Genomic DNA, 66,035 nt, shown 5'->3' with positions numbered 1-66,035 from the left:
AAGCCAGCGACATCTGAATTGATTCAGTTGATGATAGAGCAAAATATAAAACTTTCCTCGATCCAAAACTCTATCACAAATTTGAGTGAAAGGGTGGATTTCTTGATAGAAAAGATTAATCATGGCAGAATGGGTTAGGCTTCAAATGAAGACTCTGTGCAAATTTCAGAATGTGCCTTGGAAGCTGGAAAACTCAAAGGAAGAATTAAGTTTAGAATTCAGCAATTGGGAGAAGAAATTCATGGGACTTCAACCACTGTTTCTTCGGGAATAATGTCTCTTCCTTAGGCCATAGGAAAACTAAGTGGGCAACTTGAGAACTTATCCTCTATCCCTAGATCCTCCACCTCTACCAGACCCCCTGTTCAAACTAGTCAACCTTCCTTGTCATCCAGACCTTTTCGGCCCTTTAGGACTAGCGGCCGGCGAGTTAATGCTTCCTTAAGCACACCAACTCATCTGGATGTCTCATCTTCTTCTGATGAAGACTAGACATACTTTCTTGATTAATGTTTAAGTCATTCTATTGTGCTCCTTCTTATTTGTTAATGTCTTTTTCTTATTTTGTTCTTGAACTCTTTGCTTAATGAAATCAACCATCTTTAGATCGAGGGACCTGTGCTTATCTTCTTGCCAACTTTTGTGATAAATATTTGAGCTGAAATGATTAATACTTATCAATTTGTTTATGTGGCATGATGAAATGAATATCTCAATTTAGATATCAGAGTATTTTTTAATAATATCTTGTGAAATATTTGTTATCTTCTATGCCCTACATTTTGATAATGACAAAAAGGGGAGAAAGAAAAAGAGGAAGAAAGAGACATGGAGAAAGAAAAATGAGACAAGAAACATCAGAAACATAGAAAAGATGAAAGCTTAAAAGAAAAAACAAGAGAAGCAAGCAAGTTAAAGGAAGAGACAGAAGGAGGGGGGGGCGCGGAGAAAAAGCAAAAGAAAAAGGGGGAGTAAAAGAAATGAACTAGTATCAATGTTTAAGGTAAAAGTTTAACGCAAATTAAAAATCTCTACAAATGTTAAATTGAAGCCTTCTTTAAATAATCCTATTATTACATCAAAAAGGGGGAGAAATTAATCTTTTAAATAACTTGGTAAAATTTCTATCAAGCATAAAAAGTGAAGGGTATCAGGCAATATAAATTTTTTCTCACTCTATGAATTTTGTGTACTTAAATTCAATGTTATGCATGCTTATTCCTTCTATCTGAATTCTAAAAATATACACTCTTTTCTAAAAGATGTAATCATTGTTCACATCATTTTTTTAGAACTCAATGATTTTGTCCTCATCAAAAAAGGGAAGATTGTTGAACCTAAGGTTAATATTGATAATGCAAAATATTAGAGTCAAAAATTGATTAATCTATTTGCTTTGAATTTAAGTGATACATTTTAGAAAATAAAGCTTTCAGGTACTCTCAAAGAAGATCATCCATCTGAAGCTCCACATCAAAACGCAAACTCAAAAAGGCCATGAAACATTCCTTGGAAGCTCACATGCAAGCCCAAAACATTTTATCCTTCACTGCCTCAAGAGTCGACCTGAAACATACAACGAGTCGACTATGGCACATTGTTACTGTTGCCCAAGGTGACAAGCCAAGAGGGGGGGGGGGTGAATTGGTTTTTCTAACTTTTTGATTCCTTAATCGAGTTAATTGATGAGTAAGTAATTATAGTAAAGTAAGACAATACACAATGCAAACACACAAGAAATATAGTGGTTCAGTGCTCTCCTAAGCACCTACGTCCACTCCCCAAGCGACCCCTTGGGAATTCACTATAATCCGCGGATTACAGTTGGATTGTTTTTCGGGCTCACAATCCAAAAACCTTTACACTTTGGTTTTCCGGGATCACCAAAAACCTATGTTGGTTTTACGGGCTCACCAACGAACCTTCACAATTGGTTTTACGGGTTCACCAACAACCTACGTTGGTTTTACGGGTTGACCAACAACCTACGTTGGTTTTACGGACTTACCAACAACCTACGTTGGTTTTACGGGCTTACCAACAACCTATGTTGGTTTTACGGGCTTACCAACAACCTACGTTGGTTTTACGGGCTTACCAACAACCTAACAATGTTGGTTTTACGCGCTTACCAACAAACCTTACAACAAGAATAAAAAACAAGGAACTAAAGCTCCTAAATGAGCAAATAAAATAATTATGAGCTACAAAGAAGAGTTTAGAATATAGTTATCCTTTTAATAAGGCTCTTCTCTTCTTTGTCACGATTGCTTCACTCTTCAAGGGTTGGTGGAGCTCTTAATGTCTCTTGGAATCTGCTCAACCACTTCCTTTTGGCTCTTTGAATGAAGCAATTGAATGAAGCTTGCTTGCTAGGGTTCTCTCTTGAATGCACTTGATGTATTTTCCAAAGCTTGCTTCCTCTGATGAATACTCCCTCTTAAATACTTCTCCAACCTCCAAATAGTCCTTCCTGACTGTTGGATTGAAGAAACTAGCCGTTTATAGCCGTTGGGAGTGCAAAAAGCACTTCTGCACAACTAGCCGTTATGCTTCTGCCCGTGCTTGGGTCGACCCAAACTTTTCTTGGGTCGACCCAAACCACTGTTCATCAGACTTGGGTCAGCTCAAGCTTTTCTTGGGTCGGCCCTCTCAGAAAATACAGAACCTTGTATTTCAGCCTTCCTTCACTTGGGTCGACTCAACTCTTTTTGGTCGACTCAGGGTTGGGTCGACTCAAGGTTGGGTCGACTCAAGGTGGGGTCGACTCAAGTTTCATTGGGGTCGACCCTCTCAGAGATTCCAGAGACTTGTTTTCTTGAAGTTTGAAGATGGGGTCGACTCAACTTTCACTTGGAGTCGACCCAAGTGCTGTTCATCCGTGCCATAAGTGCTAGAATGTGCCAGAATGTTTCTAAACGTGCTAGGGTCGACTCCATCTCTTCTAGGGTCGACTCCTACTCTGTGCCAAGTGTTCCAAAGGCGTGCCACTTCGTTCCAAGGCGTGCCAAATGTATCGGGGTCGACTCCAAACTAATTGGGGTCGACTCTAACCATGTTTTTCTGCACTTTGAAGGTTAGTTATGCACATTGAAACAACAATATGATATTCCAAGCAAATTACGATGCATGGCACATAGAGTTTCATACCCTTAATAGTAGAAATTACCGAATTGCCCTTTTAGGTATTTTTAACGTAAAACTTTGCCAAAATGGATTCTTGAGCTTTCTACCATTCTCTATTACAAATTTTATCTCGTTTATCAATTCTTGAGAGTGGTTCTGACCATATAGTCCTAATGTATCATGAGTGTATCAAGGGTGTGCCATTTATCAATGATGTATCGAGTTAATTTGCATTTCTAATTTGATATGGCCTCAATGGTTGTGTTAATCATCAAAATAACATTATCATCCTCAGTTACTGACTGATGCATCTTCACGAGCCGACTCCAACAGATTATGAGTCAACCCCAAAACAATCTTAGAGGACAGATATAAATCTAAGAAATTCATCACATCAACGAATCGACCCATAAAGTATTCGAGCTGACTCTAGTATAGCAAGAGTCAAGCCCAGACAAAAGCGAGTTTATCCTAGAATGGCCATAGCGAAAAGACAGAGAACTGAGAAGATCACTACCTAGGAAATCAGCTGAGTTGGTTGTGAACCTGAAAAACAATCGGGAAAGATTTTGTTGATTGCCTGAAAAATCTATTGGGTTGGTTATGAACTCGGAAAACAATTGGTAAAGATTTTGGTTGATTGACCTAAAAAAATTAACTAGGTTGTAATTTGGGTGATAGATTATAGTAAAATTTCTAAGAAGTCTTGGGGAGTGGATGTTGGTGCAGGGTTGGTACGGAACGACTATAAATTTTTGTGTTTACCTTGCCTGTTTTTCTTGCTTTAATTCCTTGCATACATACTTAGTACTTATTTGCTAAATTCAATTTCATCTGTCAAGAATTTAATTCAGCTGTATTATTAGCTAATATTTTTGAAAATCCAATTCATCCTCCCCCCTCTTAGGTTGCATAGCTGGGCAACACTATTCTATTAGTTTCCTATGTAATATAAAAATCTTCATTCATGGTTTATTTTCCATCATGTTAAAAGAAACTCTTCTGAAATCAGTTGAGGTCATTGATCCTGCACGGGCAATACCAAGATTGTATCTGTATGGCACTGGCATGGGGCTGGTTCCGAGACTGAAGGTATTACTGTAACTCTATGCTATTAGTTTCCTATGTAATGTAAAAATGTTCATTCATGATTTATTTTCCATCATGTTGAAGAAACTTTCTGAAATCAGTTGAGGTCATTGCTCTCTATTCCTCTCAATCCTTTGGAATAGCCTGTTTTGGAACATAACTTATCCAAAGTTATTTTCCTTACTGTCAAGGTGGGATTATCAGAAGATTTTATTCCTTTGGAATCGGCACAAGCACTTTTCCTCAAGCAAAATATGTTCCTTAGAAATTATCAGAGGCTAGTTAGTTCCCACTTTTCCCTTTTTGGTAGGAATTTGACCTGGAAGAGATACAGAAGGTAGTGGGTCTACAGTAATCTGTAACATTTATATATAAGAGCTCCAGAACAGTTGTCTAGGTTCTTATGTTAGTAGTTTCAATTCTCATAGCTATCAAGTTGTGATTTTCATTTTGATCTTACTTGCACCGCAGGGTCCAGCTCACATTCAATAACTCTGGCCGCAGCAAAGCAAGGTTTCAACTTTAGCAAAAGATCAAGTTCCCGGCTAACATGTTTAGGAGGAGCTACTGTGACAGCCCAAGCTGCACGCCAATCATGTCATCTACAAGGTCATTCTTATCATCGCTGAGCATGGATGGGAGCGTTGCCAAGACAGCTCTCAGTTACTAAATTATCTAAGCAAAGAATTACATATTTATGAATGTCGTATGTATCTATTATCCGGATGTTTTCTAGGACATCTTCCACTCACAAGAGCAAAGAAATGTTTGAACAACAGATGTCTAGTCTTAGATATAAAAAATGATTGAATAAATTCTTTGCTATCATTTGTATATAATGTTACAATTTCTGAGTTTGAGCCGGCGACAGTGAGAGATCGTGCCCAAAAATTGGAAAATTTTGGCAGTGACAGACAATGTTGTGGTCAAAAGACGAACTCTTACGGTCCCCAGAGCATTTTTAAGCAGCAACAAAGACAGGTTGTGATGAAAAACAGGAACAGTTTTTGGAAGCAAAGAAGAGCATGTTGCTGCCAAAACATTTGGCATCAATACATTTCACAGCGGCCTGTAGTGATGAAAACTGCCACAGCCAAAACTGTTAACAGCAACTTATTGACTTTTGGCAGGGACAGAAGTTTCCGCTGGAAGTGTTTTTCATGTAGTCTTAACTAGCACAAACTATGCTGTCACGTCATCAAATTTTCATTTAGAAAGTTTCCTTCACTATCTGTCACTCATCTCACCAGGCACTCTTCTCAAATTTTATTAAAAAAGGAAATATCTCATACCTCTTTTCCGATCTCCTGATTAGTGCCACTGCTATCTCACAACTGCTCTTCCTCTCCTGATTAGCACCTTATTCTCTTAATTTAAAAAAAATGAAAATACCTTACCAAATGTTAAAAAACTTGAAAAAATTACCATGCCTCTCTCCCTCCCTCCCTCTCTTTCTTGCATGCAGCAAATATGGGTTTCCCCATGGATTCATTTCATGAGATGAGAAATGCAAAGAAAGCAGTCAAATGAGACAACAAAATCAGCAGTCTGGATAGAAAAGAAATTTTTAAAGTACCGGTACTTCTGAGTATTCTTAGATGAAGCAGTAGTATGTCATTCAGCAAGCAATGGTTAACGTCAGAGAGTCAGCAAGAGTCAGCAACTTCCATATATTAAACTAACTAAAGCAATAAAAAAAATGTATGTTTCTAAACTATTACTGCATTAAGAGGCAGATATATTTGTTCTCTCTTCCAAAAAGAATCTTGATTCAGCTTAGCAATCAGCTGGTACTTGAGCGAGCACAGTTATCTTCTGTCTCCTCTTGTTCATGAACTCAGCTTGTTGAACTCCAACTCGGAAGAAATGTTGAGTCCCAGTTGCTTTTTCCAATTTGAGTTGGTACTTATCATAGCCCTCCTATTCATAGAATGGCCAAGAGTAAGAACAAGAGAGCTGTTTGAAGTAAGCTCTACAATATAAACAACGCAATATTATGTGACATACAGCAACTGCATGAAAAATAAACTCATAATCCTTGGTTTTAGAAATTCCTATTAGCATGCACAATCCTGTTTGATTTATTCCAAGTCTAAAGTTTTTGGGCTAAGGACAAGGCCAAGTACAAACAGAAAATTGCCCGGAGTTTCTTTTAGAAGCATGCATCTAGAGTTGGCAGAATAGATAACCTACACTGGCTTTTATCCTAGCAAGCTCTTCAGCAGTGCATCCAATAAGTTCCTCCGCCACCTCGTTGAAAACTGTAACCCAAGCATCCCCTGAATGATCTGATATCTTGACTTCCATTACATATCTACAAAGTAGGAAATCAAACATTTAACATGGTGATCAAAAATTTCTTTTCATGACACAAAAATGTTCTTTATTCTTTGAGTTGCTTCCTCCTTTACCTTAAACAACACTGGACAATCGCATTGCATTTTTCACACCAATAACCAGAATCAACAGTTTCAGTCACCTTTTTGTGGCAGGTCTTGCATGCCCAGAACCACATTGTTTGGTTAGAAGAAATGTAAGTCACAAATACTTTTACATTGAAATAGACAGCCTGGCAACATAAACTTGCTTAGGACATTTGCTGGTGCATAAGAATAAAAGAATAAAGAAATTATGGCAACTTCTTTTGTAAATGCTGTAACAAGATAATACCTTTTCCTGACCTAGAGTTGGGTCATTAGTAATTTTCGAAAGGGGAACTTCGATTGAAGTAACATTTCCTTGATCAATCTTGTCAAAGTTGGACTTTGCCTTTGGTGTTGAATCATTGTCATCTACCTCTTTCACAATTGTTCCTTCTCCCAAGATTATCTCATAATCATTATCTGCAATTTTGTATTGTTCTTTTGTTGGTTTAAGAGTGCCTCCTGAAATATAGTAAGTCTTTCCTAATTTAAACTTAGGATAGAATTTCCTTGCAGCTTTATTGAACATGACAGCCCTTATTTTCTTATCCTGCACAAAAATCCAAGAAAAAAAAATTAATGAATGAATTAATAAAGCAAGTAGATAAATTAAATCCTTGAAAAAAAACAATCACTTACTTTCTTGTCTGCTAAAGTTACGTCAAAGACAAGCCATTTCCTTTGCTGTTATTATACGATCTCAAGTCGCCTTTCTGTTTAACTTGAAGCTCAATTTCCCAATCTGTTTTAGTAGCATCCAAGGAATCAAGAGCAAATATTCTTCTTGTCATAAACGTCCGTGTAGCAGGAATAGAACTGAGGGTTAGGAATACAAGAATGTGAGCTACATTAAGCTAGAAGAAATTTAAAGAATGCAAAGAAATGCATGAATGAATTTCTTGCTGGATTCGACATTTATATTATGTCTAGTGTAGACTGAACAAAGATAAAAAATTAAAAAACAAAAGCATGCCTTATTTGCATGCCTTATCAAAACAATGATTCTATTTCTAACCATGCTTTCATCAAGAAAAAAGGAAAGCTAACAAACATAAGCCTATTCTACAATATAATAAGAATGAAATAGCACATACCTCCCATGTGGTTCATCAATTTTGATCTCCATCTTGGTTGATGGTGCAACGACATCACAGCTTCTCACAATCAATGTTCTGAGATGAAATAAGGTTTAAACAATCAATGTTCTGATATGAAAACAAAAGTGTAATACTACAAATACTACAACATGTTGGTTTGATCCTTACCTAGCATCCAAAGTGTAATCAAAAATACGTATGAGGCAAAGGTTTTCAAGCATTCCTGAACGTACTTCCGCATGTGCTGGAAGCATTGCTTTAAGTTCCGTACTCCCATCACTCGCTGTGAATCTGCAAATTAAATATGTAGTCAACTTCTAAAAGCCAACAATTCCGTCAAATTTTGAGTGGATGAGGATTGCAAAATTATTGCCATGAATCAAAAATGTTATAAATAAACGCTTCATAGGATATATGCATTAGAAATAGAAAAATGCTCATAGTTGAAGAGAAATATATGATATTAGAGGGAAAACCACATTGACATGTCTAGAAAATATGGTGAACCTTCTAGTAGGAAGATGTAAACGGGAACAATTAATTGATCTTTTTCATGAAAGAACATGGGAATAATCACTCGATTCATTTGATGTGGGAAGGAAATGAAAGTTATACAAAGTAGGGAATAAGGTATATGAGTTTTTAGCATGATAAGTCTCAAAATAACAAGGTCACTGAGTTATAGCCTCTCCCAGCAAACCGGCAAGCAACAGTTCCACCAGTTCTTTCCAATAGAACAAATGGTTCCTATGAAAGCTTCAACGGTCAAATTTAAACTCTCATAACGTTTCACAACAGTCATAACATTCCATAATAGTGACTGTTGAAACGGATTGAAATAGTGAATCAGCTGAAACAAACTCAGTATTCTGGAAGCTCCTTCAATTTGAATTTTTAGATTAGTTACACTCAGTTACAATTTGCATTGCTTAATAGCTAGATTAGTTACACTTTGATCAAGTTCGAATGTGTATAAATACCTCCAATCTGTACAAAGATAAAGCAAGAAAATTGGAAATGAATTCAGCCTTTTCCTTCTCCCCTGTTTCCTGTTTTCACTCCTCATTTTCTAACATGGTATCAGAGCAGGAGTTAGAAGTTTGAGTGGTTATACAAGCTTCTGCCTTCTTCCTTCTTAGAGAAGTTGTAAGCTGTATCTATCATATCTTCTTGATTTGAGAATATCCAAAATGGCAGACGGAGAATCTTCAGCTCATGTCTCCCCTACCTATTCTTCGACTCATATCCCCTCCCCTTCTGAAGATCCAAACAGTCCATTCTTCCTTCATCACAGTGATAATGCTAACCTGCGTGATCACACCTCCTCTACAGGATCCAATTATCTCTCATGGAATCGATCTTCACATTGGCCATTTCCATCAAGAACAAGCTGGAATTTCTTGATGGAGCTATTCCTACACCAGAATTAGCTAGTCCTCTTTACTTGCCTGGTTGAGATTGCAACAATCTGATCCTTTCATGAATTCTGAACTCCATTTCAAGGAAAATTGCATCAAGTGTTCTATACATTAGTTCTGCAAAGAAAGTATGAGAAAAGCTAAAGACCCAGTTTGCACAACCGGGAAAATGTCAGAATCTACCATCTTCATCATCAACTTAGCTCGATTATGCAGGGAACACAATCCGTAAGTGATTATTTCACCCAACTCAATGCTATTTGGAAAGACTTATACAATTACAGGCCACTGCTTTCCTGCACTTGTGGGCATTGTACATGTAATGCGCTGGGAATTGTTAGTGAAGCTCAGCAAAAGAACTATGTATTCAAGTTTTTAATGGGGCTGAATGATTCATATACAGCATTAGAGGTCGGATAATTCTCATGAGCCCTATGCCCTCTTTAGATAAAATTTTTCATTAGTTTTACAAGAGGAGAGACAAGGCAACACGAACATCAGTGTTTCCAACTTCTGAGTCCTCTGCACTTCCTGCGGTTCATACAAAAAAAGATAAGTCTGAAATAGTGTGCTATCACTGTGGAAAGTTGGGCACACTAAGGAGAAATACTATAGACTGATGGATTCCCACCTAACTTCAATTTACTAAGATCAAACTTGAGAATCCTAATAGTGTTCCTTCAAATAAATATTTAGCAATCAAGTGATCACTCAAGCCAAGAAAGGAGTCGATCTCATCTCAGACAGCTCTCACTCAAGCTCAAATTCAGCAACTTATTGATCTTATCAATGCTCAATGCCTCATCAGTCCAAGCCATTACTACCTAACCCAACAACATCCACAAAAACATCAATACTTCATCTTCTCCAACATGGCAGGTACAACTTTTTCTTATACCTCTGTCATTACTATTCCTCTGCCCTCTCTGCCAGCCGAGAGAAATTTGAATTAGCCAATGAACAAAAAGCTCCATGATAATTGATACAGGAGCCATTGACCACGTCGTCTGCTCCACTTCCTTTCTTACCTCCATCACATGTGAAACACAAGCATATGTTCAGATGCCAAATAAAAACTAAGGTAAGGGTGACTCATATTGGCACTGTTAAATTATCAGAACTTTTAACACTCACAAATGTTTGTGTGTACCTTTCTTTACCTTTAATCTTCTCTCCATCAGTAACTCACTCAAATGCTTCCTTATGTCTTATTTTTTTGGAAAAATTCTGCTTCATACAGGACCTCTCTTCATAGATGATGATTGGACTTGCTAGAGTTCATTAGTGGTCTCTACTTCTCCTTCTAAGTCCCGCTGTCAATCAACCTCTTCTTTCCAAGTACATTTCATCTCCAAAAGTCAAGTTCTCAATGCTAATGCAAAACATACTTTTGATCTTTGGGATTTTATATTAAGACACTTATCCAACCTTGAATTTAATTCAATCCCATGTTTCTGATGTAAAGGGAAATGAATCAATACAATGTACTGTTGTCATTTAGCCAAACAAAAAAAAACCGTTTCATATGAGCAACTCTGTCACTTTTCTCCATTTGATTTAATACATTGTGACATATGGGGTCCCTATTCTCAAGTATCCATTCAAGGTCATCACTATTCTTAACTATAGTTATGATTATAGCCGAGTAACCTGGATATATCTTATGAAATTTAAATCTGATGTTAGATACCTTCTGCAAACCTTCATTCACTTAGTTCAAACTCAATTCAATGCCAAAGTGATACAAATTAGAACAGATAATGGCATGGAATTCCATATGCCCCGAGTTTTATAGTTCCAAAGGATTACACATCAAAAAACTTTGTTTATACTCCACAACAGATGGGATAGTGGAACGAAAACATCAGCATCTTCTTACTATTGCTAGAGCCCTTCTTTTTCAAGCATCACTTGCAACTAAATTTTGGGAGATGCTGTCTTAACAGCAACCTATCTAATCAACTGAATACCCACTCCTACACTCAAAAACAAGTCTCCATATGAAGTCCCTTTTTGCTTCCATTCCTTCTTACACTATCTAAGGTATTTGGATGTTTATGTTTTGTTTCCACTCTCAAACACAACAGAACTAAGCTTGATCCTAGAGCTAGGAAATGTGTTTCCTTGGGGTATCCAGCAGGGTTAAGGGATACAAAGTTTATGACCTAGAATTCAGTCATATATTATTTCAGAGATGTAATCTTTCATGAATCCACATTCCTTTCCAGAGTTCTAGTACGAAAGAGCTTGTACTTTCTCCACTTCGTCGAACTGGTCTTACCCTCTAGCTTTACCAGACATTACACCTTACCAGACCACTTCAATCAAGTAGAAATGGACCATTCATCTCATTCCCCAGCACTTAGTTCTACAAATTTAAATGTGTCCAAATGAGTCACCTCCTCCACAAATTGACACCATGGCACTGACATTCCTCTCAGAAGATCAAGCAGATCAGAGTTCCACCAAACTATTTAAAGGACTACCACTGCAAATTAGTCACAATTACATCTACTGAACACCCAAGTTCATATTCCACCGTCCACTCCCTACACAAGCATTTATCCTACAACACCTTTCATCATCCCACAAAGCCTATACACTCTCCCTCTCTCAAACAAGATCCTAAAACCTATACTGAAGCCATGACTTCTCAGCATTGGAAAGATGCAATGAAAGCTGAAATAAGAGCTCTAGAGGAAAATGGAATTTGGACTATTACCACTTTACCTCGGAAAGAGAGTTGTAGGTTGTAAGTATGTTTACAAACTAAGCTCAATTTAGATGGGATAATTGAAAGATATAAAGCGAGATTGGTAGCTAAAGGCTGCACACGAAGAAAGACTTTGATTACCAAGAGACTTTTAATCCTGTAGCAAAGCTCACAACCATTAGAGTATTCCTCGCCTTGGCGGCAATTCATAATTGCATTTGTGCCAATTGGATGTCCACAATGCATTTCTTCATAGGGAGTTAGATGAAGAAATTATATGAAACTACCACCGGATTTTCAGATTAAGGGGGGTCATCCAACAAGAAATTGGTTTGTAAACTATACAAATCCATTTATAGCCTCAAGCAAGCTTCTCGGCAATGTACTCAAAATTCTCCTCTTCCCTCATTGCAATTGGTTTTCAGCAATCAAGTCTGATTATTCCTTATTCACAAGAAGTGATGAGCATGGATTCATAGCTCTTATAGTCTATGGGATGATATCATTGGGGGAAGCAATAGTTTGACAACAATTAAGTCAATCAAGGCATATTTACAACCCAATTCAAGATCAAAGACTTGGGTACTCTGAAATACTTTTTGGGGCTCGAAATTGCAAGATCAACTGCTGGTATTCACCTATGCCAAGGAAGTATGCTCTTTGAATCCTTGAAGATATTGGACTTCTCGGCAGCATACCGGTCACAATTCCAATGGAAATCAATCACAACTATCACATTCATCCAAAGATTTATTGGTTGATGTTACAAGTTATAGAAGATTGGTTGGCAAACTCATTTTATCTAACAATTACCATGCCAGACATAACGTATGCGGTAAATGTTTTAGCCAATTTATGGATAAAGCAACACAAATCCATCTACATGCAGCTCATAGAGTTCTGAAATACTTAAAGGGCTCTATAGACAAGGTATAATGTTTTCCTCTCAATCTCCTCTTCACCTTAAAGCCTTATAGTGATTCGGATTTGGGCATGATATCCAGAACAAGAAGATCTGTCACAGGCTTTTGCATCTTCATTGGAAACTCATTGGTTAGCTGGAAGACCAAGAAACAAGCCACTATTTTCCGATCCTCAGCAGAAGTAGAGTACCGGGCCTTAGCTACACTAGTTGTGAGATTGTCTGTTAATTGCCCTGCTAAAATTTTTTAAGATAGATTATCCAGCGGTACTTGCTGTATTGGTGATAATCAAGCAGCACTTCACATCACCAAGAATACAATCTTCCATGAGAGAACTAAACACATAGAACTGGGACTGCCACTTTGTCAGAAAAAAGGTTCTAACAGGAGTTCTAACCCAAGCATATTGCTTCAAAGTTTCAACTGGCAGATATGCATACAAAATCATTGCCTGCTTGCCACCTTTCATTTCCTATTATCCAAGTGGGCCATTTAAACATCCCATACATTCTTGAGGGGGAGTCTCAAAATAACAAGGTCACTAAGTTACAGCCTCTCCCAGCAAACCGGCAAGCAACGTTCCACCAGTTCTTTCCAATAGAACATCGGTTCCATGAAACTTCAACGACCAAATTTTAAACTCTCATAACGTTTTACAACAGTCATCAACATTCCATACAGTGATTTGAAACGGATTGAAACAGTGAATCAGCTGAAACAAACTCAGTGTTCTGGAAGCTCTTCAATTTGAATTTTAGATTAGTTACATTTAGTTACAATTTGACATTGCTTAATAGCTAGATTAGTTTACATTTGATCAAGCTCGAATGTGTATAAATACCTCCAATCTGTACAAAAATAAAGCAAGAAAATTGGAAATGAATTCAGCCATTTTCTTCTCCCTGTTTTCTGTTTTCACTCCTCATTTTTTAACAGGTCTAGGAAAGGCCATTAGAAGGAAGAATGGTGATAGGTCCAACAATCCTAGAGTACGAGGAAAAGATTTGTAAAGAGCCCAGTTGTCACATCTCAGTTATGACACTTCCCTAAGAATTGCTGCCAAGTTTTAGCACAGCAAGGCAATTTGGCAGAGCACGATATTCAGTTTTAGAACTTGGAGTTCTCAAAACCATCAAGGTTCCTGAAAGAGGCCCAACAACAGCGAAAACTTCTAACCTGATGAGGCTATATGGTCCGTGCAAATAAAGTTACTCTTAGATATGACCTATTTACTTAGGTCTCCAATAAACCAAAACATGACATATCACTAACAGCTTCTAGGAGTATAGGTTTGCAATTAATAGTTTAGTTCAAAAGCCATTGCTGAGATGCTTGCTATATTATATTTTGCTCTATGGGACTGATGTTTTGTCAGGATTATCAATAAGATTCCCTAAATTCACCATTATTCCAGTTGGAAATGACCCTGAGTTGGCAACCCCTGTCCCGGGATCATGAGTTGCAAATTGATAGGCTTCATCAAGCATCTGATGTACCTTCTAAGACAAGATAAACTGAAGAAAGGGAACTAGATGTCTTTTATCCATAAAATTGAGAACAGGCTATCCGGTAGGAGAGATGAATCCTTATCCACAGATGGTGGATTAAATACTAGTGAACTCTGCCATATCAGGTTTTGGTTCAGCTAGGTGGCCAGCTAACATGCCTGCAGCAAATACTTTTTCCTAGCTTGTTTATGTTGGTTGATGATAAGCTCGTCTCTGTAAAAGATGTTTCCAGATGGGATATGAAGACCACTTTCTTACAGTAATCAAAATCAGGACTGTTGGGGTTGAAATTTGGCTTGAGGGTGACCACGCCAGAGGAATCCGAGAAGCCGCCAGCCAGGACGGAGAATGGGAGCCACTTTTTTTGAATGGCCTTTTTCACTTACCGAGGGCCTTTCCCTACCCCCTTTTTGTAGGGTGAGGGTCTCGGCCGTTACCTGAAGTCTCGAGCCGAGTTGTGATCAGCTGGTCATTAGCTAGAGGCGGCGTAAATCAACGGAGATCAATCCGACGGGCAAAGGATTCGGAAGATATCTTTCCATATTTGTTTGATCTGCAGGATCTTCGGCGGGATTAAGGTTGACAGGGCCGAGGTCGGCCTGGCCTCTGGCCGAGGTCGGCTCGACTCTTAGCGGGGCCGAGGCCTGGCCTGCTCGGCTCTGAGTCATCTCGGTAGGGATTGGGTGGTTCCACGCTGGAGTAGGACGATCCATTTTGCCTCCCATCATTTGCCCTCCGACTTCCCGATTTTGAGTTGTTCTTTAGCTCAATGCGAAGGAAGTACTGAGTTGTCGATCGTCCTGTGTTGCAGCCAAAATGTTCGTGAAGGTGTATGTGCCAAGTGGGGTGCACCTCTCGTACCAATTGGAGCTAATGGCTTTAAAGCCAAGCTTCTCGAGCCGAGTTTGGGGTGATTTAAGCTGCCACGTCATTCCAAGCGAAAGCGGTTGCGGGAGTCTTCAATGTGTTGTGCGCGTGCTTCCTTTTAAGGCATTACCTGATGGTAATGCGAGGGGCCAATCATCAATGCCCCGCCCCCAAGGCGGCCATCATGATGATCGGCCTTTAACACCATAATCCGAGAAGATCTACTAAGGGAGCTATTGGGTCTGCCATGTGGCATGATCTGGCCGCTTGGCCACTCGAGCAGGCCGATCAGAGCCGTTGAGGTAAGCTATATAAGGCCTTAGAGAGGCCCTAGGGCCCCTATTTGACCTCCATCGCTCTCACTCTTCTTCTTCCCGGCCGTCATTATCATCATCCTCAAGCTTTTCTTCAAGCATTCTTGGTGCTTTCCGACAAGTTTTGCAGCAGATTTCTCTTCTACATCTTCGGTTTTCGTCGGTCCTCTTTTTCCAGTTGTCTTCTCCGGTGAAGTCTTAGGTAGGTGTCTTCTTCCTTCTCGTTCGCTCGGAGGGTTATTCCTCTTTTCCATCTTCTTTTCCTTCGTCTTCTCCTCCTCTTTCTTTGGTTTTCTGTGAGCAAGGTGAAGTCCTTGATGTCGGATGCAATGGGCTCGCATGCAGGAGTTCCTAAGCCCAGCGCGGGTCCATCCCGAGCTCAGGCTTCTTCGGATGCAGAGGAAGTTGAGCTCAAGCTGGACCATGATCCGAGCGGGATTGGCTCGAGTTTGACCGAAGAGGAGCTGGGCCTGGTTCAGGCTCGGTTCTTCTTCCTGCGTGAGTTTACTTTTGAGCTCCCAGGGCCCAGGGCTCGGGTCACCGACCCTCCCCGAGGTTGGATCGGAGCGTATGTGGAGACGCTCCAAGCAGGGCTAAGGTTTCTCTTCATGGATTCGTGAACAAGCTTCTGGCGACTTATCGCCTTGTTCCTGCACAGCTCGCTCCAAATTCATGGAGAATGATTATCAGCTTCCTCTCCCTTTGTCTTGCTCACGATCTCCCCACCTCGGTAAACGTCTTCCAGGGTTGCTTTATGTTAAAAGCTAGCCCTGCAGACAAAAGGTGATAGTAATTCTCTTTTTGGAGAGGTTGTACACTCTTCCAAGATGCTCCTTCCTCCATTCATGGGTAGAAAGATAGATTTTTCTTCCTTACCTCCGAGCAGTCATGGGGGTTCGACCCAACCTGGGGCTTGCCGTTGACCACGGTGAACAACAAAGCCCCCAAGTTGTCATGATCCGAGCAGAAGATTCTAGACAAGTTGCTCGGACTGGGAGGAACTACGAAGCTTCCCGACCTGCTCAGCGAGGAGGCCTTGTTAAACATCGGCCTGAGCTCGACTCGTCCCGAGGGTAAGGGCAACGTGGTCATTTTTCTTTCCTTTTCTTTTCTCCTTTCTCATACTCGATTTTCATTAAGGTTCATGCTGTCAGAAATTGCAGAAATGGTTTTCAGCAATGAGACCTTAATGGCTAAATATAACAAGAGGGCGGCTGCCTCAAGTGGAGCTCGGCCTGAGCCAAGGTCGAAGAAACCAAGGGCTGCATCTCTCTCCGGTGCCATGCCGGGCGAGCCCGCTCATGTCAACACGACTGGACTTACTCAGCCGAAGAAAAAGAAGTCCCAAGGGCCCGAGGCAACGAGGGCTTTACCGACCAGGGCCGAGGAGCCTTCACCTGGAACCAAGAAGGCCCTACCAATCGAGGCCGAGCAGCCCCTAGCAACTGAAGGAGCTCAAGGAGGGGCCACAATGGAACAAGCGGTCACAGCGCCTGGCGGCGGAACTCGGAGGGCCCGCAAGGTCATCCAATTGTGCAGATCAGGTCCTGAGCTGAGGAGTTGGCTCGGGGTCCCGGCTTTTTGTAGGGTCCCGACCTCTTCCGAGGCCTCGAGCTCATCACGAGCTAATCTCGCTCCCTCCGAGCCCGAGAGGACGCCATTCTTACCCAAGAATCATCTGTTCGAGGACGATTCGGCCCTCGAATCTGGCAACATCACTCGTGAGGTCATCCGTTGCACCCTGCTTCTGGCCAACCTGGCTCGGCAGGAGCAGATGGGGATCGGCGAGTTCGTCGATCAAGCATATTCCGTTGCTGTCCAGGTGAGTGATGCCATACTTTGGTTTTTATATTTTTTCTAAGTGCTCGACCTCGGCTAATGCTTTGTTTCTTGTGCTAGCACCTTCACGTGGTCGATATGTTGGTGACCGCCGCATCCAACTACCAAGAACGGGCGAAGCCGTATCCATCGAGAATGGAGGCCGCCAAGCGATGGAGGCAGGAGGCCAAGGAAAAGGCAATAACTGTCGAGCAGCGGCAACAAGGAGCTGAGGAGAGGGTGAAGTTGGTGGAAGCTTAGATCAAGGCTGGGCTCACTCGAATTTAAGAGATGGAGTTTGAGCATGACCAAACTCATTTGGCACTCCGAACCGTAGAAGATCACATCTCCAAGCTCAAGGCTGCACTGGCCGGCCAGAAAAATGAGGCCGGAGTTCTGAGGCTGAAGGCCGAGCAGCTTGAGAGGTTGGCCGAGGAGCAGGTCCGAAAGGCCATCCAGAGCTACCGCCAGCCTGAGGAGTACTGGGACGAATTGGTGGAGGAGGCAACTGATGGCCTAATCCGGGGTTTCGAAAACTACCGCGATCAAGCCCAGTGACTCTTCCCTGAGGTCGACTTCAGCGGCCTTCGTCCACTTCTGTCTGGAGCTGTCGAGGTAGTAATCGCGTCTGAAGTGAGCAAGCTCGCTGAGGCGCACGAGCTCGTCACTGACATGGTAGACGGAGATGCTACTGAGGTCACTGCTGAGGTTGGAACTGAGGCTGCCCAAGCTGCCCAGCTCTACCCTTTTTACTTGTTTTCTTTTTCTTTTCTTGTCATAATTGTGAGGTCGGCCACTTAGGCCTTTTTGTAGTCGACTATTTTTGTATTCTATCTGACCTCAAGGTCGGCATCTTTTAAAATCGGCCTTTGGCCTTTTAATATCAATGAAGTATACTTTTTCTGGCACTTTGTGTTTTAAAGTTTCGCTAAGTGTTTGAGCTCGTCTTGCTTTGGGTCTTTTAGGTAGAAGGTCGTCATAAGTCGCCTTTTGGCCTTGTAGATCTTTTTAGGTTTTAATTTGGGTGCTCTAATTAACGTCGAGGCGCTCTCAAATTTTTTCTGAGATCAAAGGAGCCTCTTCGGCTTGCGGTCGACGCAACAGGGCGCTCCGAGCTCGAGCCGGGGCATCGTACCGCGAGCCAAAGAGGCTTCCTCGACTATAGGAAACAACCGAAGCGTGTCAAACCAATCAAGGCATTTCAAGGACATTTCAAAGAAGTCCTCGAGGATTGTTTTCATTAATAATACATTCTGAGATTTCTAGAATTCCATCTTCAAGGAACTAAAGTTCCATCCAAAGATTCCAACTTGTAAACCCCGGGCCGTTGGACCCGGGCGACTCGATATGGTTCTTCCCAATTCGGGACGAGTTTTCCTTGTTCCAAAGGTCGGAAGACTTCAGTCTTCCTTAGAACGAGGTCGCCGACCTTGAATGACTTAATCTTGACTCTAGAGCTGTAGTACTACATCATTTTTTGCTGGTACCTCACCATTCGGATCTGAGCAGCTTCCTTATTTCCTCAAGGAGGTCTAGATTGCTCCAGAGCCACGCCGAATTAGTCGTGGCATTGACGCCTTCAACCTGGGGCGAGGGTAATCCGACCTTAAGGGGGATGGCCGCCTCCATACCATAAGATAGGTTAAAGGGCGGCTCTCCGGTGGGAACTCGAAAGGTCATCCGATAAACCCACAAGACATTGTAAAGGTCATCTGCTCATTGCCCCTTTGCTCGGTCCAATCTGGCTTTGAGTCCTTGCAAGATGGTTCAGTTGGTCACTTTCGCTTCCCCATTGGTTTGAGGATGATCCACCGATGTGAAGCAATCGTTAATACCGAGCTCAGAGCAGAACTCCCTGAACCGAGCATTGTCGAATTGACGGCCATTATCAGATATGATAACTCGAGGGAGTCTGAACCTACAGGTTATCATTTTCCAGATGAAGCTCTACACCTTCGGTTCGATGATTTGGGTAATAGGCTCTGCTTCGACCCACTTCGTGAAGTAGTCAACGGTGACAATAAGAAATCTTCTTTGTCCTGTAGCTGGACAAAAAGGCCCCAGTATATCAATTCCCCATTGGGCAAATGGCCATGGAGAACTGATTGGCGTCAATGGGACTGAAGGTCTACGTTGAACATTGGCATGGCGTTGGCACCGATCGCATCTTCGGATGAAATCCGCCATGTCCTTTTGTAGTATGGGCCAATAGTATCCTTGCAACAGAATCTTATGTGCCAAGGCTCTGCTTCCTTAATGGCTCCCGCATATTTCTTTGTGCACTTCTCACATCGCATAGTCGGCCTATGAGGGGCGGAGATATTTGAGGAGTGGCGATGTGAACGACTGGCAGTACAGCTTACCTCCATACATGAGGTACCGAATCGCTTGGTGTTCAATTCGTCGGGCTTCAAGCTTATCCGCAGGGAGGACTCCGTTTTGTTTAAGTGGATCCATCCAGCTCGGCTCGGTCTCTATGCATAGGACTGGTTCAGGGTCTTTTGTACTTGGTGCCTTCAGGTACTCGAGAAAGTGGTCTTCGGGAGCTTGGCCGAACTGGACGTCGCTAGCTTTGACGCAGGTTGGCCCTCGCATTCTCCGATCTGGGAATGTTCTGAAAGTCGAGGTGATGTTCCATACCTTTTGGAGGTATTTCATCATTGACGACTCCGGAACTTCGAAGTCCCCCGGACTTGGCTCACTCCCAGCTGGGAATCGCTGAAAACTTTCAGGCGGCAGATGTTGAGCTCTTTTGCCAACTTTAGCCCTACAATTAGCGCTTTATATTCTGCCTCATTATTGGAAATGAAGAACGCGAAGCGCAAGGCCTGCTCTGCTACTACTCTATCCGGGCTAGTGAGGATGAGGTCTGCGCCACTGCCCTCCGAGGTCGAGGAACCATCAACATATAGGATCCATGGCTATCTAGGAGCACCTTCGTCTTCCATGTTGAGCTCGGCTTGAGGGTCGTCCAACAAGGTGGACTCTACCAAGAAGTTGGCAAGCACTTGTGCTTTGACCGCCGGCCTCGGACGGTACTCGAGGTCAAATTCTCCGAGCTCGACTGCCCACCATGCAACCCTTCTGACCCAGTTAGACCACTGCAAAACTTGCTTTATAGGTTGGTCGGTTAGCACTGCTATGGTGTGCGCCTGAAAGTAGGGTCGAAGCCTACGAGCTGAGGTAACGAGTGCGCAGACCGTCCTCTCCAACTTGGAATATCTGGTCTCCGCATCTTGCAGAATCTGGCTGGTGTAGTATATAGGCCTCTAGCATTTTTCTTCTTCTCGGACCAGTACTGAGCTCACTGCCATCGGGGAGACTGCGAGGTACAGGTAGAGAAGTTCTCTGCACTGGGGCTTTATGAGTAAAGGGAGAGAGGCGAGGCAGCGCCTGAGCTCATCAAAGGCTTGCTAACACTCCTCGTACCACACGAAATCCTTCGACTGCTTGAGGACCTTGAAGAAGGGGAGGCACCGCTCTGCCGACCTGGCGATGAATCTTCCGAGGGCTGCTATCCGACCAGCGAGCTGCTGCCCCTCCTTAATTGTCATCGGTGGTGTCATTTCCTACAATGCCCGGATCTTCTCGGGGTTCACTTCACTTCAATCCTTCGTTGCGTCACCACGAAGCCGAGGAACTTTTCAGAGATAACTCCAAAAGTGCACTTTGTAGGATTAAGTTTCATTTAGTACCTCCGAAGGGTGGAAAATGCCTCATCCAGATCGGCAATATGGACTAGCATGTCGTCCATATAGACCTCTATGTTCTGCCCGATTTGATCTTTGAAGATCTTGTTGACGAGCCGCTGATAAGTTGCCCCGGCATTCTTCAATCCGAAAGGCATGACCTTATAATAATAGAGGCTTTTTTCAGTAATGAAGTATGTCTTCTCCTCGTCTTCTAGTGCCATCTGGATCTGGTTGTACCCTAAAAAAGCATCCATGAAGGTCAAGAGCTGATGTCTAGAGGTAGCATCAACAAGCCGGTCAATCCCTAGGAGAGAGAAGCTGTCCTTTGGGCAAGCCTTGTTCAGATTGGTGTAGTCCACACACATGCACCACTTTCCATTAGCTTTTTTTACAAAAACAACATTAGCGAGCCAATCAAGATAAATGACCTTCCTTATGAAGCCGGCCTTGAGGAGCTTGTCCACTTCTTCGGCCACTGCTTGCTGTCGATTTGTTGTGAGACTTCACTTCTTCTGCCTGACAGGCTTGTAGGTTGGGTGCACCTTAAGATGGTGGACCATTACCTCAAGATCTATTCCAGGCATATCAGCAAGCAACCAGGCGAACATGTCCGCATTGGCCCGAAGGAACTCGATTATACAAGTTCACATATCTGCATCCAGACCAGATCCGATCTGCACAATCTGCTCGAGTCGGTCATCCCTCAAGGAAATGCAGAGAAGGCATTCTCCAGGCTCACCTCGTTGTTTCCTTGGTTCATCAAGTACATCCAGCCCCTCAATGGGTAGTGTTTGAGCCGAAACCTCGGCTGGCTGCTTGCCCTTGAGTGCAGTCATATAGCATTGCTTAGCTGTTGCCCGATCTCCTTGGACTTCACCGACCCCTCGACTTGTAGGGAACCATATGAGTAGGTGGTAGGTAGAGACCATAGCTCGGAGGGCGTTTAGCCCTGGTCGGCCAAGGATGGCGTTGTAGGTCGAGCTGACATGGACCACGAGAAAGTTTAACTTTACAATACTTTCTCAGGGCGCACGCTAGGCCATGACAGGTAAGCTGATAACCCCCTCTACCGGTACGAAATCTCCTGTGAATCCAACTAGAGGAGCGCTCATCCTCTTCAGTTGTTCTACAGTCATTCCCATCCCTTGGAAGGCATAATAAAATAAGATATCTGAAGAGCTTCTATTATCCACTAGAACTCTTTTTACATCAAGTTTGTAATAGTAAGGGAAATAGCTATAGCATCATCATGAGGGGTCTCAACACCCTTTAAATCTTCATCAAAAAATGAGATGACTTTTGAAGTGCATGGATGTCTTGAGAAAGCTCCTCCTTGGCTCGACGCTTCAGGTGCCTCTACTTGCCCCCCACCAATGGTGTTGATAATGCCGCGATAGGTCAGTTGTCGCTCTGCTCCTCAGGCAGCTCTGGGTTCTGTTCCTCGGGCTCCCTCCTGTTAGCTTGATCACGGACGAACTGACCCAACCATTCTCGACGGATGAGTGCCTCGATCTCATCATGGAGCTGGCAGCAATCCTCCGTATCATAGTCGTGATCTTTGTGGAAGCAACAGTACTTCTTCGAGCACTTTCGTGACTCTGACGATCGCATCCTCAGTGGCGGTCGGAGATAGCCCTGCCCCTCGATCTCCATGAGAAACTCCACTCAGGTGGATGTGAGGGGAGTGTATTTTCCAAACTTCTAGAGGGGAGACCTTAGGCGAGCCGGGCTCTTAGGCCGAGGAAGATTTTTCTCGCGTCGGAGGGATCTACTCCTTGGTCGGCCGCACTCCTCATGGCGCTTTTTCTGCATCTTGGAAGGCCGTTTGGCTGCTTCCCGCCACAAGGCCATGGCTTCCTGAGCCTTGGCATACTTTCGAGCTTGGGCCAGCATCTCCATAAAGTTGGTGGAGAAGTTCTTCTCGATGGAGAAGAGAAACTTGTAGAACCGAGCACCAGTCAATGCTGACATAGCGATGGACTGGTCGAGATCGCAAACCTCCTATATAGCCGAGGTGAAGCGATCAATATAATCTTTTAAAGATTCTCCCTCCTTCTGTTGATGTGGAGGAAATCTGAGGTCCGGCGCTGACGCCGGCTAGCCGCCAAATGAGTTGCAAACTGCCTGCCCAGTTGCTCAAAAGATAGAATCGAGCAGGGCCTCAGCCCGAAGAACCAAAGACGAGCTGCCTTACGGAGAGTTGCCGGGAAGGCCCTGCAAAGTAGGACGTCTGTGGCCCCTTGGAGTATCATGAGGGCTTTGTAACTTTCCAAATGATCCAAGGGGTCGGACGAGCCATCATACGGCTCGATTTGCAGCATCTTGAACCTCGAGGGGATCGGCTCATCAGCGATCCATCGAGAAAATGGAGACTCAGTTGTGAATTCGAGATCGGCGTCGTGCTTCAGGCCTTAGTCTCGAAGCGCCTGGATCTGTCACTCCAACTTCTCGACTTTTCTATCGAGCTCGATGATGGACGGGGCTCCTATTGCAGCTCGGCATGGGGTGGACCCCGCCTCCGATGATTGTTTCCATGCTCGGAGATTCAGACTTTGGCACAAGCTCTCTGAGTGATGGCTACGCGACAAACCCTCCTAGCTTAGGGATCGAGCTCGGTAGGAGCTTCGACAGTGGCAACGCTCCCTTTCGTTGGCCATCGTGCGCTACCTGGCCAGAGAATGACGTCGCGATCGCCGTCTTAAGGACTCGCGCCCGCGAGGAGGGGGTGCAGGCTTGGCTCCTGCCTACTGCAAGCCTTAAATGGCCACGGTGAGCATTTGGACTTGCTGGACGAGAAGATTAAACTACTCTCGCTGGACCTGAGAAATTTGATCCATTGGTTCCGTAGGAGGTGGGCTTGTCGGGTTACCCCCGCACGCATTGTGATGATCGCAGCGGAAAGATATGCGCGGGGTCGTTCATCTCATGAATGTCCTAGAGAACGTAGATTTCAAAAAAATTCGGAGTTCTCTAATTCAGAAAAATATGAAATCTTAAGAAAAGATTAAAATTACTAACTTGATTAATTTCAAATCTACTATTAGGAATTGTAAAGATCCTATCTTTACCTTTGAGTGGGTAGATCTTCACCGCTCTGATGATCGCTGTATTTGGTTCGCTTGAAGCTGCACAAGCGCCCGGCCTCTACAGGTATCCACATGAGGTCGATTGCTTCAAGCTTCTTGATCTCACAGGGTTGCTAGCTCTCTTGCAAAGATCGCTTTTGATGACTGATTTCCTCTCTCTTTCAATCAACTCTTTAACTGCTTTGAGAGGAAGAAGAAGGAGAAAGAAGAAGGACGAAGAGGAACAAGAGCCTGCGCCTCCTTTTCTTCTTTTTTTTTCTTCTTCCACACCCCATACTTAATTCTTGCACACTCCTTACTTAATTCTTCCACACCCCTTACTTAAAAGGAATTGGAGAGAATCAAGGAGAGGCAACAGGGCCTCTCCTTGTGCCGTGTGTCAAGCCAAGAAGGGAAGGAGGAGGGGCGGACACCCCTCCTCTTGTGGCATGGGGAACCAAAGTAGGAAAGGAGGGGGACGCCCCTCCTTCCTTTGGGCGTGTGACAAGGAGGAGGGGCGTCCACCCTCCTTGTTTTCTCCCTTGTTTTGGCCTGCATGAAGGAAGGGATACTCCCTTCCTTTCATACTTAAATTTTCTAATCTAATTAGAAAACATGTGGTCCTTCTTGATTAATTGAATCCTAATCCAATTAGGACCCAATGTGTCCTCCTAATTGATTCATGTGAATTCTAATCCAATTAGGATCCAAATTGGACTTCATGAATTAAGTTCCTTATCTAATAAAGAGTTCTAATTAATTAGGACTTCTCATCCTTATCCAATAAAGTTTAATCCTAATTGATTAAGCCCAATTGAATCAATCAAATTGCAATCAAATTGCAAATTCTTCTTCTTTAACTCACTAACTCTTAGTGGTTTAAACCAATAATTAATCAAATTGACAATTAAGATCTATTGCGATTCTAATCGCAATCCAACCGTCAGAATGATCAAAACCTCTAATGTGTGTGATCCCATAGATTCTATTCTGTCTGGTTGTGAGATATATTGTGATCTCCATCATAATATCATTGAAACTCCTTTCAATGGGTTGAAACAATTTCAACTCTTCTCTTCAGGGTTCAATGATCATCAAGTGAATGCCTTCGAGTCTCACAATCCACTAGTGATACCTAGCAGCAGATAGTGACAACCCAGCAGAATGAAATAGATGAACCTCTAGGTGCAGTTAGCGTATGATACAATACCTCTATCGTGGATCCCGACAAAACAGAGGTTATGGATAACTCGTCAAACCTCATCGTTTGTCATATATCAAATTTATTTAACTCAAGTTTGAGATTAGAAAACTCTTTTTCCAAAACTACCCAGGCCAAGGTCTTTTGAACTTAGTCCCATAAACCACACAGAGTCACAACTATCTATCAAGGTCGATAGATCCCATCTAGATGCAACTCTAATCCGACAGTGAACTACTGCAGCCAATTTGCACCATAAGGATCCGTATGGATAGGGCCCATATTTATGTGCTCGTCAAACTACAGCAAACTTACTGTGATTAGCTGAGGCATCGCAGGTCTAAGTACTAGTCATACAACTGCAGCATCAAGTAAATTACTGACGAGTAGATAGACATCCAAGTGACTTCTTACTTTGGTCACGCTCAGTACCCTTATTCTCTAACAAGCACTGGCACAATCACTTCAGTATCCCCACACGGTGGACTGAAGACTCGTCCATCAAAGAAAGTGATCTGTGCACTAATATTATCGGATCGATCATCGTCCTTCGTGATGATCCATCGATCAGGAGCAGTTTAGAAATTAATTCCCTAATAATACATGTCTTAAATTCTCAACTCTTGAGAATATGTATTATCATCTTATTAATTTCTAGAACGATTCATGGACACATAATAACATGAATGAAAAAATGCCCAATTTTATTATTAATAAAAAAATCAAGTATAAATTTATGTCCCAGAACAATTATAACGTGTCTGCCAAAATTGCTTCTAGGGCATACTTCTAATAGGGCTTTGGAGCGAGTTGCGGAGAATTGATGCCCGGTGCCTCGAGGCATTAGAAGCTCTTCGACTCCTCAACCTCATGATCACGACTCAGGCTCTCCTTCTAGCGCCAGATGTTGGGGTTGAAATTTGGCCTGAGGATGACCATGCCGGAGGAATCCGAGAAGCTGCCGGCTGGGACGGAGAATGGGAGCCACCTCCTTCGCACCGATGTACCTGCACAAAGCCTTAGCCCGGGTTTTTGGTGAAAACCCTCAAATGGCTAAGTTAGAGTTGATCAGAGTTTTTGGGAAAAGTTTTTGAATAGCCTTTTTTACTTACTGAGGGCCTTTTCCTACCCCTTTTTATAGGATGAGGGTTTCGGCCGTTACCTAAAGTCTCGAGCCGAGCTATGATGAGCTGGTCATTAGCTGGAGGCAGCGTGAATCACGAAGATCAATTCCGCGGGCGGAGAATACGAGAGATATCTTTCCAGATTTGCTTGATCTGCGGGATCTTTGGCGGGATCAAAGTTGACAAGGCCGAGGTCGGCTCAGCCTTCGGCAGGTCTGAGGTCGGTCTGGCATCTGGCCAAGGTCAGCTCAGCATTCGGCGGGGTCCGGGGTCGGCTCAACTCTTAGCAGGGCCAAGGCCTGGCCTGCTTGGCTCTAAATCAGCTCGGCGGGGATTGGGTGATTCCACGCTGGAGTAGGACGATCCATTTTGCCTCCCATCAAGGACTATTGATTATGATTTAACAAATGAATACTCTGCCTTCATAAGTTTGCTTTATTTGTTTCAACCAGGTTCAGCTCAACTAGGACCTGATATAGCGTTTTCGTGATAGATCACAGATGATTTGGTTGCTGTGAAGAGCTATTACAGCTGTCATAATTTTGGACTTCTAATGGATGGATTTCAAAATATTTTGGAAGTTTCAGCTCCTAGTGAAGTTCAGATTTTATCTTGGATTGCAACCAGAGGCTAGTTATTGACTTGTTTTCAGAATTCATATATTCTCTAGCTCTAATTTTACTAGAAAAATTCTGCTGCCGTTCAAAGTTCAGCATCAGTTTTCTGGATGCTCTGAATCTCTACTCTCCATGCGGACCTCATGGAGAAACAGGAGTAGTAGTAAGTGAATTTGAGCTGCTTCAGAGGGTGAGATGGACTTGGTGTATCATCCCGGAGCCCTTCTTCTTCACTTCCCCTTCTTCTCCGCTTCCTCTATCTTTTCTTTCAGCTTCTTGTTTTTTGTTCAAGACGCTGGAGAGCATTGTGATACTAAACAACCTTTGCTTTGATGGCAACTGCTACTGGTGGTGGGGCAAATAGGTTCCTACCAGTGTTACCAAAATGTATGAAATTTTCAAGTTCTTATTGGTTGATTGTAAATTGGGGTACTCTTAATAATGGATTGAGGCACCAGCTAATGCATGGTATGTATTATGGCTGATACCTGACACACACTTTAAAAGGGATAGCATCAGTGTTTCCATGCAGAAGAAAAAGCAGATTCTAATCTGATCTAACAAAATCGGGATATGATTTTAGTGGCTAAATTGGTGGGGAAAAATAGGAGAATTTTCAAGCAGAAATCAGCTTCAGAGGGTGATCCTATCAAAGATGTAATGAGATATTTGGGAAAATGGGCTACTTTGACTGCTCCTGGCATATCTTTGGCTTTATCTAAATGCAAACAAAGCTTGTTTATCAAAATTTGATAGCTGTCAACAGTAAAAATCCCCTCCGGATTGCTAGCCAAGAGAAGAAGATAATTATTTAAAGCAGCGGGGATTTCAGATACGTTGAATCCAGCTATAAGTTAACAACACAATAAGCTGAATTGTTTTTGACAAAACATAAAAGAGCGTATATTCATTTTCTGTTCATTACTCTCTCCCTCTCCATTTCCCTTTTTTTTTTTTCCTTATATTCTTCGCATCTTTGATGCTATTAGGGCCCAGGGAAGGAGCCGGTCCAAACGTAGGTTTAGACAAGATTTTCTTTTCAAGTGTTTCCTGTTTTATTTAGTTTGTTTTCCACCAGAGATTACACAGGTCGTGATAGCTTGAGAAGATGAGAAGAAATAATCCCTCGTGTCAGTCGGGTTGCTTCGGTTGGAAACAAATATTAAACATCATCAAGGCGGGGAAAAGTGGAGTGGAGGGAGAGGAAGAACTCACAGATATTCGCTAACCATATCGTGAACGGAGTCAAGATCGATCACTTTGTTCAGGTCAAGCACCTGAACAACGATATCTTCGACGAAGACCACATCAGCCTTGTCTAATAGTTTGCATATCCCGCCCCCCGTCGCAGAGAACGTGGACGCCAACATTTCCACCAGAAGATCATTTTCCTTGGTCTCCATTTTCACCATGCCAACCTCTGTATCATCCCTATCTTGCTCTGGATCACCTCTTACCCTTTCCCCATTAGATATCATTTCAAGAGGTTTTCCATCCTTAACTTTCTTTTTCTTCTTTGGGATGCCATTGTTTTCAAATCTCATCTCAGAAGGCAGCAGTGAAGAATCACATGGCTGGAAAGTTACCCTGTTCATAACAATTATCACATAGAACTCCATAAAATAAAAAAAGACTATTTCACAGGGCAGATATCCAATGCAAACCTTGCAGATTCTAGGCCTTCACTGATGGCATTGATCTTCCTTTTCTTTTCCTCATCAACTGCCGCAGCACCTGTTTCAGCATTCCCTTCTGCAGGCTTAGAATTCCCATCTTCCTCTTCGCTTTCCAGTGATCCATGGATTGTTGAATCACCTAATTTACTGTTCCCATCAGCAGTCTTAGTAGAAATTTTCTTTCTTCGGAAAAAAGATATCGGGAAGCCATCTTTCTCTTCATTTTCCAATTCCATGGAGCTCTTAGACTTGACAACAGGCTGGCATCGAAAATCATCATCACCATCATCAATAAATTCAGATTCATACTTATCGTAGCTGCTTGAATCCTCTTCACCGATGTCCTCCCCATATGAATCACTAATAGAGTCAACCGAGCAAATTGTCAGAAAGTGAGTAGCTTTTGAAAAATAGAGTTCAAAAAAATTGGGCTTTAAAGAAAAAATGAACCCAAATCAGATCAAGAAAGTAACCTTTCATCCCCACCCATGAGAATCTTAGGACGAAGAAAGTAACCAGAGAGGTGCACACTTCTTTCCCCAAGAACTGAGAAGATGACCTTGCCATCCTCCTCGAACTCGAGCTCCAAATGGCATGTCTCAACCACATTAGGAATCAAGCTGCACAGTAAGATGGGGCTTCTATTGCCGACAATGCATTGCAGCACGCTCTTCGTCACCGCACTGCCACTCCCCAATGTTGCCTGCATGAACCACCATTTACATGTTCCATTATAAGAAACAAAGTCAAGAAACAACACTCAAGCAGAAAGTGGGAACTATGATCAAAACAAAAATTCTTAAAGCAGGAAAGAAGCGACTTTATGGGCATTTGTTAAAGCATTTATAGACATGAATAAATAATTATGGAGAAATTAAAGATGAATAACTTTAAAATGTGGCTCTGCTGATAACACAATTATGTGGATTACTTGCTATCCATAATTAGCATGCTTTCGAAACCATGTGCATTTACGAATGCAATATGATGGTTTAGATAGTATGAAGTTTCAGAAGTAGCTCTGTTTCCTCAAAAATATTATTATTATTTAGAAGCATGGAAGTTTCTCTATCTTTTTTATCAACAAGTATGGGAGTTTCTTGAGTCTAATATCTCGGCCAATGCTGCTATCAATATATTAAATCCTATAGGTTGGCGCCTTTGATTTTTTATAGATTTAGTTTTTCCCTTTTTCCAAAAGAAAAGGAAAAAAGGGTAGCATTTGATCAATAAATCTACTCTTGATGGCATGACTACACTTGTTAAGCTGCATGGCATTTGCTAAAATTATGCACACCTTCCAATTTTATAAAACAAGACAAAAACAGACTAATTATCCTATTATGTTATGTCATCAAATGTATCCTACTGGCAGTTTATGTGCAAGGGTATGCTGATTCGACCATCGAGCCATAACCCATTCGCAAGGCACACAAAGATTTTTTTGCCATTTAACTGGAGAGGATCCTAACTCTTTGTATTAATACCAGCGTCCTATTTTTCCTTCTAGGATAGTTGGCCAAGCTCTTCGCTCTGCACACTGGCTTGTCACTAAATTTTGCTGTCCAATGATAGTTGGCAGTCTTAATTTCTACTTCTCCACAAAGTAGTGCCACATTTTTCTCTTGCTGTAAGTTTGTTAGTAGCTATGGTAACATTCGGCAATAAAAAAATAACAATATTTATTTTCCAAAAAAAAAATACTTAAAGTGAATTTGAAATCTAAATAGCAGTTCTACTGCAGCAGTAGCTAAATAACTATCTTTGCACACATTGTGTTTTTCAATTACTTCTGCATATAGTTAGACTTAGGGTGAAGTCAGGAATTTTCGACAGAGGAGGGCCAAACATAATATGTTATTGCAACAGAATATATTTAATCAAAAGGACATAGAAGTTTCTGTTGACGTGTAAACACAAAAATATATAATGAATATTTTGAGCATGCGTGGACAAATGGAAGAGAAATTATAAGTTAATCATTCATGGTTGATTATTACACAAGTCAAACTCTGTAACGAAGAAAAAAGAATTACAAATAAGCAGGAAGACTTAAAACAGAGAAAGGAAAAAGCCAAAAATCCCTCACCACCACAAAACCCAGTCCTCTTATAGTTGAAGTATAGAGGTCTAAAATCCTTATGGGATGAAAGTATGTGAAAAGAAAAACCGAGAGAATGTCTAACCTCACAGGATTGTTTTGAAAGTTTATGAAAAAAAATTTCCAGACATCCGGGCGACACGATGACATACCTGGCAGATACGAAGTCGTCCCTGAAAATCGTTGAGAAGATGCATGTAATGGTTTCCGGGCTTTACTTCAACCCCTGCAAGCAAAAAAAGAGAATAAAAAAATTTAAAATGTCTATAAAAAAAGAACGTCCGACCATAAGAAAGGATCAAACATTGAGTGGAGCAGTTCTATTTTTTGGAGGAAAAGAAGAAGTTTTACCCCAGAAAGCCATTGCTCGGAATGGGGAAGGGGAAGGGGAAGGGGAACGGGAACGGCCCTTTGCTATTGGATGTAGGCGGTCGCTCCTTCGCCTCGTAGTAAAAAAATCGCGTTTTTCTTGCTCCATTGGAAGGTGAGAACCGAGTTCATGGGCTTGCTGGCGCCAGCCAGATGGCACCTATCACCCGATCCCATCAAGTCTCTCGAGGGCAATTAATTGGTGCTACATCAGCCGGTAGATCTCCCGCAGTGGCTTTTAACTAAGTATCACTCCATCTCTTTTAAGGCAATTAATTCTCATAACAAAGATTTTTAACACTTATGCCATCAACAAATCTTTTTTCTTAGTAAATTCTACACTCTTTTTATTGATCTAATTTTCATCAATTTTCTGTCAGTTTGGATGGTTGATTATGTTGTCCACGAGGATGATGGGGAAGCTAAAGAGTTTGGAACCAATCTAGACTGTGAATATATATTAAGAGAATCAGGACAAGTTTGCATGTTCTTACTAGGATGCTACCATCAGCCGTCATATCTTGGAAGGCATATTCCTAGATATAGAACAAATATCAATGGACTTTACTGATGGAAAATATATCAGACACTCGACCTCAAACAAGGCCGGTGATGTAGATGGGGAGGTGCTGAAACTTGGGAATGATGGCAGCTGAATCTTCTTTTCTCCTTTTTTTTTTTTCAATAGTGGCTGGGGTTTTTCTTGCGGATACGAGGAAAAAGATGACAGAATGGCTAATTGGGGTTCAATTGGCTCAATTGGGTTGTGCCCGAATGGGGATGGGGCTTGATTCGTGCATGAGAGAGTTAAGACATGAAGGGATTGGGTTGGACTCATAGTAGAATTAGACTAGGGCGTTGAGGGCTTGTTGGCGCGGATGGGGATTAAGAATCCTAATGGGCATGTTTTTCTCGGTCTTCCCCCTGATCCTCTCGGTATTGCTCGGATATGTGCATACATCGTCCCTCGTTGCCTTCGGCTATCTACCCCGGGGTAGGCTTTGCGCCGATGCCCCGATGGGGTGGTAGGGGAGCTGCTGCCGCGGCCGGCGCATTTTGTCATCCGCGTGTGCACCATCGGACCCAAGTAAAGGTCGCAGGCGACTCATCGATGCCTATACTAGGAGCGCATGCCGGCCTTCCGCAGGCCCCTAACGAAGCACAATCCGTCTCCGATGAAGCCGACACGCTCGTTCCGCTACCACGACGCTCGGGCGCCACTGCCGGCCCTCGAGCGGACTCCCGCACGGTGCAGGACCCGCGACCCATCCGAATGGGACGCGCGTCCCGGCCAGCCCCATTCACGATGCTCCTCGGTAATTAAGAACCCCCCGAGGTGTGGCATTGGGGCAGATGCCCCGCTGGAGCGGTAGGGGGCCGCCGCCGCAGCAGGCCTTCCGTGCCGTGCATGTCCGTTGGCTTGCAGCGGACGTAATGCACACCTAACGACCACGACGAAGCTGGCATGCTCTTACCTTTGCCGCGGCGCTCGGGCGCCCCCGCCGGGCGGCCATATCGGTGACGTACACGGCACTTCAACTTCCTCAGTTTGCCCTCTCGGGATGCACGACCTGGCCGGCCGAGGAGGCAGATCCTGTGCGACCGGGATGCCCATCCAGACCGTTCCCATTTGCAATGCTCCTCGGTAGTTTGGAACCCTTGGGTTGGGCTTTGGGCGGATGTCCTGCTGGGCTGGTAGGGAGGGGGGGCTGCCGCTGCCGCGGTAGGCTTTTCGCTCCGCTCCGCGCTAGCCCATTGGCTCGTGGCAGACATTGCCGACATGCTCTAGCCTTTGCCACGGTGCACGGGCGCCACTGTCGTTCGGCCATCGCGGCGACCGTGAGGGGCACTTCGGCTTGCTCAGTTCCCCCTTCCGGGACACGCGACCTGGATAGCCGAAAGGCACATCCTGTGCAACCGGGACGCGCGTCCGGGCTGTTCTGGTTTGCAATGCTCCTCGGTACTTTGGAACCCTTGGGGAGGACTTTGGGCTGATGCCTCGCTGGGGTGGTAGGGAGGGGGGGCTGCTGCTGCCGCGGCGGGCCTTCCGCTCCACCCTGCATGCGGCCAGGCACACGGGGCCAAGCATTTGTGCGGAAGTGCCCACGGCCTGGGCTTTCGATTTTACGCTTGGTCGAGCGCCCTTGGACGATTGGCGCACGGGGGGCTGGGGTGCTCGTCCCTGCACGCGGTCGTTGCGCTAGGCCGAGCACCCGTGTGGTCGTGCTTGATCGAGCACTTGGGCGTGAGGAAGGCCTGGCAATCGGGCCTGCGAGCAGCCGGGCTTGCACGCGGCCGGGTGCACATGGGGCATGGCTCCTGGGCCTACGCTCGGCCGAGTGCCTGGGCTTGCGCTCGGCCGAGCGCCCGGGCATGGACGAGGCCTGGCGCCCAGGTGTTGGCCCGTGGGGCTTTGCGGCCTGGCGCCCGGGTGTTGGCCTTGTGCTGCCCTTAGGCCGGCTGGAACATGCCTTCAGTTTGGTTGGGGTGCGGATTCAGCAGCTGCTTCTGCTGAATCTTCTCGCGGATCCATGACATGGCAGCTTGTGCTCCTCTCATCTCGCGGCCTGATACATCTCGGTCGCCCATGCCTTTGCCCACCAAATCTCTATGGAAGACTCTACAGAGTTCTCCTTTGATTCTGCACGCGCTCCTTCCTTGTTTGGCCCCGCGCTTGTGCTGGAATTTCTGCCATGTGGCTCGGCCTGCTGTCTTTGGTCGAGCGCTGCCTTTAGGGGTCTTTCCTTGTTTGTTGCTGCGCATGGTGGTTGCCACTTGGCCCTTAACCAAGTCTTCAGCTTGGCTAGTTTTGGCTTTCCTTGCTTGGCCTTCGGGCGCGCATGTGCTGGCTGGTCATGGTTCAATGCACGCGGGCTTAGACTGACTGTGCTGGTTTCGGCTTGGCTCAACCCGTGCACTTGCCTTTGACCCGATTGGCTTGATTGTGCTCGGCTGAATGCAATGTTGGCCGACCCTTGTGCATGCTGTGCCATGCCATGCACGTGGCATTGGGTCGGCCTGGCGCTTGGGTGTTGGCCGGCCCAGCTACTAGTCATGCGCATGGGGAGCCATGCGCTGAGGCCCGTGCATTGCTAGGCATGCATGCGGAGGGTCGCGTGCTGGCTATCGGGCGCGTGGATGGCTGCGCGCCAGCTACTTGTCCGCACATAGTCGGTGATGCAGGAGCATCCCTCTCACGCCTTAGTCCATGAACATTGGGTCAAGGAGTTTGAGGAACATTGAGTCCATGTAATAAGTGATTTAATTCACAATGGGTTAGTGTCTTTGACGCCTAGTTAGATTGAGTCCAAGGCGTCGAGTGGGTCATTGATTGATTAGGAATAGCCACATGTCATTTGGTTAGAGTCCCAAAGAGTTGGAATTTTATTTCATGCGCAAGAGGAATCCTACTTTTGCTTGCGGCTGAAATATCCTTCCTTCTCTCCTATTCTCACACTAATAAAAGCTTCCACGTGTGGATAAGCCTCAATTGGTAAGTTGTCTAGGAGATCAATCAGGAGATTGAAGGTTTAAAAGAGTCCTTATCTGGTTAAGGGTCCAACTAAATTCGGAATTATCGTCCTTATCTTTTCCCAGCCTCCCTCTCTATATAAAGGAAGGTTTGAAGAATAAAATTTAGAAAATATTTGAGTTCATTCAAAATAGACCCTTTGTTTCGTAAAGAGAGACTCTTCTTCCTTGGTGCGACGCCAACAGGCTGAAGGAAAGGGGTGAGACTCCTCTTCTCCTGCCGCCGGGTTGATTTGGTTTGGGTGAGACTCCCACAACCATCTCTTCCTTATCTCCTTTTTTTTAATTCAAGTTTATTCTTGTTTAAATCCTTTGAAATCATCCCACCACCCTCTAGCTTTCTCCCATGCCTCCCACAATCCAAATCCCATCATCTTTCCTCCATATTTTATGCCCAGATCAAGTTCCACGAAATCAGGCCGCTGGCATTTTCCAGGAAATTCTGAAAGAGTCGACTCCACGTCGCCTCAAGTCAACTCCAGCTTCATCGAGTCGACTCCAAAGTCGACCCAAGTCGACCTCCCGAGCTCCTCAGGTCGACCCGCCTGGAACAACCGAGAGTCCGTTCCCTGATATGCCCAGCAAGTCGACCCCTCCAGCACTCGAGTCGACTCCAACCCTGCTTGAGTCGACCCCAAGGATCCTTGAGTCGATCCCAACTGAACAACAGAAGAACCCATTCTCCGGATTCTCAGAGAGAGTCGACCCCAGCCTGTAACGAGTCGACCCCGATCTGTCTCGAGTCGCTCCCAGTTTATCACGAGTCGACCCCAAGTCTGCTACAGCAAAGAAAGCCCTCTGCAGTCTCCTTCCGCATCCTACGCCAAATTGGTATCAGAGCGAATCCTTGTCGCCATGAGTACCAGAAGTGGTCGCCCATACAACAATGAACGACATCATGCTGAGATGATGGCCGAACTCATCCAACAAATGGCGGCTTTGAATAGGAAGATGGAAGTTGTTTAGGATCGTCTCTTCCCCGAGCAAAACAATCTTGACGATGACCACGGCATTCCTGCACATCCTAAAAATCCAGAAGTGCCATTTGGAGGAGACCCCGACATTGAAGCCTTCTCCCTCAGGGGTCTATCACTGCAAAGGCCACCTAGGGGTCAGCGGATGCCCCCTCCAAATATTCCTCGCATGGGGAATAATTACAGGGACCCTTATGTTCATCAACATCAGCGGGAGCGCAATGACGTCGACGATGTCATGAAGCGAGTTCGTGTAGAAGTTGCTGATTACAGCAGAAGCATGGACCCAACCCACTTCCAGGATAGGTTGATGTCTCTCGAAGACTACTTTGAGTGGTTCAGCATGCCCAATGAAACCAAGGTGTGATTTGTTAAGATGAAGCTTAAGGGCCAAGCACGCATTTGGTGGCATAGCATTGAAGAGAATTAAGCTTCACCGTGTAAGAGCCACATTTTGAGCCGGGCCGGCCCACTAACCACAGCACCGGCCCGACCCATGTGAAGGGGAGGGAGACTCCCGAACGGGGTCTTCTCCCTCCCCTGCTTCAATCCCTTCCCGAATCCACCGCAAGAGGGGAAAAAAAAAAGAGGAAATAAAAGGGGAATCAAATCTTACCTAAATTGAACCAATCCTCTTCTATAAAAGACCCCTTTTCCCTCTTCCTAGGGCATCAATCGAGAGCTCTTTCAAAAAAAAAAAAAAAGAGAGAAAGAGAGAGAGAGAGATCCGTGAGAAGCTTGGATTGTTCGCCGTCGAGCCGGCCGGAGGAGTTCGCCGGAGGTAAGGTAAGGTCCCCCTCCTCCTTCTCCTCGTCTTTAGGCCACTGTTTTTCTTGGAAATCCGGCCGGCAAGCCGCCGGATCGATGTGAACCGAACTCCCCTATTTCGGTTGCTTTTCCTCTTCTGTTCCGGCCGATCGTCGCCGATCGTGGCGCACCGCCGGCACCGCCATGGACCGACGACCATGGGGCGTCGCCGGCTATGACCGCCTACTGCCAAGCACTCTCCCCCTTCCCATTAGGAAGAAGGAAGGAAGAGAGGGAGAGAGAGAGAGAACCAACGATCTCTCTTCCCTATTATTTTATCCCCTCTCTTTCTCTCTCCTAGTTTCTTCCTCTATGTTTCAATCTCTTGGGACTCTCTCTATAGACTTTCTCCCTCTATGGGTTTTCTCTCTAGATTTTCTCTCTCCAGTTTCTCTCTCTAGATTGAAGTTTTCTCTCTCTAGTTTGATCCGAGGAGATCATTGTTTGTAAGGATTGCTGGATAGTCGTGGGTCAATGAAGGGTTTTGGGTTGTCAGATACTCCGGATAATTTTTAATATTGATTTGGTTCTGTAGGGCAACAAACTGTTGGACGAAGAGACATTGAGCAAGGTTCTACGCATCCTAGTTCGTAGATCACGGTGGTCTGTCTGGGTTGTCAGCAAAGGGTAAGGATCCTTGTACGCCAATCCTGCATGATATAATATTTTTATGCTTAGATATGTATGATATGCTATGATCCTGATAAATAAGAAGCAAAAATAGTTTTATATTAAATTATATTTTGATCGTGTTTGCTTGTGATTGGTAGTATGATGGATGCATGCATGTGTATAACTTATACCTGCATAATTGAATTTATGGATGTGGTGGTATGGACTAACCATGTTATATTGATTGCCCTGTCACGGGCCGGAAACGTGACCACGGTTAGTCTAGGCCGGAAATAAAGTGAAAAAAGGGAATGGATGTGTGTTTGTGAATTGATTAAATGAACAGGGACTTTAGGCTTATCTCGTTATTATTGATTGCCCCAATCACAGGCTGGAAATGTGATATTATCGATTGCCCCGTCACAGGCTGAAAATGTGATACCATCGATTGCCCCGTCACAGGCTGGAAATGTGATACTATCGATTCCCCATCACAGGCCGGAAATGTGATACTATCGATTGCCCCGTCACGGGCCGGAAACGTGACTGGGATGTAGCCCAAAGTCGGAAAGATAATTGATCCGGATCAAGTTAATATAGAATGGAAAGAAAAAGCATTGAAAATATTAATGAAGATTTATGAGCTATCGTATGCTATATCATTCTTGCGTGGTTGGACTTTCATTGATATTTGACGTACATACTATATTGATTATTTGAGCCTTTTGATAGCCGGTTTATGATTTCATGAAATGTGCATCGATTTGTCGTGGCTTTCAAATTCATATTATTATTGTGTTGGTATGGATGTGTAGGGATTCTTACTGGGCTGTAAAGCTCATCCCCTTTTCTTCTTTCTTTTTATCAGAGTTGCAGAATGCTTAGATTTGGATGGGATGGGCGCAGAGTGCAAGTATCAGAGTCATTAGCTAGTTAGTTTGTTTGTCCTTCTTTGATGTCGATGAACATTTGAAGATCTTGTAATTGAACTAATTTGTTTATTTGGACATGTCGGACTGCTCTATTTGGATTACTAGATTAATTGTGGATTTATTGGAATGTTTGTTAATCATAGGCCTTGCATGATCTTTAGGGCACTGCTCTAGAGCTCATGCGGCCGGTCGCGTACCGAACCCGGGTGCTGGGTTCGGGGCGTGACACACCGACTCCGACAACCCCCTATCAATGATTGGGAGGAGATGAAACTTCGTCTAAAGGAGAAGTTTCTTCCCCTCGATTATGAGGAGACCCTCTTCGAAGAACTTCTAAGACTTCATCAAGGAAACTCTTCCGTGGAGGAGTATACGGCCCGATTCCATGAGTTGATGATCCGCAGCAACCTCACAGAGACGGAGCGACAGTCCCTAACTCGGTACCAAGCTGGGCTGAGGGATGACATCAAAAGGGAGCTAATGACAACACGCATCTTCAGCCTAGAGGAGGCATACCAACTCGCCATTTGAGTTGAAACGTAGCTGCGACAAAGATGCCTTGCGCAAGCACCAGTTGCCCGACGGTTCCCGAGCGCAATGCCAACCGAGGAGTTCCTTTTTCTCGAGGTAACACCCCTACTTTCAGGTCTGAAGCCTCTGCTAATCGAAGCATGTATCAGGAAAGAGGTGCTCCAAGGGCTAATGAAAAGGGTAAGGATCCTATGCCACAATCTAAGCCACAAGAAAAAAATCCTGTTGAATGCTACAAGTGTGGCGGGCGAGGTCACTTTGCTGTTGTTTGTCCAACCCGAGGCCAGCGTTTTGCATTGGTATGTGAAGTGGATGAGATCATAGGACCCTCTGAAGTTATTCCTCCCTCTCAGCCCGCTGATGAAGAGAAAAATGAAGGGAACGAAGAACATGATGCAGAAGCTCCTGCGGTGGAACTAGAAGCATCAGATCTGCCCATGTGCGTCGTACGGCGCATTCTTACAGGCTACAAACAGGAGGAGTACGTGGAGGAAGATTGGAAGCGCACCAATATCTTCCACACTCGCGTCGAGCATGCCAACAAGTCTCTAAATCTCATCATCGATAAAGGAAGTTGCATGAACATCATATCCGAAGGAGTACTGAAAAAGCTGAATCTGAAATCGGTACAGCATCCAAAGACATATCGGGTAAGTTGGATCGAAGACTCCTCCATTCCTGTTAGGCAAAGATGCTTGATCAGTTTTTTACTTGGTAAGGACTTCCGAGATGAAGTATGGTGCGATGTTTTGCTCATGAAAGCATGCCATCTTCTTCTAGGAAGACCATGATTGTATGATCGTAGTGTCGAGTATGACGGTCGATCCAATTGTTATTCTCTATATTGTGCCAACAAAAGAGTTGTGTTAAAATCTCTTCGGATCACTGATTTTACCTCTAAAAATTTGATAATCCAACGGATTTTAACCATGAGAAAGTTTGAAGCTTGTAGCCGAGAGGTTGGAGTCATGTATGCGCTAGTGTCTAGGAAAGTTGGGGCTGAAATTTCAGAAGCTGTTCCTTTTGATTTCAAGTCTATATTGGACGATTTTTTTGATGTGACCCCTAAAGACCTTCCCAAGGAGCTTCCACCGATGAGGGACATCTAACATGCCATAGATTTGGTGCCTGGTTCAAGCTTACCGAATCTTCCCGCATATCGGCTGAATCCTAGAGAATATGAGGAGCTTCACCGCCAAGTCCAAGAACTTTTGGACAAAGGATTCATCCGAGAGAGCCTCAGCCCATGTGCCGTCCCGGCTCTACTTACTCCCAGAAAGGATGGTTCATGAAGAATGTGCATGGACAGCAGAGCAATCAACAAGATTACAGTGAAGTACTGTTTCCCGATCCCGCGGCTTGACGACATGCTGGATCTGTTGCATGGAGCCACCATCTTCTCCAAATTGGACCTTCGAAGTGGCTACCACCAGATCAGAATTAGACTTAGAGATGAGTGGAAGACGGAATTTAAGACCAAGGATGGCCTCCATGAATGGATGGTTATGCCCTTTGGTCTCTCCAATGCGCCAAGTACTTTCATGCGGATCATGAATCAAGTGCTGAAACCGTACATTGGATGCTTTGTGGTTGTTTACTTCGATGACATTTTAATCTTCAGTCATAGCCGTGAGGAGCATCAGCAGCATCTTCGCCAAGTGCTTCGCACTCTCAGATCCGAGAAACTATACGTCAACTTGAAGAAGTGCTTCTTTGCCGAGCCACAAGTTCCTTTCCTCGGTTTATAGTTTCAGCCAATGGAGTCTCTGCCGATCCAGAAAAGGTTAAAGCCATTCGAGAGTGGTCTATACCCTGCAACATTCATGAAGTAAGAAGCTTCCATGGTCTGGCATCCTTCTACCGAAGGTTCATAAGGAATTTTAGCAGCATAATGGCCCCAATCACAAACTGTATGCGAGCTGAATTCTTTCATTGGAGTTCGGCAGCCACCAAAGCCTTTGAAGAAATCAAGGTACTTCTAGCTCAAGCTCCGATTCTTCGACTTCCAAATTTTGAACAGGTATTTGAGGTTGCTTGTGACGCATCCCACATCAGAATTGGTGGAGTTCTAAGTCAAGAAGGTCATCCCATCGCCTTCTACACCGAGAAGTTCAATGATGCAAAGCACCGATACTCCACGTATGACGTTGAGTTTTACACTGTGGTTCAAACTCTAAAACATTGGAGACACTATCTCCTACACCAGGAGTTCGTCATGTACACCGACCATGACTCTCTGAAGTACATCAACTCCCAAAAGAAGTTAAGTGCACGGCATGCCCGATGGGTTGAGGTGCTGCAACAGTTTACATTCGTGCTGAAACATAGACTGGGTGTAGAGAACCGTGTCGCTGATGCTCTCAGCCGAAAGTCACATTATCTAACTTTATTGGAAGCTGAGGTAATAGGGTTTGAAGATTTGAAAGCCTTATATTCTACAGATGCATAATTTCAGTCTATTTTTGCAGAAATCTCAGCAGGGGACAGACGGCAGCACCCAGAATTTTCTATGCACGATGGTTTCCTCTTTCAGGGCACTCGCCTATGTGTCCTAGAGTCTTCACTTCGAGATCACATCATTAGAGAGGTTCACGGTGGAGGTCTTACAGGGCATTTTGGCCGTAATAAGACTATCAGCATGGTGGAGGACCGATTTTATTGGCCGACCTTACGAAGAGACGTTAGTCGAATCATCAAGCAGTGTCGTACTTGTCAGCTTGCCAAGGGATTCAAAACTAACGCCGGCCTCTACTCTCCAGTACCATTGGCGAGATCACCATGGGAGGACCTTAGCATGGATTTCGTGCTTGGGTTGCCCAAGACGGTACGAGGACATGGTCCTAATTTTGTCATTGTTGATAGATTTTAAAAAATGTCGCACTTTGTGCCATGTGCAAAGACTTATGATGCATCTCGAGTTGCTGATTTGTTCTTAAAAGAAGTGGTTCGTTTACATGGGCTTCCGAAGACTATTGTATCTGATCGTGATGTCAAGTTCGTTAGCTATTTTTGGAAGACACTTTAGGCGAAGCTTGGCACTTGTCTATCCTTCTCCAGCACCTGTCATCCCCAAACAGATGGGCAGACCGAGGTGGTCAACCGCAGTCTTGGGAACCTTCTTCGCTACTTAGTCCGAGATCATATTAAATCTTGGGATTTAATCTTACCACATGTTGAGTTTGCCTACAACAGCAGCATCAACCGGACTACGGGAATGTCACCATTCGAGATCGTGTTTGGGCTGAAGCCTAGGCAACCCATTGATCTACTTCCCCTACCTGTCAACACAAGAACCAGTGAAGGTGGTGAAGATTTTGCAAGGCATATACAGGACATCCATGCAGAAGTACGATGCCAATTAGCCACCAGCACTGACATGTACAAACAACAAGCAAATCTGAAACGACGTCCTCTTAAGTTCCAAGAAGGAGACTTTGTACTTATTCGGTTGAGTGCTGAATGTTTTCCCCACAGGAATTTTCAGAAACTTCAACCTCGTCGAGCTGGTCCCTTCAAGGTATTAAAACGGCTAGGACCCAATGCTTACATGCTTGAGTTACCAGATGACTTGCAGGTCTGCCCCATTTTCAACATTGGAGACCTACAGCTATATGAAGGACATCATGTTGAAGCAGAAGACCCTCCTCCAGTGCCGCCATCCCTACCACGATGAACAGCTACAAAAGACACCATTGAGGAAATTTTGGATGATCAAATCGTGTCTACTTGTCGGGGAGGCTATCAGAAGTTTTTAGTTAAATGGAAAGACAGACAAATCTCAGATTGTTCGTGGTTGAAGACGGAGGAAGTCCAGCGGCTGAATCCAGATCTCTACGAGCTATACCAGTCGCGAAACTCAACGGAGTCAAGTCCTTTCCCAGCCGGAGGGAATTGATGCAGGAGCATCCCTCTCATGCCTTAGTCCATGAACATTGGGTCAAGAAGTTTGAGAAACATTGAGTCCATATAATAAGTGATTTAATTCACAATGGGTTAGTGTCTTTGACGCGTAGTTAGATTGAGTCCAAGGCATCAAGTTGGTCATTGATTGATTAGGAATAGCCACATGTCATTTGGTTAGAGTCCTAAAGAGTTGGAATTTTATTTCATGCGCAAGAGGAATCCTACTTTTGCTTGCGGCTGAAATATCCTTCCTTCTCTCCCATTCTCACGCCAATAAAAGCTTCCACGTGTGGATAAGCCTCAATTAGTAAGTGGTCTAGGAGATCAATCAGGAGATTGAAGGTTTAAAAGAGTCCTTATCTGGTTAAGGATCCAACTAAATTCGAAATTGTCGTCCTTCTCTTTTTCCAGCCTCCCTCTCTATATAAAGGAAGATTTGAAGAATAAAATTCAGAAAATATTTGAGTTCATTCAAACCCTTTGTTTCGTAAAGAGAGACTCTTATGCCAACAGGCTGAAGGAAAGGGGTGAGACTCCTCTTCTCCTGCCGCCGGGTTGATTTGGTTTGGGTGAGACTCCCACAACCATCTCTTCCTTATCTTCTTTCTTTTTTTTAAATTCAAGTTTCTTCTTGTTTAAATCCTTTGAAATCATCCCACCACCCTCTAGCCTTTCTTCCATGCCTCCCACAATCCAAATCCCATCATCTTTCCTCTAGATTTCACGCCTAGATCAAGTTCCACGAAATCAGGCCGCCAGCGTTTTTCAAGAAATTCTGAAAGAGTCGACTCCTCCCGACCTCGAGTCGACTCCACGTCGCCTCGAGTCGACTCCAGCTTCATCGAGTCGACTCCAAAGTCGACCCAAGTCGACCTCCCGAGCTCCTTAGGTCGATCCGCTTGGAACAACCGAGAGTCTGTTCCCTGATACGCCCAGCGAGTCGACCCCTCCAACACTTGAGTCGACTCCAACCCCGCTCGAGTCGACCCCAAGGATCCTTGAGTCGACCCCAACTGAACAACAGAAGAACCCGTTCTCTGGATTCTCAGAGAGAGTCGACCCCAGCCTGTAACGAGTCGACCCCGATCTGCCTTGAGTCGATCCCAGTTTATCACGAGTTGACCCCAAGTCTGCCACAACAAAGAAAACCCTCTGCAGTCACCTTCCACATCCTGCACCACTCGGAGGCGTGTAGGGGTCCGCGCGCCTGCTGCTGTTCACGGGGCTGGGCCGACTGTCGGCAAGGTTGGCCACTGCTTGGCAAGCCTCCAAGCAGTGGATTTGGCCCGTTGGTTGGTCTTGGCTAAGGTTGGCCTCGGCCAATTTCTCTGAAATTTGGCTTGACGGGCTGGGGTTCTCATCATTCCCGTACCCTTGTCCTAAAGGGTGTCGTCAAGGACCAAGCTTCCCTCCTTTCATGATAATGCATCAGCCACTTTGTTTTCTTTCCCTGGTTAATAAATAATGTCATATTTAAAGCTAAGTAATTTTACCAGAAATTTTTGTTGCTCTGGAGTCACGATCTTTTATTGAAGAAGGTGTCGAAGTGCTTGCTGGTCGGTGACAATGGTGAAGCGTCTCCCGAGTAGGTAGGGTCTCCAAATCTTGATCTCATGCACCACCGCAAGTAGTTCTCTTGTGTACGTGCTCCATGCCTTCTTTTGCGTCCTAAGGGCTTTTGAAACGTAAGCTAAGGGTCGCCATCCTTTAGCTAGGACCGCGTCGATTCCATCATTGCTTGCATCGGTAAAAACTTGGAATGGTTTGCTAAAATCAGGAAGTGTGAGTATAGGGGTTTGAGTCATGGCCCTTTTTAGATCTTCAAAAACTTGTCGGGCTGCATTTGTCCACTCGAACCCATCTTTCTTCAGCATGGCCGTGAGCGGCTTTGCAATGAGACCATAGTCTCTTACAAACTGTCGGTAGTAGCTGGTGAGTCCTAGAAATCATCGCAAAGCTGATATATCCTTGGGCAGCGGCCAATCAATCATGGCCTCTATTTTTCACGAATCAATTTGTATGAAATGGATGCATAAGGATGTTGTGTTCTGCCTGGAATACAATGATGAAGTTGAAAGTACCAGATATTTCTAAAGGCATACCATCAGAGAAACTTCCTTTACCAGTAGGGTAGATCAAGAAAACAGCAATAGCAGCTGCAATAGGAGCTGAATATGATCAGTACCAATGAATAGGATAGATAGAGAAGATCTATCATATACCTATACTGTGTTTGAAATTTATGGTTTACATTGGTGCAAATCCAATCACCTAGATTTGAGATGAAAAGCAATTCCCCCTTCGCCGGATACAACATGCCCAAGATATTTGAGCTTCTTTTGAACAAAGGCGCACTTGGAAAGTTTGATAAAGAAATGATGTTCTTCCAAAGTGCGCAAGACTAGATCTAAATTTCATATATGTTGTTCGATGGAATTTGAATAAATAAAGGATGTCGTCAAAGAAGACGATGGCAAACTTGCAAAGATGCGGTTTGAATACCTGGTTCATGGTGGTTTGGAAGGTTGATGTAGCGTTGCATAGCCGGAATGGCATGACGAGGTACTCATAATGGCCTGAGTGGGTGCGGAATGCTCTTTTGTGGACATCTTCGTCACGCATCCAGATTTGATGGTAGCCGGCCCGAAGATCAAGTCTTGTGAAGTATTTGGCATCGTGGAGTTCATCTTGCATCTTATCAACAGTCGGGATTGGAAACTGGTCTTTAATGGTGGCCTCGTTCAAGGCCCTATCTATGCAAAACCTTCAAGATCCATCCTTCTTTCTCACCAAGAGAACCGGTGATGAGAAGGGGCTTGTACTTGGCCGGATTATCCCTTGCTTTAGCATGTCATCTACTTGCCTCTCGATTTCTCCCTTTTGAAAATGAGCATACCTATATGGTGGTACATTGATTGGTTTGCTCTCTTTTTTAAGTCGGATGGGGTGATCGAAGGTGCGCCGAGGTGGAAGTGTGGTTGGCATCTCTAGGACACAACGGTGTGCTTCAAGGAGTTTACATATTTGTGGAAGCAAGCCTTGTAACTCTTCATTTGACTGCGGTTGAGGTCTCTCCGCAGCCCCTTCTTGGTTGGACGGCATCACGGCGAAGCAAAGAGCTCCCCCATGACACAAGCGCTCAATCATGTTGGCCTCGCAAGGCCGGATATCTTTGTGGCTGAGTGATGTCCAAATCTTCTTCTTTCCACCATGCCGGAATTCCATGGTCATTGTGTTGTAGTCGGTGACCACTTTTTCGATGCCTCGAAGCCACACATTGCCATGAACTACATCCAAGCCCACAAGTTGGAGTACATGTAGGTCGGCTGCCATTCAGATGCCTTGGAAGTTGAGTCGGACATCCTTGACAACTTCTTGGCATTTGAGTTTTTCACGACTTGCCACCTTCACTTCAAAAGGTTCAGCGGCTGCCCTCTTAAGACCAACTCATTGAAGAGCTCCCGAATTGATGAAATTATGCGAAGAACCGTTATCAACAAGTAAAGATACCTCATGTTTGCCGTTCTATATAGTCATCCTCATAGTTGAAGGTCTTTGGACTTCGGTGAGTGCATGTAAGGATAACTTAGCATCTTTTGGAACGGGGCTTATGGAGTTAGCTTCTATGGGATCATCCTCAGTGAAGTTGCTATCAGAGGTTGCAGCATCATCTTCTTCGGCCTCATCCTGACTACTATTGATGTGGAGAACATAGGATTGGTTGGGTTTACAATGGTGACCTTTCTCCTATTTTGCGCCGCATTTAAAACATAGACCGTTCTTGATGTACTCTTGCAGCTCTTCTCAGTTTAGCTTCTTGACTTCATGGTGCTGTGGTTTGGAGGTACTTGCGGCTGCATATGGTGACTTTAATTGCAAGGGTTTGGTATCCTTGTGATTGGAGATCTCCTTGGCCGGTCGTCAGTCGTTGTAGCCACTTTGGTCAAGTATCTCCGCCATTCTCATTGCATTTTGAAGGCGTGTGGGCTGCTTGAGTTTAAGTTCCTTAGATAGCCAAGGTTTGAGCCCGTCGATGAAAGTGCTTAGTAAGGCTTCTTCGGACCATCCATCCACCATTGTTTGAAGTTGGCAGAAGTCATCAATATAGCCTTGCACCTTGCCTTCTTGCTTCAATTTGGCCAATTGACCGTGGTGATTTATGGTTGGTGATGGCCCCCATTGGTTCATGAACTCTTGCACAAAGGCCATCCATCCCAATCGATTCCCTTCTTTCTCAAAAATATTCCTTAGCCATCTCTACCACCTACTAGCTCTCCCTTCTAGATGGTAACTAGCTAAGGTAACCCTTTCCTCCTGAGGGATCTCATAGACATGAAAATACTACTCAACCTTGTCGAGCCATTTATATGGATATCATCCTCCAAAAGTTGGAAAATCTATTTTAGGTTTTCGGATCCCTCTTTCTTGTGGACCCGAAACTCTAACATCATCATTAAAATCAACCCAATCTCTCCTCTTTCTTTCCTCTTGATCTCTTCGGCCATGAGGCCCCCGAGATTGAGGACTCCTTATGGGTTCACGCTCCTCTTCATAAAAACCTCTAGGCCGATCCTCCTCTAGGATGCCATCGGCCCATCTATCTACTACATCATCACCACTTTCTACTCTTCCTCCTCTTCTTCTTCTTGTTTCTCTCATATTTTTTCTTACTTTCTCACTTAGATCACTCTCTTTTTCTACAAATCTCCTTTCTAATCTCTCTATGTTGGCGTTACTTTCTCTTCTCATGATGGCCAAAGTGTTCATCACATTCTCTAACACTCGGCCGATTTGGGTTTCCAAGGCTTCGAAGGGTCTTTGTTGGTTGTTTGAGTCTCCTCCCGACTCCATAATAGATCTGAAATTTTTTTTCCAAACAAAAACCAAACCAGTTCTCCTGTGGCCGTCACCCAAAGGATGAGCCGGCCCTCCTTTAATGAGAAGATTACACCACTCAATATTACCCTTATGGGTTGTACAAATATGAATGAATACAAGATTTAGATCTCTCAACCCAAAGAGGTCTTGATGATCTATGTGTTCCCTAAAAAGTTGTAGTTGGGGAAGGCGTATAAGGTACTACCAGTAGCCTCCCTTTATGCGGCCTCTAATATACCCTACAACCAATCAGTTGGGTCAAATAGCGTTGGGTACTACCAGTAGCCTCCCCGTTGCACTATTCCTAGATTGAACACAATAGAATCAAGAGGGCTCTTTTTCTTACAAGAAAAAACTCTCACAATACATCAAGACAATAAAATACCCCTTTTTGGGTACAAGTGTGGCGCATCCAAAGCATGAAATACAAGAAACTGCAGTGAAAATAGTGTAGGGGCCGACTCATGCAGATCGGAGGTCGACCCTTGAAAGAGCTGAGGCTAGCTCATGCAGATCGGGGGTCGCCCCCTAAAAGAGCTGGGGTCGGCTCATGCAGATCGAGGGTTAACCCCTGAAAGAGCTGGGGTTGACTCATGCTATTAAAGGGTTGACCCTAGGCCTATTTCAGTTTTAGGTAGAGAAGAAATTTAGTCTTCTACCTACTTGAGACTCAAGTAATTTGGGTCTTGAGGGGGCTAACCATTGTTGGGCTAAATTTAGGCCCATAGGAAGAGAGAGCATGCAAGTCATGAGTGTACATGGGCTTGGGTTGACTGCTTTCTTATGTGGTTTAGCCTAGGAGAGCTTTTGGGTTTGGGTCATGATTGACTATATATATATACACTCATGTTTTTTTGTATAGGTGGAATGAAATCAGATGATACTCCTTTCTCCTTGAAAATCCTATTCCTCTCTTCTCTTCCTCTCATGCACATAAGCTGCCATCTTTAAGAACACTAGGGCATGCAACCATCAAAGAAAGAAGAACCTATTTCCGCTTGGTTCTTGTTCTCTTCCACCATCAAAGAATCAGTGATCCACCCTTCTCTTGTTGTGTTCTTTCCCAGAGTCATATGATGGGTTGATTACTACTTTGGTGTATGGGAAGGAAATCCTGAATTATGAAGAGGTGATTGGTGTTTTTCGGTCTAATGAGCAAAGAGAGAAGATTTGCAAGGGAAGTTCTAACTCAGAGATTCTTGCTGTGATTGAGAGGTGAGGGAGACCTAGGGAAAGAGTTAGAGAGAAGTCTAAGGGAAGGTCGAAGTCTCAGAGAAAGTAGAAGGCTTGGAAGTGCTACAAGTGTCATCAAATTGGACACATAAGGTGGAATTGTCGTTTGCTGGAATTAGAGAAGGGCAAGAATGTTTCCAAGGGTGGTTCGGCCGGCCATGGGGGTGCTCACACATCTAAAGATAGTGGAGATGATATCTTGGTTGTTTCAGATGGTCACATGAAGGAAAACAGTCGGTGGACGTTATATTCAGCATGTTCGCATCATTACACTTCGCATCGAGAGTGGTTTGATACTTATGAGTTTAGGTGATGATTATCCTTGCAAGGTTACTGGTGTAGGCACCATTAAGGTGAGGATGTATGATGGGGTCATCAAAACATTGACTAATGTGAAGTATGTTCCGAAGGTGAAGAAGAACCTGATTTCATTGGGCTACTTGGAGATGCACGGGTGTGTTTTTGGTAGCCAACCAGGCAGCGGTTGTTTGAGGATCACCAAAGGGGTTTTAGTGGTGATGAAGGTCAGATGGATGGCCAATAATCTCTATAAGATGGAAAGCTTAGATGTGACAGATAGTGCAGAGGTGTTGGCAGTAGCACAAGAGAAGCAGTTAATCTACAAACTGTGGCACTATCGGATGAGTCACATGAGCGACAGGAGGCTCACAGAACTCGGTAAAAGAGGCCTGATTCCTGTAGTGAAAAAGGAGGGGAATGACATATGTGAGCCTTGCATTTATGGCAAATAGCATAGGATAAAGTTTACCAGCAGTTTCAAGCAGAGTGAAGGTATACTGGACCTAGTTCACTCGGATGTATGGGGACCGACTCCTATTTCGGCCAGAGATGGAGCCAACTATTTTTTGACATTCATTGATGATTTTTCTAGGAAGGTATGGGTGTATCTGATAAGGAAAAAATTAGAGGTGTTTGCCCGGTTCAAAGCTTGGAGAGCTGAAGTTGAAAAGAAAACAGAAAAATCAGTGAAATGCCTGAGGTTTGACAATGGAGGGGAGTACACTAGCAGCGAATTCAGAAGGTACTATGAGGAGAATGGGATCAAATGCCATTTCACAGTAAGGATGACTCCCCAACAGAATGGAGTAGCCAAAAGAATGAACCGAACATTGACAGAGAAGGCTAGGAGTCTGAGGCTGCCAGCATCACTTCCCAAGTCCTTTTGGGGTGATGCGATAACCTTTTCATATTTTCTTGTTAACAGGTCCTCTAATCACAAACTTGATGGTGACATTCCAGAGGAGATCTGGAGTGGAAAGAAGTTGGAGCTTGACTACCTGAAGATTTTTGGTTGCCCGGCCTATGCACTTGTGGAGGCAACCGAAAGAAGCAAGTTAGACCCAAAATCCAAGAAGATGATTGATGCAAAAATAAAATTGTTCTCCCAAGTGCAGGAGAATCGTACAAGTAGTAAAATCTCGGGAGTCCGAGGTCGAATCCTCAGGGAACGAAATTTATAGATTATTAGCGTAATTTTTAGATTAATTAATTAAATAAATTTGTGGATTAAAATGATGTTTTGATTTTCAGAAATTAAATGCAGAGAATAATAAACACAATTCAATGAAATAAAAATGGTAGGGATCTGGAATCCCCCTTGATGATGTTGCATCCAAGGAATAAACTCTATGGTTCTTGATTAAAGATTAAATGTAGGATAGATCTAATCATGGTATATGTTTCATGAACATATGAACTCAATTTCTAAGCATTCATCGTGCTTTCTACGTCTACGACGAATTAAATACTAAAGCAATCCATATATCAATAATCATAATCCATTAAAGATCTATCTACGAAATAACTACGCATGGATCAAGAACATGTCAATAAATATAAATCATTGAAAGCAAAAGTTTAGAGTTTACTTCAAAGAGCAATACATCAAAGGTTCCTCCATCACCCTCCCTAGGACTTTAGCCTTCCATTTCACACATTAATCCCCCTTTCATTTTCTTTCTTTTTTTTTTTTCTCTTTTCTTTTCGGAAACAGGGCCTCCCCTGTTTCCTCTCTCTGTTTTTTTTTTTTATTTTGAAATGGGGACTCCCTTTTCGAATGAGGGATGGCCTGTTTTTCCTCCCGAATGGCAGAGATAACCGGCTCTCCTCCCCCCCCTTTCTCGCACGCGGTGACAGATGGCCGGATGAGATGAATCCCCGGGCGAAAATGATGGACGCGGACGGCTGCAGATCGATTGAAGGAGGTTGAACGCGGAAATCTCGGGATGTTGGGATCTCATGCTGAAGATGAAGCTTGACCGCTGGCGTTTGGGATTCGAATGGCTGGATCGAATGCAGGAGATGGGGCGCGGACAGCTGCTGGAAAGTTTGCATGCGAGTGGATAACGATCACGGAGCTGGGATCTCGGGATGGTCGGGTCTTGCATGCGAAATCTTCGGACTCGGATGGGAGCTGGAGCTGAGACGCGTGGAGGATGCTTCACGGACGCTGGATGTGGCTGCACCTAGTCTGGGAGAAGCTGGATGCATAGGAGATGAATATGGAGAAGATACGTGGGATGCTGGCGCTGAGATCATGGAAGCTGGGAGGTGCTGTGAACCGGGATGACATGGGGAGGAAGGAGATCCGAGAAGAGCTGCATGCGTACGTGTGAAGGAAGCTGAGAATCGCACGGACACGGGATGCTTGGGAGCTGGGACGCGTGGCTTTGGACTCATGGATGAGCGGAAGCGAGTTGATCACGGGAGAAGGCTGGGAGAGCTGTGGGTGCGGGAGATTGCATACGGAAGAATTGGAATGTTGGCACCTGCGCTTAAGATGCAGAAGAAGCTGAGATGCACGAGATGCTGGGAATTAATTGCAGTGAACTGTCTTGCTGAACTTAGACTCCTTCTAATGTGCAACTGGGGTTGAACCATGCGGTTGACTGGTCACCTACGGTGATGCATCTTTTGGACCCAATGCGCATTTTAACTCTGATTTACGATCACCTGCACCCAACAAAAAGTGTTGGTTGGTCCTTTGATGTTTTATTAGAACTAATTGCATAAAATTAAGATAAGTACTCACTTTCGTAGGAATCACGATTGCACTTAGCACGTGCAACAAGCCGTTAAACCCCTAGGTTACCCTAGTGGACGAGTGTTGTCTCGTGAGGGTTTTCAGGGATGTTACCCACAAACATCATGAATTATATGACATGAGATTCTAATAAAAATAAACCCTAAGCTAATACACATGTAATTAATTGACAAATATTTTCAAGTATGGCAACTGTCAAAGCAAGGAATATAAAAGTGTAGTGTGCATCAAATCATATGACTTTCTCAGAGTACTAATACCTCCACCACAACAGAGCACCGCCTGAGTTTTAGGTGCACTACTCAAGTCCACAAATGTTTTCTACACTTTATTAGATCCTGATCCATCAAATTTTCAGAATATCACTTGTTGTCTAAATTTGTCAAGAATGGTTCGCATATAAAGAAAGAGCTATCAATCCCAACTAAACAACCCGGGTACACAGAGGTCCAATACAATAAAGTCAAACCAGCCATTACCACATGTCACTAGGTTCAATCCAACCAACCCTATTCATGCTTATTTTTATTTTTATTTTTAAACACATATGAAGATTACAATAGTCCAACCCCATTAGGCTCTAGTAAGATCCATATAGCGAGCTTTCAGCCAATGACCCCCGATCCAGTTGGCTCAAGACATTAGGTGAAACACCCCTTGGGCTTAATTACTCGAATCAGACTACGCCACGAGGCCAGACTTGTCATCATAAGGTTTTTTTTTTGTTTTTTTGTTGTGCAAGAAAAGAGAAGATAGACTGAACCATATATATATTTTTTTATTATATATGTGACTGCATCGTGACTATAGGTCAACCAAGGTCGGATCATAAGGCACCTAAGTAATCTAGTCAGGATATTCAACCTCTATCTTTATGTGAAAACCAAATCCTGAACCTTATGGTACGAACAAGGATACTCATACTTCTTTTATGGATAAGGCTAACAAAAATGCAGTTAATAAATATGAACTCCTGAGGCCTTCCTATTGTCATTAAGTACACGTGTGGGGATCTAATAATAGGTCTCTGATCAGTCATAGTATGCATATGTTCCTTGCCTTAATAGTTGTACACACTCAATATGAAAATACATGTGCATTTGCTCAAAAAAGAAAGTAATAGAATAAATCAAATGCAAAAACAAGTTTTTTTTTTTTATCAAAATATTTCCCTCCCCCCAACTTAAACATTGCATTGTCCTCAATGTAAAAAAAATGCAAGAAAACTATATATGAGAGACAATAGAGAAAATAATAGAGAAATAAGAAGAATACCTTGGGCTGTTGATTTTCAGAAAAGAAGACCTACAAAATAAGAAGAAAACTAGAAATAAAAGAAAAAATAATAATTCTAACTAATATACACATACCTTGGCCGTCATGCTCAGTCATAAGAAGGCTCCTCCAAGGGAAAGGAGTCCTCTTCATCTGCAAAATTCTCAAGAAAAGGTTTTAATCTTTGTCCATTTACCTTAAAAATTGTGCCATCCTGTGGATTTTCAATTTCAACTGCCCTGTGTGGAAAAACAGTTTTTACAATGAAAGGACCTGTCCATCTTGATCGTAACTTTCCAGGAAACAGATGTAAGCGAGAGTCATACAAAAGAACTTTTTGTGCAGGTTCAAAAGATTTTCTTAGAATTGATTTATCATGCCTAATTTTCATTCGTTCTTTACAAAGTCTAGCATTGTCATACGCATCCCGACGAATTTCATTCAACTCACTTAATTGTAATTTTCGAATTAAACCAGCATCTGACAATTCAAAGTTCAATTTTCTAATGGCCCAATATGATTTATACTCTAATTCAACAGGTAGATGACATGCTTTTCCATAGACTAGCCGATACGGGGACATACCAAGAATAGTTTTATAAGCAGTACGGTAAGCCCACAATGCGTCAGAAAGTTTTAAAGACCAGTCTTTGCGTGATGGATTCACCGTTTTCTCTAAAATTCGTTTAATCTCCCGATTAGCTAACTCAACTTGGCCACTAGTCTGCGGGTGATAAGGAGTTGCAACTCTATGAGTGATACCGTACTTTCGTAACAGGATCTCAAAAGGTTTGTTACAGAAATGTTTTCCCCCATCACTAATTATGACCTTGGGCATCCCAAATCTAGAAAATATATTTTCTTTAAGAAATTTTAAAACTGGTTTGTGGTCATTTGTTCGACAAGGCACAGCTTCTACCCATTTGGACACATACTCTACACCAACCAAAATGTACTCATATCCAAAAGATGGTGGGAATGGGCTCATGAAATCGATGCCCCACATGTCAAAAATTTCAATAGCAGTAATGGGCTGAAGAGGCATCATTTGCCTACGAGTTAGATTTCCAACACGTTGACATGGGTCACATGTCCTACAGAACTCGTGGGCATCTTTAAATAGTGTAGGCCAATAAAAACCACATTGCAACACTTTAGCTGCCGTTTTCTTAGATGCAAAGTGTCCTCCACAAGATTGATAGTCAACTTTAAAGACCACGCAATAGCACGTATCTAGTAGGATAGTGATTACGGGTATCGATCCACAGGGATTGGGGTATAGTTGTTTTCTTAAAAAAAATATTTAAAAGGATGAATTTGTGAAGACTATTAAACTAAGCAATTTAATAAAAAAAAATGCAATTAAAGGGATATCAGTTTAAGAGAACCTAGGGCAAGGAATTCACCACTAACATCGGAACAAGGGTTATTTATATTTTATTTCGTTCTTGGATTAACATGCAAATTGGCTACAAGCCTAATAAGCATTTAAATAAAAATTCACAAAAGTAATTTGGGCATAATCCATCTTCAGTAGGCATGAAATGTCTATCCTAATCTAAGGTGGCAGCACATCGCATCTTCCCTAAGCATGGACTATCTTATATTTACTTAGTGATCATGAAGAACAGTTGTATAAACTTCACATTTAAAATCACAGAAATTAAACATGAAATAAAAGAAGATATTCATTAAAAACAATAAGTTCATACAACTCCAAGAATAGAAATCAAAAATACAAAATCCTTAGCCCTTTGCTAGGGCTACATCCAGCCCTAGAGAGAAGATCAGCCTTCCGTGGAGCGGTAGACGGCAGCAGCAGCACAGCAGCAGGCTCCCATTTCTATCACGATCGGCTTCCTCTGCCTCAGCACTTCATTTTTTTTCTTTCTTTTGAGAAGACATTCCCAAAAAGACCCAAACTCTTCTCTCTCAACCTATTTCATCTTCTTCCGTGGGAACTTCACCTGTGAATCCGAGCTCTTCTTCTCCCGGTGGGAACTTGGCCTGTGAGGAGATTTGGGAGAAGCCTCCCCCCCAGTGGGGGAAGAGGGATGCCCCCCCGGTGGGGAAGGAGGAATGCCTTGGTCTTCACGTCCGACTCCTTTAAATAGACTTTCCATCTCCCTGTTCCAGGATCAATGGCTGCGGGATAAGGATGGAGGCTGAGAAGATTTCGGACACTGGGAGGAAGGCTTTGTTTGGATGCCGTGAAGCTCGGGAGTTTGGCTTGATTTGCGAACGGGTTTGAACGTGAAACAGGGGAAAGAAGTTGGGATCTCGGCTGAGAGGATGTTATTCCGAAACAGGGGAAGATGCAGGACGTGGCAGACTCGGGATGTTCCATGAGATCACGCAGGAAGATGGGATTTGAGTTTATCCCATGAAGATGGAACCAATCCGAACGGGATAAACGTGGGATCTAGCGGAAGAATTGGAAGATGATCAACGTGGATGTGATTCCGAGGGACATTGGGAGATTCGGTGGACGCTGCCGTTGGCTGAGATGAAGCTAGGAGGAAGCTGCATGAGGTTGATCCGGAACAGGGGATACGGAATAAGTATGAAGTCAGAACAGGGGAGCTGGGACGCAATCCGTGGAGATGGAAATGCTAGAGATGAAGTTGCTGGGAACAAACACAAACGGATCCTGATGGGAACAGGGGATTCGGATAAGGAAGATCTTGGAAGAGAGCTCCTTCATGATGCTTGGGGAGAGGGTTCTGTTTCCGTGGGTGGTTGATGGCTATCACGAATGGTAGAAAATCTGGAACGAATCCAGATCGGTGAGCTTGTTCTTTAGATGCGGAAGGGCTCTTGTTCGTGGACGTGGAGGGAGTAACGGAGAAACAGGGAATTCGGTTTGGATGAAGAAGAGGAGTTGGGATGAAGTTTGGTAACGAACATGATCCGGAGGGAGGCTGGGACGGGCTCTGGATTTGGCTTGGAAGGAGGTTACGGCTGTGATGTGGAGCATTGGTTGCGGGAAGACTCTGAGACGTTGAGAGAATCACATGTGGATGCTGCGGACGTGAAGCAGGGGAAGTGAACGCGGGGAAGACGCGTACGGTTGCTTGGATAAGGATGGATCTAATGCGGTCGTGGGATAATGGGAATTCGGCTGAAAGGAGATGAGCTTGGGATGGATTTTATCCCGTGGAGATGTAGACACTGGGAAGAAAACAGAATGTAGGAGCTGGGGTTAATCGGGATGATAGCAGACGTTGGGAAGAAATCTGGGATTTGGTTGAGACGCATTCCGTGGAGACGTGATGAGCCAGCGACGTGCATGATGCTGATGTTTGGAGAAGGAAAGAGAATACGGGTGTGACGTGGAGCATCGCATGCGGACGGTTGCGGGAAGGGAGCAGGGGATTGGCTAGGCGTGTAATGGACTCAGCAAGGTGTGAATAGGGGAGTTGGTTATTGAGATGGGATAAGGCTTTAGGATCCGTGCGACTATAGATGGTATGCTTTGAGATTTGAGAAACAAATAAAGAGTTGGAATGAGTGGAAAGAAATTTAAGTGAACTTGTAAAGAGTCAGAAATTAATGGGAAGCACTGGGTTTTGGAGAAGAGTTCTTGGAGTCGACTCTGGAGGATGTAAAATTGTGAAATGATGCAGTGTCAGTTTAGGCTTTACCTAATTAAGCTTGACTGGACCTGCATACATTAAGCTTAATCAGTAAATAAATAAGTAAAACTCGAATTATCTTTAATAATTTATTAAAATGCAATGATGAAGGTAACACATTTTTTTAGTTGAATTTACAAAATATGTGAATTAAAATAATGATAAGTGCTATGAATAAGATATTAATTTATGCATTATTTAGCACTTATCACACCCCCCAACCTACATTTTGCTAGTCCTCAAGCAAAAATAAAAACTAACTCACTTTCGCAGGAATCGCGATTGCATTTACCGTATGCAATAAGGCTTTAAACCCCTAGATGGCCCTAGTGGACGAGTTTTATCTCGTGAGGATTTCCGGCTCAGATACCCACAAACTGCTGTCGAAAGAATTTATTTTATTGCTTTATAAAATCTAATTTCAAAGCCCAAGTGCCAAGAATTTCAAAAGCACACAAAGTTTTAAGTACTAAGTCAGCCCAAATCCTAGGTCAAGACGCAATTCAAGTTGAGGTCATTAAGTTTCTGTTAGGAAGTTGTAAGGCTAATTTGTACTTAGGTGCTCGGTGATATCTGGACCATACACAAGCTAAGGCTTTAGATTCTCCAAAATACTACTAAAGCTAGTAGTTTCCAAGAATTGGTCAGATAAGACCTATTCACTGATTCAAAATCATCTTATCTTGGAGGATTTCGAGAATTGTGGATGTTTACTTTAATACCTCATGGGCTTTATCTGTAATATTCCAGTTTACTCGAATTTTTACAACGACGGCTTTCACACTATCGTCTTTTTCAAGGTCAATATTATTTTCTCTTTTTTTTTTCTTTTTCTTCTTTTTTATTATTATTATTTATTATTTTTTTTGTATTTATAAATAAATTATGCACTTTTACTCTTGTAATGATTCCTCCGTGTAACGAGCATTCAGTCAACACTCCCACACCAGATGGCATAAGGTGTTGGGCATCAAGACTCCCCTACGGACCTATGCTCGGGTTTCTCATACAAGCCCGCTGACCTTTGACAATAGGTAGCCCTTTTCGATGTACCTGACTAAATTCACTTTTTTTTTTTTGAGATAAAAGTGAATTAGATGAGTATGATTCATCAGGACTCAAGGTTGCTACCAGACTTAACAACATAATGTTGAACCTAACCCTTAGAAGTGTAGGCCATGTGTGTTGTGAAATTCCAAAGTAAAAACTATCTTACAACTTGTTAAAAAAACTTTTAATAAAAAGAACTCAAATTGTCTTACTCCTGACTAGTCATTGGGCTTTTTAGATTTTATATACTTTGTATGTTTATCATTTCAGCACTAAAGCATAGAAATTAGGTTTTTTTTTTTTTTGAAAAAGCTTATTCAAAAATGCGAAAAATTTCTTCAAAAATTTCAAAAATTCGAATCCTATACCCCCCAACCTAGATCAGACATTGTCCTCAATGTTTTCTTTTTTTTCAATTTTTTTTGAATATTATTATTTTATTTTATTTTGGACGAAAATATGATGCATATGGAGGATAGAAGCATTTTACCGTAGTTGCATCAGTAATATGAGGGCTCCTATTAATGCAATAAAAAAAATGCAAAAATAACCTACGAAAATTGGGTTGCCTCCCAACAAGCGCTAAGTTTAACGTCTTCAGCCAGACGGAGTGCATCTTTATCAAATCATACCGGGTATAGTTGATTCTAATGTTCTGATCTCAGCTCGAATATTCCTAAGGGTCCGTTCTATTTCAGGGTCAAAAGATAATAGTTCAGGAGATTTGGAACGACACCCTAGCATGCACCAATACTTTTCGGATCAATCACGTACAGTCAAGCATGCACTAAAAGAAAAATACATCAAATCCTTGTATTTGACCTAAAATTACTAGACAGCTCCTAACTAGTTTGAAGAGGGCACCTAAGCCTCCAATCCGGTCTAATGAACTTAGTTGACCAGGTAAGCTCCCAGGTAAGTGGGGGGGTCACGATGCGTTGCAAAGGTCCCACTTAAAAACCACTTGCCTCGAACAGATGAACTGTCTCCCTTAAAGGGACAAAGCTTGCCTAGACATCAACTAAGCCATAGAGCGAAATTGGTGCAACTTTCGGTGATCTTCGTCCTATTGAGCTCAAATGTCCCTAGGGGCCAACGTCTAATTGATTTTAATTAACGTGATGGCTATGTGAGAATTGATTCACCTAATTTGGGCAAGAATCTAGTGATGAAATCCAGTTCTTATCTTGTTGGGGTGATTGCCCTTACTATGTGCGGATTAATTGTGTATGTGTATCAGGCATGCATTCACACTTTTACTGAAATTAAAATCTAACAATCACCACAATATTTCAAGCAAACTGGGAATCAATTTAAATAAGAAAGGTTTAGAGGTTACCAAAAGAAATTTTCTCAGCAATTTTTTTAATTTTTTAAGGCAAACCTCTACAGCATTCCTTTTCCAGCAATTTTCTTTTTGATCGTCCCAGATGTCTTCTTCGATTCCTGATTAAATAATACCAAAAAATTAGTAAGAGAGAAAAAGGAGATAAGGAAAGTAACAAAAAATAGAAAATATTTTTATTTTATTTTAGATATTTTTTTTTGAAAGTTTTTTTTAATGAAAAGAAAAACAACTATGCTAGCAATCCCCGGCAACGGCGCCAAAAATTGATAGTCAACTTTAAAGACCACGCAATAGCACGTATCTAGTAGGATAGTGATTACGGGTATCGATCCACAGGGATTGGGGTATAATTGTTTTCTTAAAAAAAATATTTAAAAGGATGAATTTGTGAAGACTATTAAACTAAGCAATTTAATAAAAAAAAATGCAATTAAAGGGATATCAGTTTAAGAGAACCTAGGGCAAGGAATTCACCACTAACATCGGAACAAGGGTTATTTATATTTTATTTCGTTCTTGGATTAACATGCAAATTGGCTACAAGCCTAATAAGCATTTAAAAAAAAATTCACAAAAGTAATTTGGGCATAATCCATCTTCAGTAGGCATGAAATGTCTACCCTAATCTAAGGTGGCAGCACATCGCATCTTTCCTAAGCATGGACTATCTTATATTTACTTAGTGATCATGAAGAACAGTTGTATAAACTTCACATTTAAAATCACAGAAATTAAACATGAAATAAAAAAAGATATTCATTAAAAACAATAAGTTCATACAACTCCAAGAATAGAAATAAAAAATACAAAACCCTTAGCCCTTTGCTAGAGCTACATCCAGCCCTAGAGAGAAGATCAGCCTTCCGTGGAGCGGTAGACGGCAGCAGCAGCACAGCAGCAGGCTCCCATTTCTATCACGATCGGCTTCCTCTGCCTCAGCACTTCATTTTTTTTCTTTCTTTTGAGAAGACATTCCCAAAAAGACCCAAACTCTTCTCTCTCAACCTATTTCATCTTCTTCCGTGGGAACTTCACCTGTGAACCCGAGCTCTTCTTCTCCCGGTGGGAACTTGGCCTGTGAGGAGATTTGGGAGAAGCCTCCCCCCCAGTGGGGGAAGAGGGATGCCCCCCCCGGTGAGGAAGGAGGAATGCCTTGGTCTTCACGTCCGACTCCTTTAAATAGACTTCCCATCTCCCTATTCCAGGATCAATGGCTGCGGGATAAGGATGGAGGCTGAGAAGATTTCGGACGCTGGGAGGAAGGCTTTGTTTGGATGCCGTGAAGCTCGGGAGTTTGGCTTGATTTGCGAACGGGTTTGAACGTGAAACAGGGGAAAGAAGTTGGGATCTCGGCTGAGAGGATGTTATTCCGAAACAGGGGAAGATGCAGGACGTGGCAGACTCGGGATGTTCCATGAGATCACGCAGGAAGATGGGATTTGAGTTTATCCCGTGAAGATGGAACCAATCCGAACGGGATAAACGTGGGATCTAGCGGAAGAATTGGAAGATGATTAACGTGGATGTGATTCCGAGGGACATTGGGAGATTCGGTGGACGCTGCCGTTGGCTGAGATGAAGCTAGGAGGAAGCTGGATGAGGTTGATCCGGAACAGGGGATACGGAATAAGTATGAAGTCAGAACAGGGGAGCTGGGACGCAATCCGTGGAGATGGAAATGCTAGAGATGAAGTTGCTGGGAACAAACACAAACGGATCCTGATGGGAACAGGGGATTCGGATAAGGAAGATCTTGGAAGAGAGCTCCTTCGTGATGCTTGGGGAGAGGGTTCTGTTTCTGTGGGTGGTTGATGGCTATCACGAATGGTAGAAAATCTGGAACGAATCCAGATCGATGAGCTTGTTCTTTAGATGCGGAAGGGCTCTTGTTCGTGGACGTGGAGGGAGTAATGGAGAAACAGGGAATTCGGTTTGGATGAAGAAGAGGAATTGGGATGAAGTTTGGTAACGAACATGATCCGGAGGGAGGTTGGGACGGGCTCTGGATTTGGCTTGGAAGGAGGTTACGGCTGTGATGTGGAGCATTGGTTGCGGGAAGACTCTGAGACGTTGAGAGAATCACATGTGGATGCTGCGGACGTGAAGCAGGGGAAGTGAACGCGGGGAAGACGCGTACGGTTGCTTGGATAAGGATGGATCTAATGCGGTCGTGGGATAATGGGAATTCGGCTGAAAGGAGATGAGCTTGGGATGGATTTTATCCCGTGGAGATGTAGACACTGGGAAGAAAACAGAATGTAGGAGCTGGGGTTAATCGGGATGATAGCAGACGTTGGGAAGAAATCTGGGATTTGGTTGAGACGCATTCCGTGGAGATGTGATGAGCCAGCGACGTGCATGATGCTGATGTTCGGAGAAGGAAAGAGAATACGGGTGTGACGTGGAGCATCGCATGCGGACGGTTGCGGGAAGGGAGCAGGGGATTGTCTAGGCGTGTAATGGACTCAGCAAGGTGTGAATAGGGGAGTTGGTTATTGAGATGGGATAAGGCTTTAGGATCCGTGCGACTATAGATGGTATGCTTTGAGATTTGAGAGACAAATAAAGAGTTGGAACGAGTGGAAAGAAATTTATGTGAACTTGTGAAGAGTCAGAAATTAATGGGAAACATTGGGTTTTGGAGAAGAGTTCTTGGAGTCGACTCTGGAGGATGTAAAATTGTGAAATGATGCAGTGTCAGTTTAGGCTTTACCTAATTAAGCTTGACTCGACCTGCATACATTAAGCTTAATCAGTAAATAAATAAGTAAAACTCGAATTATCTTTAATAATTTATTAAAATGCAATGATGAAGGTAACACATTTTTTTAGTTGAATTTACAAAAATATGTGAATTAAAATAATGATAAGTGCTATGAATAAGATATTAATTTATGCATTATTTAGCACTTATCAATGATCTTCATCGGATATCCACATAGGGTCAAAGGCTACTTGCTATGGGATCCTCATTCCCAGATGTGTACCATCAGTAGAAATGTGATTTTTGATGAGGAGAGCATTCTGAAGAAGCCAGAGAGTGCAGATGATGCGAAAAAGGCTAGACAGGATGGCAGTGAACATCATTCACTAGTAGGTGATGTACCTTCAAATTCTACCTCCAAATGTGTTTCTTTTGAGATGAAATTTGGTAGGCATGTTCCCATACATGTGGAGGACTAGATAGGAGGGCCATTTGTCTAGGAGGAAGTGCAAGTAGAGCCACAAAGTTCAGGTTAGAAGGACCTTGTCAGGAGAGTGGCACTATACAGGCAGAAGCGCATCATACACAAGCCTGTCAGATATGGCATTGATGAGACCATCTCCTATGCTCTCATCACTGCTAATGGAGATCCAAAGACCTTTGAGGAAGCCATGGAAAGCTCAGAAAGGGAGTCATGGATGCAGGCCATGATGGAAGAGATGCAGTCATTGGAAAAGAACAGGACATGGCAGCTAGTGGATCTACCTAGAATTGCTCGGGCCATTGGTTCAAAATGGATGTTCACAAAGGAGGTACCTTCAAAGTAAGGTGGAGTCAAATACAAAGCAAGGCTTGTTGTAAAGGGGGTACTCACAAAGAGAGGGAGTTGACTACACAGAAGTATTCTCTCGACATGCTTCAATTCGGGTGTTATTGTCTTTGGTAGCATAATATGATATGAAATTGGAGCAGATGGATGTGAAGATGGCATTCTTACATGGGAGCCTAGAGGAGAGGATCTACATGAAGCAACCAACTGGTTTTAGGTAGTCTGGGTTGGAGAAAAAAGTCTATCTACTCAAAAGATCTCTCTACGGTTTAAAGCAGTCACCCCGATAATGGTATAAAAGGTTTGATATTTTTGTCTTGAGCCTTGGTTTTTTCAGATGTGAACATGATAGTTGTGTATATTTGAAGGATGTGGATGAGGATGATGCACTATATCTACTTTTGTATATGGATGATATGCTTATTGCCAGCAGGAGTGCCGATGCAGTGAATGAGCTGAAAATTGCATTGTCTCCAGAATTTGAGATGAAGGACTTGGGTCCATCCAGAAAGATACATAGAATGAAAATTTGTAGAGATAGAAACAATGATATTCTCCACTTGTCATTGGGAGGATACATTCAGAATGTGTTGGAGAGGTTTGGGATGAATGAAGCCAAACCGGTTGGAACACCTCTTGCAAGCCACATGACTCTTTCCAAGCTGCAATTGTCCTCAGACAGATGAGAGAAAGAGGACATAGAGAGAGTTTATATGCCAGTGCCGTGGGCAGCATGATGTATGCTATAGTGTGTTGTAGGCCTGACATAGCACATACAGTGAGTCCAGGTGAGCAGGTATATGGCAAATTCTGGAAAAGAGCACTGGAAGGCACTAAAGTGGATTTTTGGGTATCTTCAAGGAACTCGGAGGCTTGGTTTAACTTTTGGGTAGCAAGATGGAACTTGGGGGGAACTCAAATATCTCAAGTGAGTTTTCAGGTCCCTTAGAAGAGTTTGTTGATGCAAACTTTGCAGGTGATCTGGATATAAGAAGGTCTACTACAGCTTATGTTTCTGCATGTATGGTGGACCTATTTCTTGGAGATCAACTCTTCAATCTATCACGGGCCTTGTCCACTACAGAGGCTGAATATATAGGAATTACAGAGGCTGCCAAAGAGGCTCTTTGGTTGAAGAGATTCATTCAGGAGATGGGCCGTGAAGCAAGGTACAGTGGTGCTGCACAGTGACAGTCGAGTGCTTTGCAGTTGGTTCAGAATCCAGTCTATCATGCTCGCACAAAGCATATAGACGTGAGGTACCACAGGATCAGAGAGTTGGTAGAAGAAGGTGAGGTGGAGCTAGTTAAAGTTCATACGAAGAAGAACCAGTCGGATGCACTTACGAAGATTCTTCTGCGGGATAGTTTTCTCTTATGTGTGGGGCTGATGGGGTTAATGGACCAGGTGGAGCTTGCAGAGACTTTGGAGCACCAAGGTGGAGATTGTGAGCACAAGTGTGGCACATCCAAATCAAGAAATGCAAGAAACTATAGTGGAAATAGTGCAGGGGCCGACTCATGCAGATTGGGGGTCGACCCCTGAAAGAGCTGGGGCTGGCTCATGCAGATCGAGTGAAGCCCCCTAAAAGAGCTGGAGTCGGCTCATGCAGATTGGGGGTCGACCCCTAAAAGAACTGGGGCCGGCTCATGCTGTTAAAGGGTCGACTCCAGGCCTATTTCAGTTTAGGTAGATATGAGATTGTGGTCTTCTACCTACTTGAGACTCAAGTAATTTGGGTTCTTGAGGGGGCTAACCATCATTGGGCTTGGTTTAGGCTCATAGAGAGAAAGAGCATGCAAGTCATGGGTGTACATGGGCTTGGGTTGAGTGCTTTCTCATATGGTTTAGCCTAGGGGAGTTTTTGGGTTTGCGTCATGATTGACCATGTATATATACACTTATATATTTTGGTATATGGGTAGAATGAAATCAAATGATACTTTCATTCTCCCTAAAAACCCTATTCCTCTCTTCTCTTCCTCTCATGCACGTAAGCCGCCGATTCTTAAGAACACTAGGGTATGTAGGCCATCAAAGAAAGAAGAGCCTATTTCCGCTTGGCTCTTGTTCTCCTCCACCATCAAAGAACCAGTGATCCATGCCTCTAGCAGTAAGGAAACATCCCAGATGCTGTGGTTTGAGGATGGTTCATCTCCCCACAGTTGGGATCGGAGATTCTGTCCCTCTCCCTACACCTTTACAATCAGATCTCACAAACAAAAGTAAGAAAACTCAGATCTAAATTTTCAGATCTCATATAATAAGCAATGAATGCTATAGATCTAAAAGTTAGAGCGTTACCACTTGAGATCGTCCTTCCGTAGATTTGAACTACAGTCGATTGTCCGACGATCTCCTTAATGAAGTATCTCAATGAAAGTACCAATGTTGGCCAGCAGGGCTTTGCGGTCCCAAACCCCGCGCCAAGGTTTCTAAGGATGAAGATGATGGGGTACTATCTTTGATGTTGGTAACGCGCTCTCTTCTTGCTGCCATTGGAACCACGCCTATGCTACTCCAATATAGGTGCTCGGCGATGGGAAAGAATCAAGTATGGGGCTGAATATAAAAGAAAGATGATTCTATTCCAATAGACAACTGAAATGAAAAGAACTCTTTAACAAGATTGAAAAGGGATCATGCTTTTGCCTAGAACAATCTAAGGGGAGTTGATTTACCCCACCCTAGCCCAAGCCTTGCGGCCGAAATTTTCACCTAGGGGACCTAAAGGACAACCCTTTACAATGAAGAAATATGATATTTGATAGATGCCTTGGAAGGGCCCTAATGGCTCCTTTGTATAGGCCTAATGCCCATGGCGCTGAAATAGCTTATTTGGCGGCAATGCTTTTGAAATTCAAACTATTCCTATTCAGCCGCATGGGAATTCAAATTGAGGCTGACCCCCTTACGGCCACGTGCTAAAAATTGCTGGATTCGATAGACGCCCGATGATGTGCTGCCCGGTTGAGCAGGACGCGTCTCCCATGCGTGCGCTGCCATGTGTCCACGGTTGGCCTGATTTGCGATCTTCTTGGTTGGCCTTGTGCTTCCCTTGGGTTGGTTTAGAACGCACCTTCAGTTTGGTCGGGGAGCGGAATCCAGCAGCTGCTTCTTCTCGCGAATCCATGACTTGGTAGGCTTGTGCTCCTCTCATCTCGGGGCCTGATGCATCTCGGGCTGCCCATGGCTTTGCCCGCCAAATCTCTATAGAAGAGTCCATAGACTCCTCCTTTGATTCTGCAACGCGCTCCTTCCATTGTTTGGCCCCACGCTTGTGCTGGGATTTTCTGCCATGTGGCTCAGCCTGCTGTCTTTGGGTCGAGCGCTGCCTTAAGGGATCTTTCCTTGTTTGTTGCTGCGGCATGGTGGTTACCTCTTGGGCCCTTGACCCAAGTCTTCAGCTTGGCTGGTTGTGGCTTTCCTTGCTTGGCCTTTGGGCATGCATGTGCTGGCTGGTCATGGTTCAATGCATGCGGGCTTGGGACTAATTGTGCTGGTTTTGGCTTGGCTCAACCTGTGCGCTTGCCTTTGACCCGATTGGCTTGATTGCGCTCGATTGAATAAAGTGTTGGGCCGAGCCTT

General features: G+C 43.7%; 1 protein-coding gene across 2 annotated transcripts; it reads right to left on the bottom strand.

The window, feature by feature from the left end:
• Nucleotides 1-5,779: 5,779 nt before the first annotated feature.
• Nucleotides 5,780-31,386, bottom strand: LOC103718047 (peptidyl-prolyl cis-trans isomerase FKBP53-like). Of its 2 annotated transcripts, none has more exons than XM_039121659.1 (12): nucleotides 31,124-31,386; nucleotides 30,925-30,998; nucleotides 29,145-29,374; nucleotides 28,660-29,031; nucleotides 28,211-28,582; nucleotides 7,904-8,026; nucleotides 7,733-7,810; nucleotides 7,278-7,454; nucleotides 6,886-7,188; nucleotides 6,627-6,784; nucleotides 6,409-6,529; nucleotides 5,780-6,135 (listed from the first exon to the last, which is right to left on the bottom strand). In XM_039121659.1, exons 1-8 carry the CDS (start codon nucleotides 31,248-31,250, stop codon nucleotides 7,295-7,297), a joined length of 1,536 nt encoding a protein of 511 aa, XP_038977587.1. In that variant the 5' UTR covers nucleotides 31,251-31,386; the 3' UTR covers nucleotides 5,780-6,135; nucleotides 6,409-6,529; nucleotides 6,627-6,784; nucleotides 6,886-7,188; nucleotides 7,278-7,294. The 2 variants fall into 2 exon arrangements, with proteins under 2 accessions (XP_038977587.1, XP_026664635.2); XM_026808834.2 differs by having other exon boundaries at nucleotides 6,627-6,709.
• Between the last annotated feature and the right edge of the window lie 34,649 nt (nucleotides 31,387-66,035).

This window comes from Phoenix dactylifera, unplaced genomic scaffold, assembly GCF_009389715.1.
Source record: "Phoenix dactylifera cultivar Barhee BC4 unplaced genomic scaffold, palm_55x_up_171113_PBpolish2nd_filt_p 001174F, whole genome shotgun sequence".
Taxonomy (NCBI): domain Eukaryota; kingdom Viridiplantae; phylum Streptophyta; class Magnoliopsida; order Arecales; family Arecaceae; genus Phoenix; species Phoenix dactylifera.
Note: the sequence above shows the minus strand (reverse complement) of the source record. Positions and strands in the feature narration are given on the sequence as shown.

Coding starts and splice junctions, on each gene's coding strand:
- LOC103718047 (XM_039121659.1), bottom strand. CDS start 31,250: ATGGAGCAAGAAAAACGCGATTTTTTTACTACGAGGCGAAGGAGCGAC. Junction 29,375..30,924: donor GACGACTTCGTATCTGCCAG/GTATGTCATCGT, acceptor TGGTTCATGCAG/GCAACATTGGGGAGTGGCAG. Junction 29,032..29,144: donor CTCATGGGTGGGGATGAAAG/GTTACTTTCTTG, acceptor TGACTCTATTAG/TGATTCATATGGGGAGGACA.